Genomic DNA, 60,948 nt, shown 5'->3' on the forward strand with positions numbered 1-60,948 from the left:
GTGCCTTTGCCTTTCTTCTTTTTCCCCCCGCCCCCTTTTTTTGCCCGTTGTAGCATTTATTTTATTTGTGCAAACGTTTTTAATGAAATTTCATTTCGCCCTCCCCCGGCGCCCTTCACAGTCGTCATTCTCTCCCGGTTTTCAATTAGAAATCTTCATAATCGCATCTTGTTGTCTGAGTGCTCGCTTTGGTTAAATAACCGACTCAGACTTTTCGGCGAGTGTAGCTCATTCTGTTTCTTAGTTTGTTTACCTCGCCTTAATGTTGCTGCCGTGCTGCTGATGTTGTTGCTGTTGTTGTTGTTGCTGCTGCTGCTGCTGCTGTCGTTGATGTGTATGTTGCTGCTGTTGATTACTTTCACCGGACAGCAACAAAAAGATACACAGTTATGACAACAACTACAACAATAGCAACTACCGCAGATACAAGCAGCAACAATGGCAAGAAGCCCACCAAATAAAAACGTAGCTAACTTTTATTATTGTTTTGTGCCGCTGGCATATGAAATATGTTTGAACATATTGAGAGCAACTGAACTGATGTTGCTTTGATACTCTTTTAGTGGGTATAATATATTTTGTTGAATATTCATTTTATAATTAAATATAATATATTTTCAAATAATTGGCTGAGTAAAGTTTTACATTTATTTAAATCCATATGGTGGCAGTAAATGTAATATATTAAAAAACTTTACTACTGAACTGTTTCATTCAAAATATTTTATTTTCAGAGTATTAAAAATCTTGATTGCCCTATTACCATTTAGTTACATTCATTGGTGTTGCAGCTGACGAACTGGCCGCAATGCAGGCAGGTTGCTGGTGGCATTGTCCAAACGTTGCAGCAGCACCATCTGCACAGCGGCAACAACTACTGCCTCTCTCGAGGCCCGTATCTGAATCAAAACGAAAATTTGAAATAATTAGCAAAGCATTTACCACTTGTTGTTGTTCTTTTGGTGCCTCTGACTGCAGCAAAATCGCTCAACCGAGACTAAAGCATTTAATGCGATGATGCCAAAACCCCAGGCGATTTACGAGCAATAATCCCGACCGATAAATCTGAATGGAGATATTGCAACACCCAGGATAGGTTTCAATTGAAACTGTGGCAATATTGTGATGCCCCCTCCTAGTCTTTCTCCTGAGTTCGAGACTTTTCGGTTACTTTCTATTTCCTTGGCACGCATTGTCGGTTTGGTTTTGGCCTAACTTCACCGTTAGGTAAATGGGATTTCGGTGGCAGCAGCAGTGCTACCAAAAAACAAAAAAAAAAAAACAAAAACTGTTGACATGCATCTCATATAACGCGTTCCCTTTTCGACCCCCCTAACCCCAAGTTTTGGGATTTCTTTCAGATATTTTTTTGGTTCACGAAACGAAAATTTCATTGTACCCACGCCGTTGTTGGCGAAGCGACAAGCGGAAATGGTAAACATTACCTACACTTACTGAATAAGAAGAAGTCCATGGAAAGCGAGTATGAGGGGGGCATTGGGGGGTTACGCGGAATGGGAAATGAGTAACAGAAAAAGACAACAAAAACGGTTAGTTATGAAACCGAAGCATCACTCAAAGAGCAAACCGCCAAAAGCCGCCCGCGCAGCCGCAGTAAAAAAAGGTAAAAACCAAAAAAAAAAAAACTAGGAAAAAGTAGGAGAAAGGGGGAAAAGGGGTTATGAAATGGCCAGGAGAAAGGGGTTAAGGGGCAGGGAAAAATATTTGAGGCAAAACCAAGTGACAGCGGCTGGGGAAGCAACTTTCCAATGCTCACAAACAGTGCAGCAACAAACACAGACATTTTCATATTATTTCATTATTATTATTGTTTCGCTTTTTTTTTTTTTGGTCTGTGAACCAACAAAAACAAATAAAAAAGTTGCATGATGTTTATGTGGAGGTGCGCCTAGGTTGACCACCAAAACCACCGACAAACGCAGCTGAGCCATAAAACCTTTCAAAGCTTTTAACTATTTTCACAAACAAAATGAAAAAAAAGAAAAACAAATGATGGTTGGGGGTTGTTATTATGAAAAGTGAGAGTTAGGTGCTGGATCAATCAGTTAAGTGAATCATAAATCACCCTTGAGTATTACAAGTTTGAAAATCATCTTATTGTTACATTTTCCAAGACGCAAATTTAATCAAAATGAAAAAAAACATATTAGTCACGAAAAAATTCATATTAATTTGTTTTTTAGTTGTGTGAACCAAATACAAATTAACCTTAGTTTATGGTGTGACAAATTATTAAAACTCTTTAAATTCATCACTTTATTTAAAGTGATTTTAGCAAAGAGCTTCCTAATAAACACCAAAAGAACATTACTCGGATTTCAAATTAATTAAAATTCAATTTCAATCCATTCAGGGAATCATAACCTTTTAATGTTCTGTAAAATAATTCGGCCTTTAAAAGCTCGTTTTTCCGACGCTTTTGTTTAACAAAATTGCAGGCGAAGGATGTGGCGATGGCAAAAAGTAAAAGCAAATAGAATGGAAATGGAGGGGAAAAATGCACAACTTCAATCAGGACCTTCCCGCTCCCGGGTAAGGACTCCATTTCACACACATGAACTCCAGCATATGGAGGATACGTATAAACTTCTCTATCCCAGCCAGTCTAGAAAGTTGGTGGATTGAGAGGGTTCATTGCATTTTATGCGACGCGACGTTGCAGGTGGAAATGCAAACAGCAACAGCAATAACAATATGCCAGGATATGCCGAGTTGTGGGTGGACTTATCCGGAGGACGAGAAGGAACCCGTCTGGTTCCGTGTGTTGTGTGCATTTCTGCTGCCTGCTTTGTTTGCAATCATTGCATGTGCGAGCCAAGGCCCAAAGTCATATTCGTCTGGTGGGGAAGGGGGTTCGAAGAGCCGATGAGGGTTACCGAACCCTTCGCAACCAAAAAGGCCACAACACAATCTTCTCGCCGGGCCAGAATATCCAGAAAGGACGAGGGTCCTATGGGGACCAACACCCGCTAAACAAAAGGAAAATGGCAGCTCATTGAGTTTGACTTTCGAGGGCGAAACATTGCGGGCTTGCAGTAGCAGCAAAGTGGGTGGAATTTAGCAGGAGCTGACAAATAGCCCACCCCCCCATCGAAGTCCTCAACCTCTGGAGAGGCAGAAAAGCGACCCTAATCGAGGCCCGGCCACAAAATTCAAATCCGAAAACCATCGATCGAGGGGTCATGTTGACAAGTGCAAGCAGAAAAAGTAGAAAGATTAGAAAGAACTAAGATGCCACAAAGCTTTTACGGCCTTGAGGTAGATCCTGATAAATAAATAAGTTTTATCCATAAAAAAAAAATAAAAGTTTACAGCCTTTTATTTACGAATAAAAAATCTAAAATAAAAACATAAATATTACATCTTAGTATTCCTTTTTGTAATGAAAGCATTAAAATTTTCTCAATTAAAAAACCATCCAAATGTTAATAAGGCTTTTCAAATAATTCAACTTAATTAAAAGTGCTTACTATTTAGTGACTTTTGTATTAATTTTTTTTGTAAAAAAGTAGTCCTATTTTTCCCGACTATAAGTCACAGCATCACTGGTTGCAACAAACTGAAAAATCTGCATGTGGCAGACCAGAAGCCGAGTGCGGAAAGCCCCAGAAAAAAAAAAAAAACAAAAAACAGGGAATCCAAGTCAACCGGAGGGAAGGCATTTTTCGGGATGGTCAGGTGGGGAGTACAGTTTACATCAGCATCAACATCGACATCGCACCGGCCAGAAGCAAAGGCAGAAATCATAAAACGAAAACGAGTTACAAAACTGCTGGAAATTCCACCAGAGAATCGACCTGAGAATCAGAGAATCGGGAGGCCCGAGAAGCCGGAGGAGAAGGAGAAAGGGGTTCTCAATGAGGAGACAGGTAGAGCGAATGGGTGAAGCAACATTTGCGGAATGCAAAACTAAAAATAGGAAGCCCCAACGTTGTGGATGTGGCTCCTGGGTTGTTGCTGTTATTGGGGGGCTCTATTTATGCCTCCTGCGATGTGTGCAATCCGAAAGTCAAACCGAATAGAACAGTAGGAGCAACTGGAAGAAGGATTGGCGGTAGATAGAGGAACACTAGGAAAAATCTTTTAAAATAGCAAAATTCTTTTTGTTGAAACTTAACCATTATTAAAGAAATATTATTGCAGAAAATAATATCAAATCTAAAATGACAGCAATAATTACAAACCTGCTTAGTGTTTAAAAAAAAGCATTCTTCACGTTATAATTTTTTGTATGCAAAGACAATTTAATTAAGAAATCATTTATAAATTTTTGGTTGAGTATCTTTTGTTTTCTTTTTAATTAAGGCTTTAAAGATTATAAAAATCTATAGATATGTTTAAATTTCTTTTTAAAAGTATATCTTGCAGTGTAGTTGGACCTCTCTTCTAATGTCTGGTTGCCGTCGTCGTTGCCATTATATCGTTAGACATGGCAGTCACCCCACATTATAGCCTCTTCCATATCCCCTCCTATTCCCCATATCGCGTTGACTTTGATTGCAAAGTTTACATGGCACCAAAGTGCATTTTCAATAAAAGGAAATATCAAACTTCCCAAGCTCACCAATGCAAACATCGCACACACACAACTTGAAAATATATCTTTCTATTCAGTCTATAGTATATTTATCGTGCCTTTAGTTTTTGCACTTGTCCTGCTTCTAAGCGGAAAGAAGGAGGAAAACCTTGTGGAAATTTTGTGACCTCGCGCCATGAAAGTTGTCGCCAACTTAACTCGTCTTCGTCCTAGTCTCCTTCCCATTTTCCTTGCCACCGCGCATGCCAAATGAACTTTAAGTTTTCAACAAAACAGGTAAGTACCCTTTTAAAATTGATAAGGTGGAAATGCCTTTGTCGGCATCATAGTGGGAGATGAAAACAAAACTTAACTTCTTTACTGTTTTTTTGAAAAATACACTTATTACTTTTAAATATATATAGTAAGCAATATTTATTATTTTAATATTCATGCATTTTAGCAAACTATAAGATAATTAGTGTTTATATAACACTATAAGATTTTTTTGTAACTGTAACAATTCCATTTCCACACTATTCCCTGTGAAATAAAATTGGGTAAAAGTGTGTGTTTCTTCTTTCCTTCCAACTAACAACTAAAATACCATCAACGAAAACTTTTTCTTCAGCTCAGTTTTCTTCGGAATAAAACTTTTTGACACTTTGCTAATTTGCGTGTGTTCCGTTTGAGCTTTCTTGCGAAATTTACATCGGCGACATCGTTGACTTGTTGTGATCTCATTTCGGTTTTTAGGGCCCCACCTGCCAGGCATTTTAGTTAATTGAAATGCTAACAAATGCTTAAATTTAAATCTTTTTTTTTCGTAGTAAAGGTATTTTTTTATCAACCGTCTTTTGTAGACAGAACTGTTCCCAATTGAAATTCATTTTTGCCACTCGCCGGAAGTCCGGAGTACTTGAGCGTGGTCTCGGTTCACCCTGTTCCTGGGTTCTCGTGAGGTTGGCGTTTTTCAGTTATTCTGGTCGTCTGTTACTGGGGAAACGCCTCGTCGGCGTATTCATCAAAAAATTCACTTTAACTTCATTATCATCGTTATTGTTTTATTTATTCCACCTTCTGTTTCGCCTCAAGACACTTGATCGCTCAATTGATTTTCTTGCCTTGCCTTCATCATCCTCAGTGGAGTTTTTATTTTATTTGTATCGGTGTGTGTGTTGACTTGGTGGCCAGTTGGCTAAAACCCCTCTGGTCGCCCCTTTTGCCACGCCCCTGCTGTTTATGCCCGCTGCTTTTTGACGGTTTTCGTTGTCTTCCTTTTTTTTATTCTCTCTCTCGATTTTTTCTTTTATTTTCCCCTGTTGTTTTTGTTGGTACTCGTTGTTGGGCGCATTGTCGACACTTTATTGACTACTTTTCTGGATGAATTTGTTGGTTTCTTAATTTCGCTGCCTTTGGCCCTCGACTCGACTCGGTTCATTGTTCAACGCTCTCTGATATCACTCATACGCCCCGCTGGTCCCCCTTCATCAACTTCTTTGGCTGCTCTTTCGGTTTCGTTTTCCCCGCCGTTTGTTTTTTTTTTATTTTTGCGGCTTGCTTTATTTCAGTTTATTCGGTTGTTTTCGTTTTTAACTTAGCCGGCTGCATCGATTTTGCCGTTGCTGCTTCTTTTTTATAATTTTATTGTATTTTGTGTTGTTTTTTTTCGTTTACTTATGTGTTTAAATTTTTTGCAGTGACTTATGTGGATTTAGAGTATATTGGTGAAGGCATGAAGTGATCTTTAAAGTTTAAAAAGGATAATGATCGAAATCGTATAAAAATTATAAACAGAGTAAAAGTAAGAACTCTATTTAAACTTTTATTTTTCTTAACTAATAATAATATATCAAAAACATACAATTTTTATAATATAATAAATATAAAAAAAAAGGTCTAAATAACGTATTTCACAATCACCATTTTTAATTAATTTTGTTTGTATAAACAGAAGTTCTTTGTGTTTTTTGGCTATGAAGTAAGCTCAAGATTTTTGCAGGATATCCCTTTTTCGATTCTCTGTCAGAATACCCTGCTCATTTGGTTTTTTCGTCGCTTTTGCGGGCCAGACACAAAGACAAACCGAGCAGACAGCGACGGCGTCATCCACGACGCATTGGGTGACTTGGGGAACGGGGACCCGGAGTCTTGGGGATCTTGGGGATCCGAGGGCCCCGGCTTCCACATAAGCGCAGAAGATACACACCGCTGTACGTACGTTCTGATTTAGCTGCCTTTAAATATGAGTTGAGGTGTTGTCCTCGCTTAAATTAGCCTGCGACTCAGACCGAGACAGAAATTCAGACCCAGACTGCGACTCCATATCCCACTTGAAGCCGGGTCTGCAACTGTTCGCTTATGTGGCTGGGTACATATCAAATAATTTGCTTGCCCGATCGCAGATATATAAGCACATGAGGCCACAAGCAGCCATTATATATAATAAGTGTATATATCTTTTGTCTTTGGCATCATTCCCTCTCTCGTTTAATTTACGTTTCTTGAATTTTTTTGTTTCTTTGTTGGACACTTTTAAAATCTGTTTCTGTTACTGGAAAGGCCAACAAACCGATCCCTGTCCATAAATCAGTAACATTTCGGGCTCACATAACGGAACACATCTTTTTATAGCCCAACGATCATGATCGCCGATCGGAAGATCCAGTAAGACAGCCAATAACCATAACGAAATCAAAGTGTGAAAAGTAACATAAACATTTAATTGCCGACGACCACAAATTGTCATTTAACCAGGGGTAACCCAAGCACTCGGCCCCAAATCGAAGGGGAGATTGATGTCGAGTCGTCGAGGCCCAGAGACCGAGACTAAATTGCTTGTTATATAGTTTTATAGACTCGACCCGCCAAACCAACTTGGGGTGGCACTGCCAGTATATAACGTGTCGAGCGATCGCTCTTATGGCCTGTTAACTGATCATAACTCAGCAAATTGCTTTACTGATCTCGCCTGACGAGCTATCTTTCCTGTTCAGATCACGAGAACTTCAGGTGTGGACAGGTGAAGACAGCGGAGTGATCTTCTGTGGAGAGCATCGGTCAGGGATCATGGATCTATAGATCGGTCGAAATAGTTGATCCAGATAAGCACACGATCTGAAGAAAACCGACTCAAAACGATCACTCAAGAAGAATAATCGATCAAAGTCTATGGAAGCATATGAAATTAAATGGGGGATGGAGATCGGTAGCAGATTGGCCAATGAAGCGGTCATGTGGAGTGTAGGGATCAGTAACTGATCGAAGTGCTTCAGAAAAGATCACCTGCTTTAATCAGATTACCAGAAAAGCATTAATTGAAAGGAGATTAAAACTTCACTCAAGCCAGTGGAATAAATTAAGCTATAAGTCCCTAAAAATAAATAAAATTAATTCAAGAAGTGTACAAGAATTTTATGCGGGAGACAGAACCTTTTAATATTATGTATATATTAAATAACAGCTTAAGTAATTAATAAGTGATATTTAAAAAAAGTTATCCAGATTTAATCATATTAATATATAATCTAGTTTATTTATTGTTCTTTTTAGGTATTCACTTCTAAGCCATTTTTTGTTTTGTTTATATTTAGGCAACAAAAATACCTTTTCGAGAACAATCTTAATCACATTGAAGACGCAAACTAAAAAGGATCTCTCTGACAATCTTAAGCCGCTCAGATAAACAGAAAATTCTCGCTAATTTAGTGGCGTTCCCCCTCGATCCTTTTCACCTGCCAGGAGACACGAAGCACATATTGACAACACCCTTCGTCAATAAAGCATATCACACGATCATCACGATCATCATTATGACCGTCTTCGGTTGCTGCTCGCCGATGACATGGATTTGACATTGGAATTCAATACGGGTCGAGGAATAACACCGATCCCCTCTTAAGGCTTCTCTGCAGAAATGCCAGCCCTTTCTCCCTTCCCCGCTTTCTGGGATCATCGTGATCAATTTCGAGTCATAAATCGCAACACGAAGGCTTTTGTGTATGCATGGCAATATTTACAAATTATGTGCTGGCGATGGAATGTTGTGCGATAGAACCCAGCGCCAATGTCATGGTTATCCTATAGAAAAAGACGGGGAACTGAGGCGGAGACAAAGACGGTATGAGATGTGGAGCCTTGGCAATGACAACGCACCCAGCAACCAGCAACCAGCAACAACCAACAACGACACCAAAAGCAACAACCGGCAACAGACAAAACAACAACAATGACACTGCACTGGTTTACCTTCAGGACGGTCAGTTGGCAAGTTGGAGTCGGAGTCGGAGTCGCAGTCCCAGCTCCAAAGGCACTACACCGGGTGCAACGATGTTGGGGCACCCGACAACACGTTCCGTGCATCCCACTCCACACTCAAAACTCCCGCCCGCTTTCATCCTGTCTTAAGGGGAGTTGCTGCCACAGGGACCACACTATATGGCTACACTCAGCACTAATTTTCATTCATAATGGATTTATGTAACAATTCTTTACAAGGCAGAATACAGAAAACAAATATTTAATAGTAAGTATTGTATTAAAAAAAATTAGGTATGATATGATATGAGACGTTTTAAATGCTTTTATCTTTACTATACGAATTTTTCAATACATTTTCTTTTGATCAAATTCCAAGTGATCCAAAGTCCGATAATTGCGAGTGTGCCAAAGAGCCCGAGTCAAAGCCAAAGCTAAGCTAAAGCCATCCATCCAGGACAGAGGCGTTGGGAATCGGGGGAGGGGGTTGGGGGGAGTTGGCCAAGGGGAGGCAACTGTCTGTAAATTAACGCGGGCGTTAAAATTGCAATTTTTCACTTAATGCACACACTGAGACAACAACAACTGCAGCTAAATCATGTGAGTGAAGCGACGCTCGAGTAGGATTGAGATCGAGATTGCTCTGACATTCATACCTTTAACTCATTTACGCATAGCAAAGTCAATGGCAGAAGAGGCAGAAGCTGAGATACAAGAGGACTAGATCGAACTAGAGATGGGTTCAAGAGCACTTTTGAAAGGAAATTTATCTCTGTTTATTTGAAGAATTTCAATTTTCTTATTTAAAGAAATTGATTTTGAAAAGAACTAATTTATTTATTTATTTATTGTACTCTGTACTCGGAAGTTGCAAACTTAAGGTACTAATTATAATCACAAGTCCATTAATAATTGCGATTTAAGAATCTCAATTTCTTTAAAATCTGTAATAAATTTAATATAAAAAGACTCTCGAAAAATATTAAAAAAATAAATACTAAGAAACAAAAATAATTATAAACAAATAATTATTATATCGGTCAAGGTAAATGAATTTCTTGTACTTAAAAAACTGATTAAAATGTATTAAAAAATAGTATTTTCTAGAAAACAAACAATATAAAAATACAAATGGTTTTTCTTAGTTATATCAATGGTATATCGCCCATCTCTAAGTGGAAAACAGTGCCCAACTGAAACTTGTTTTTTATATAAAGTGTCCTTGAAATAATTGTAAATTATGTCTGCACTTCTTGTTCTTCCTCCATGGCAGAGATCTCGGATCTGGAATCTGGCAAAGAAGAAGCCGAGGAATCTTCATCCAGTTATCGGTGGACTTCCCCGCGCGCTCTTAAGTTTGTGTGGGTGGCGCGCGGTTTTGAGCTATTAATAAATTTCAATAAAGTGCATTGGCGGCTGCCATGTGGCATGTGGCATATTTGTGGGGCATGTGTCACCCCTCCAACTGCCCCTCGGCAGATCCCGATCCCGATGCCCCTTTCTTCGGCTTCTGCTTAATTGAAAATCGCAAAAACACAAATTATGAGATCTCATGCCGTTGCCGTCTGGTTGGCATTCTCCTGGTATCGGCTGGTGCATCTTCTGCATTTGGCAATTGAACAAATAAACAGAGATATACACCCCATCCCCACCCCCGGTATAAACCTGCTCACCAACTTGTGTTCAATCGGCGCATTCTATTCCCAACCTGTTCAATTTCATCGCTTTTGCTCATTTCAATAATTTATTTAGCCAACAAGCAGACGACAGCCACATAAGAGAAAGAGAAATAGAAAATTAGATACTGAGAGGCGGGTGCAGATAAAAAAATTAATAAATATTGAACACCATCTTAAATTTATAAAAACTTTACATTTTTACAATTATCAATATTATTTATGGTTTAGCTTTGGGTAATTCGCTATTCAATAAATAATGAATCTTAGTTACAAAACTATAGTTCATATATTTTTATCGAGTCACTTAATGCTATAACGATACAATTCAATTATTTTTACATTAATGTAAAGCCCAATAAATTGTGAAAAGATTTTCTTCTACTGTAGGGAAATGCACCCTCTTTTCGATAGCCTATGTTGTTGCACTCGGCTAGCCAAATTATTTGGCGAATAATCTGCGGCTGCTTTCGCTCGACGGATTGCAATTAAAAACTTATTTTTAAGAAAAATATACACAAGTCGGGGGGCTGGTGGCGCGGGGGATGGAAAATCAAGGGGCGGGAAGAAGGGAGGGTGGCTGTAAATTAAATGCACATAAAACGAAGGCGGCCCACATGCTGATGGTTGGGGCAGACAGCCCAAGCACATGAAACAACGGCAAAAACACCGCACACAATTGAGTCGCAAATTTATTTGGTCGAAACGCAAAGTGATGAAGGGGCGGCAAAAGGCGAGGGATCAAAAGGGGGCGGGGCTGAGGACGATGCGTCGACGCTTGGAATATTTCTAATTTGCATTCGGTATAAGGTGCAAAGAAAATGGGAAATTGGCAGAGAAATAAAAATTAGAAATGCCAAATTAATATTGAGATAAATATGGAAAATTAGCGGAAAACGCAGAAAAGAAGAATGTTTGTGCGAATTGCATGGTGTATATCTTTTAAGTTGAAAGGCTGAAAAGGTTTATTTTTCAAATAAATTTAATCATTTGTGGAGCACATCGAAACTGTATACTTTTGTTTATTATTAAATTGATGTGTTTATATACCAAAGATTTTATTATTTCACAAATATCTTGATAAACTTTACAAAAAGGGATTCACTTAATCTCAATATATTTACGTCATCAAAGCAACACGATTATCGCATTGTAAATGTATTGTCAGTGGATTCAATAAACAAATAATAACACGACATGACTAAACACATATCCTTGATTGACTCGATAATTTGATGTTATCAAACATTCTTCATTCAATTTCCCATAATATTCCGCATACGCCCTGGGTGCCAAAAAGCTACTCATCCAATACACATTCCTACCCCTTCTTCTTTCCCGTTTCCAATTTAGAACATCATATGGCTTTCCCTCTACCCTTTTCAATTGTTTGCTGGCTGTACCTGCTTTCGGTCAATTTTCAATTGCCTTCAATATTTGCCAAAAACAATCATTGGAAAATCGAAAATATGAATATGAAAATTGCGAATCTATTTGCGACTATATACTGTGTATAATCTAAATGTGTGTATAGACAGGCTGGGTAATGTTTGCAAAATAGCTGTGCATAAAATTTAATACAAACAGTGGGTTTTTTTTTTCTGGCTGCCGCTTTTCAATAAAATATCAAAGCACACGGCGCAAAACAGCAACAAATATACACTCGAAATGCAATAATCATATTAAAAGCCACAGAGCAAACAACAACAACCACGGGCAATCTCTAAAGGCAACAAAATAGTTCGTTTTTAAAGTTATTATTAGCCGCAAAATGTGGCCCGATACAAGAGTGCACAGATATGCCAGATATATGAGCATATAGATGTACATTGTACACCCAAAACATATACATACATATATAAATATAGTGAGTGTAGTTTGGGCCATTGTGTGTATATGTGCAATCAATATATTGTACATCGGTTATATCTGTATCTTGCGCCAATTGAACGACCATCTATATGCACACCCAGAATAACATATATATATATTTATATACACTCGTATATCCCATTCCGATGGTTTTTCGGTTCGGGTTCTGTGTTTGTGTATAAATCATTTAAGCGGCCACCAAATAAAAATCAAGTTGAAAACATTCAATGAACTACTTTTTCCCTCTGCCAGTGCTAAAGTGTTGCATGCAACACACATATAAATAAAAATAGTAGGTACATATGCCTTATTCACATAAAATTCAATACACAGCTAAGTACATATAGAATTCTATACAGTTTATTTTTTGCTGACAAGCGAAAAATCAACAAGAACAATGCAAATATGGAAACATAAACTATTTGCCAAATACCAAATGGGAGAGAGCGCTTTTTCATTAGATTTTAAATGTTATTTTTTTTCCTGTTGCCGTCATAATTTGTTGGCAAAATTATAAATATTGCAAACGCAAAACGCATTTCATACGTGGACAAATAAATAAGGGAATTTCAAAAATAAAGTGGTCAAGAGGAAACGTCGAAGGGTTGGAGGTCAAATGAATTCTCTGAGGTGTTTTGAGCTATTTTAACTATTTAATTGGCAATTTGGAATTAAAAGGATTGACCGTAGAGACAATTCTTGATTGATTGTTTTGGTTATTTGATATAAATTACCTTTTAAATAAATTGAATGATCAAAACTAATGATGACGTTTAAAAAGGATTAGCATAATAAAGCCATGAAATGGTTTGAACATCTTTTTCTACTCCTCCTTTAAACATGAAAAAATCCTCTTATATCGATCTACCCTCACGCTGAGGAATTTCGGGTATTCCCCACTGTGAACATATTCAAGAAAACAAAGAATTTTGATGGCTTCTTCTGGTTAAGGGGTTATATACCTTTTTTTTTTCAAAAAAACGAAAAATTTTTTTTAGCTGAATCCTAAAGTGTATCCCCTAGAGAACATTTTCCCAAATTTTTGAAGAGATCCGAATAATAGTTCGATAAGAAAACAGCCTTTTGAGGCGCGGTTCGTCACTCTTTGTAACGCAACGTAAAACTTTGAATGCGATTATCTCAAAGTCGTTTTTTTCCAAAAGTGCCTTTGCTGTGACCGCGATTGCACAAGAACTATTTGATCGATCTTCTTCAATTTTTTTTTAAATATTCGTAATGATTGTGCCGAGTTCGCCATTGAATCAGTTTTTCTGCGGCAATTTCGATTTTGCAGTTAAGAAATTTTTAATAAAATTTTTAGAGCTCGAAAAATCAATTTTTTGAAAAAATTGTTACTGTATGCAGAAAAAACCAAATATTCTTGAAGTAATTCAATGACGAACTAGAAATAATACTAAACTAATAAAAATTTTTTGGTTTATTGATTTAAGTTGACCCGCTGGACTTCCATCGTGGTCACCGCAAGCCGCTATAACAAAAAAAGGGTTATGAGAGAATTGCCATAACTTCGAAAGTTATTTATATTTTTTTAAGAACAAACGTTTGTTGTGTCTATAAAAACATGTACTATCAATAAATAATAACCTCAGTATCACAAAATAATTGCTACACACCTGAAAAAAAATCCAAAGTTCCCTCATTTTTTTCGCTCAAAAAGGTATATAACCCCTTAAATGCGGCTGACTTGCCTTGGCTAATTTAAGCCATCAGACGGTGCAAATCGATTTGATGTGGCAACAAAAATCACAAAAAAAAGCGTGGTACCTGTCAGCAACTTGTTGTGATCATTGTTTGGTCACGCCCCCTCCTCAGCAATTAAAAGCCACCTTTCCGCCAACACTTTTATTCATTTTTTAATTAATATGCAGCAAACGGCACAAAAAGGTGGGCAGCTGCCGCCGTTTGGGGGGCGTGGTCGTGTGGCAAGTGTCGAAAATTTATGCGCCAAATTAGTTATAGATCCATTGATTCAGATAGTGTATCTCGAAACAACGACAACGCCCCGGCCATTTAAATATTCAGCTAAAGGAAAAAATTATTTATTAATTTGTTAATTCGTTGTTTGTCATTTTGCGGCTTAAACGTTTCGTTCTGCTACAAAACACATCAAATTTATGGGACCCCACATTATGGCGGGGGTCCGAAGAAAGAGACGGGGCTAGCGCGCTAGAGCGAGAGGGCGATACGATCTTCGGATGACCACGCTTCGGCTCAGTTCGGTTCAGTTCGACAGCGGCCTCGGCTCGTCGCTCGCAATTAACACGCCAAATTAGCGACGCAACGCCGCTGTCGACGTCACTGCCACTGCCTCTGTCGGCGTCGACTGCGCTGCTGTGCAGAGAAAAAAATATTAGTAAGTTTATTCCGCAGCTATTTAAGCACGTGCTAATGCAATCGTTCTATAATTTACTTTGTTATAAACTTCCTTGTATTTAAAAAAAACTTTTTAGAACACATAAATGTATCTTTTGTTAATGAATATAAAAAGTAAAGTGAAGACTAATTTACTTTATTGTTAGATACATGCATTAAATCTTAATTTAAGTTGAATTACATAAATTACATTGTTTTTGAAATTCACTTTTGTAAAATTTTTGTAATATTTTTCATATTTTTCCTGAGTGTATGCAAATGTAAATTTAAGTTTTCATCTTGCGGCAGCTACAGCGTCAGTCAAAAACTTGTTGAGCATTTTTATTGATACGTTTTGATATTTTTCAAGAATTTATTTAATTTATTTACAGATTTATGAGCTCGCTCTCGACCGCCGCCGCCTGAGACAAATATTTGTAGATTTTATTTATGGCCAAGAGCGGGCCAGCAACAAAAAGGCAACATACACACAAAATTTATTAGCCAATTTGAACTTTTTCGGTTGAACACAACTCACAGCGCCTCGTGCTGATCTTTGGGGGCCTGATGATCGTTTAAACGGGCGGGGGCCTTCGGCCAAGGTGACTGATCATCTTGGTCTAATGTGTCAAGTGGTTGCCAGAGCTTTGAATAATAAATAATTGTGTATAATGTATCCGCTGCTCGATCTTTCTGGGGTTTTGGGGCAACGGAAAAAATTAGGTTAAAATCGAGTGGTGCGGGATGGGGAAAGTGTGTGTGTGCGTATCTCATCAGGTGATCGATTGGAGCTAATGAGAGTTCATCGGGCAAATATGCAGATTTCCGTTGAGTGATATAAGCCGATGAGAGATTGTCGGTTGCCCAACGAAGCGGATTTAATGAGAAATTGGAATTGGGAATTGGGTGATTGAGATTTCCAAAATTAGTAATATTTGTATTTAGATACTGAAATTGTTAATTATAAAAGCTGGTAGTTCAAATTTAAGAACATTTCAGAACCGAAAACTCTTATCTGTCTATATTCTTTGTATAAATTAAAGTTAATTAATAAGACTTTCCCGAAGCTCTGTCGCTTAAAGGAAAATTCTCCCCATCAACCCGGCGCTGTCTTCATGTTGAGCTGACATTTTCATTCGTTCGCCGTGCTAACATCTCCTTGAACATATGTTCCTGGCTCGTGCTGTCTGCGAGTATCTGAGTATCTGTTTCTGTTACAGTTTCTGCATCTGTATCTATATCTGGTCGTGCCGTTGTATCTGTCGCTCTGTGTGCCGCTCTGTCTGCTCCAGCGGCGTATACGTAATGTGACAATTGCTGCAACTTTGTTTATCTGTCTATCTTCCCCCGAACATCCACTCCTCTGAGGTGCGCCCTTTTCCCATTCTTTCTGCCCATCGGAACATCTTGTACAATTTTATTACGCTTTGCATTGCATTTTGTTGACAGTTTTGTCAACAAGCGTTGAAAATTGGCTAAATATAAATATATGTACCCATCGGATACCCCAATCCCCTCCCATCGACTCGTTTCGTTTGTCGCACTGTGTGCAGGAATATTTATTACAACGGCAACAACTCGTTCGCATCGCATTTTATTTATAAATGCGAATATAAATAGGTGCAAGATGCACAGATTTCATTTGCCCGAAAGGAAGGGTGGGGGTTGCAAAACGAGGGATCTTGGGGCACAGTCAAGCGAATTCGCAGCAAGCATGACTTGTAAATAGCTGCGAGTTAAGTATCTGGCAAAGTGCAAAGTAGTTGCCAAGGCATCACCACCAGACAGCGGCAGCATCTTCCTCACCATCATCTTCGTCCTCGACACTTTTGCCCTCATCTTAGACATAAATGCACTGGGAGAAATGCATACTTTAGTTATGTAAATATTTTAGGTCATCTTCAAACAAAAAATGTGGTCTTCGAAATCGCAATTTAATTATATTATAGTACTCTTCCAGGACTGTAATTGTGTTAGTTTTTAAATAATAAATTTTTAATATCGGAATGATATTATGTGATTCTCATGAGATTTATGTTATCAGTGCACCGTCATCATCGTAATGAACGGGGCACGCACTTGTCTCGCTCAGCCGTAGAATGATGAATGTGGCAAACGGCGGCAGATGGGGCGATGTCTATATGGCTATAACTATAGCCCTACCTATGGTATGAGTATGCCTTTGCCACAGAAACGACTGTATGCCACTCCTCGGGAACTAAGAAATTGCAACATTCTGCCGCTTTATCGCTTTTCCAGGAATCGGAAAATGCTTCCGCATCAATTGAAAGCGCAAGTGCTACCATTTTAAGCAGCATGCTTCCAGAGAGAAAAGTCTGGAGATCTTTGCTTGTTTATTTAATATTAATTTATAGTTTTCGATGTCTACGAAAAATTTTCTGATTGTGTTTGTGATTGTTATCTTTATCTTCACAAATATCTAAAATTATTGTTTAAAAGTATTTAAACATAAATATTCGGAAAATGGCACTAGAAAGCCCATAACTTTGCTTAATAATGTCCGATTTTGGATTGGTATACCTCAAAATGCTCGTGACATAGTCCATAATAAAACTGCGTCTATATTTTTATAATGTGACCCCTATTAGATAATGGCTTTTTCGGAAAATGACTTAAACTAGTAATGAAAAGCTCATAACTTTTTTTTATTGGGTTGGCAAGAAAGTCATGTCGTTTTTTTTCAATATTTTCAAAAATGATTTTTTTATATCAGGACTTATAATTAATCAATTATATATTGGCCGTTTTATTCAACCACTAATGACCATCTTTCGGGCAGCAGCATAAATCCGCGCTCGAAGAACTTTTGGTCTTTTCCAGCAAAGAATCGAGACAAGTGGTTTTCGACAGCCTCATCTGAATCAAAGTTTTTACCATTCAAAGAGTTTTGAAGAGAGCAAAACAAATGGTAATCTGAAGGTGCTAAGTCCGGACTATAAGGTGGATGTGGTAGCACTTCCCAATTCAGCTCCGTTAATTTTTGCCGAGTGACCAAAGATGTGTGGGGCCTAGCGTTGTCATGGTGAAAGACTATACCCTTGCGATTAGCTAGTGCCGGCTCCTTTTCTTTAATTTTTTCCCCCAAATTGGATAGCTGTCGGCAGTACACATCTGTATTGATGGTTTTATTCCGTCCCAGCAGCTCAAAGTGACAGACAGCATAACTTTCCTCTGATGGATATCGGCCTTTGATGTGGCTTGGGCTGGCTCATCTTTTTTGCTCCATGATCTTTTTCGTTGGACATTATTGTAAACAACCCACTTTTCGTCGCCAGTAATGATCCGCTTCAAAAAAGGATCGTTTTTAATCCGTTGCAGCAGAGAATGGTCGACCAGAACGTGGGGCGTCTTTAACTCCAAAATCTCCAAGCCTGAATTTGGCAAACCAGCGCTGACATTGGCGATCACTCATGGCATCTTTACCATACACTTCGCACAATTTTTCGCGAGCTTCGACCGCTTTTTTTCCTTTTTGGAAGTAAAAAAGCAAAATATGCCGAAAATGCTCACTTTGGTCCTCCATGTTTAATTTGCTATAGCTTCCACAAATGTTATTGAATAATTACCAAATTTTCGTCGATAGTACCTAAGACAATAAGCTTTAAAACGATACTAAAAAGTGTGACCCTGGTGCTCGATTAGTCGTAAATAAATTAGATTAAAAACGATTACTAAAAAAACGACATCACTTTCTTGCCAACCCAATAGCTTTCTTTCTTGTTTTTTCCTATATCTGTTTGCTAAAATTGTACTGAATCAATTTATTCCTCACCTTAAGAACTTAATCTGCTTGGTAAATATTTTTCAGCAAAAACAGATTACTTACTTAGCTTACTGACACTTATTCGTCATCTCGAAGTCTGAGTCTTTCCACTACTTCTTCCCTTTTTGACAACTACAATCCACAGTTTATCTTTCACACTTTAGCGAGGCTTAAAAATAGAAGACTACGACACTTCCTCCCCCTAGAAAAAAGTGGGAACTGCCGCCCTTTGGCGCTGTCAAAATCAGTTAAAAACACCGATTCGCTGTCTCATCGCCGGATCAACGACCACAGCGACTTGTATGCCATGTGAGTGGATTTCTGTTGCTTTTTTCCCTGTACTTTCTGTCTTCTATGTGATGAGGTACGAGCAACAAAATAAAAAATAATATAAAAACAGCAACGAGAACCAACCTCAAAGACAACTTTCAGGTGAAACACAAACAACAACGTCGCGCCAAAAAAAATGTAAGAAAAAATATTTAAATATTTTAAGAGCGATGACCCAGAAGCCGAAGTCCCAACAACAACGGCTACCTCAAACACCTTCCATCGGGCAAAAGCAAAAACAAAAACGAACTGGAAAAAAATTAAAATGAAGAATTTTTTTGGTTCAACAAGAAGAGTTTAATTTGTCAGAACAACAAACTTGATAAAAATCTATACACAAGCGAGGGAGAGAGAGCAGTAACACAAAGTATGGTAAAAAACTGAAACGAAGCAAAAAGTTTCCCAAAGGCTTGAACCTCAACAAACTTATTTTGTGCTGACATTAACGAAATAAGTTTACAACATTTTGTAATTACAACAAATGGCAACAATAAAAGAAATATAAATTTTCTTGAAAATAAACAAATTAATAATGAATACAAAGGAGTATAAAAAAAACATTCGATCTATCCAAAGAAAAAAATGTGAAAAATATACTTATAAGATTTAATTATCTTTAGATTTTTTGTGGCTCTAAAAAAATTATATTTCTAGCCTTAAATTGTTACGCAATTTTTCTAAACTCAAGCTTCTATAATAACACGTTGCTATAGGGAAGAACTAGTTAGCCACATAAAAATAACTTTTTCGAGCTGTCAAACTCCCCCAATCCGTGGCTTCCCCTCCACATATCTGAGTTTCTCTATCTCATCCAGCTTCTGAGATCATAAATCTTTGTTCAGCTGCCGCTTTTTTTTTTTTGTTTAGCTCGAAGCTCGTTGCTAGTTTCTTCGAACGTCAAACACTAATTGGTATTAGCAGTTGCTATCACACGCACCCCCTCGACAGCCCCTCAATTATGGCCTTTCAAGATTAAAGAACCAACGGGTTCAATGGATCAAGCTAAAGTTGGTTTTACCTTTTACGGCCTTTGACTTTGAATTTCGCCGCTGGATTTTGTTTGCCGCAGCGGCTGACAAACAACGAGAAACAGGTGGGCGTGGCTTTTGGGGAAGGAGAACCTGTTGCTGTAGGCTGTTGTTAACTCAAGAAGTGGGTGGTCACTAAAAAGCTTAAATTAAATTAGTATCAGTTTTAACGGGATACAAAAAAGGTCTTTAAGCGCTTGGTATTAATCCGCTTATTCATTTAAATATTATTTTGAAAAAGTAATCCATTTGATAGTTGTTATAAAACAATTACTTTTATTTATATACAATTATGATCAGTTTAACTTAAAAGGTTCAAAGTGGATTTAAAGTTTCAGTAGTGTTTATATTTGAAAGCCATTTATTTGGCGAGATATTTTATTAGTTTTTTAACATTCCATATGCAAACATTTAAAAAAAATTTCCTACAATCCAATATTATTGAAGGTATTATCGATAGTCGATTATTTATATTTCGGAGCCAATGTTCAGCCAACGAACCCCAAAAACAAAGCGACAACGCGACGTGCAAAGTGCGAAAACGAACAACGAACAAATTGTAACTCAAACGGAGGTCGACGAGGGTGCGATTGTGCGCAGTGGGAGGCGACGGGGAGCGGTACGGGCGAAGGGGTGGGGGTAAACAAATGCAAATGCCGAGATACAGATACAAACGGACACAGATACAATCAAATACATACGTCAATTGCTTCGCTGCTTCGTCAGTGCGGCTAAAAATGAAAAATTGCTTTTCAAAATTAAATCAACATTTAATTTTCTCGTAATTTGCTGCCTGCCTGCTCAGCCGCAAAAGGAAAAGGGGAGAGGCGTTGGGCGGTGGGCGGTGGTCCGCATTTTTCTACAAATTAATTTTAGCACAAAGATTGCCAGATACAGAGAAATGTACCTCAGCCACCAGATACAAGACATCAGTGCACGGCTATAGATACGATATACAGATACAGATACATCTATAAGGCCTGTCTGTCTTCCACAGATACATCGTATTGGTTAGCCATTAAATGACGCCAGCAACAACAAAACTACAAATCGTTTGGCAGCCAAGTGCCAAATAAAAACTTATTACTTATACGCCTCGTATGCCAGTTCCGAGCAAAAGCACCCGGCGCATGAATCTATTATGAATTAGACTTTGAATGCCAAAGCACACTCGCAAACACACACTCGCACACTTGCACACACATACACACACAGCGAATGGGCATAAATAAATATTTTGTAGCTCGTTTAAATATTCACCCTGGAGGGCAATTTTTCGTAAAGATTTTTCGGTTCGATTCGAATCGTATTTGCCGCAGATTTAGTTGAGTTCTCTCGCCGGGAGAATGAGTGGAAAATGTGTTTAGATGAGTGCAATAATGTAGAACAAGGTCCACAAATAAACAATTGAAGATTATTGAATACCAGTTGCGATGTGAGGGGGACTTAGCTTAAGGAAACTCGTGTAGCAATCAATGAATAAATTAGTAAGGGTGGCGAAGTGGTTGGATTACCAAGGGGACTTAAGTAAAGTAGGTCTTGAGCTCGTTTTCAAATTTAAGAATACCAATTAAAAGTTTTCCATTAAATAATTGTATTTTTTGTGAAAAAAATTTGCCTCATCAATAATAAAAAAAAATGAAATACATTTTTTATTTCTCGTGTATCTTATATGACAATATAAAATTTAATCCCTCTTTCAGCAAAACAATTATTTTTTTTAATAGTTAACAATAAATTGCTTTCGCCAAATATATTTTTTTAATTTTCAGCTTCAGTAGGTCCATATTTTTAACTGAATTAATGCCCATCAATCACAGCCAAGTGCTAAGCCATAACAATTTTATATATTGACCAAAATTATCCATCAAATAAACGGATCTTCCTTCATTTTATAAGTCAGCCCCCGCATGGGAATAGCAAATGATCCATGGCATAACTCTAAATAGAACGCATTTGTCACAGAAATCAAACGAAATTTATAATATTTTTAGACCACAAAGGTGGTGGTGTCCCCCTTATTCTATCTATATCTCTTTGTCTATATCTTTATATGATTTGTTTAGGAACTGTGAAATTGTTGAGCTGCCACTTTATTAATATTGTCAAACTCACACACAGACGCAAGGGAAAATGGAAAAACCGAAAATCATTTTTAGTTCTTTATTGTCAAACAAACAAACGACAAAAAGTTCTCTTTTCGAATTGAAATATTTTGACGTGTTCCAAATAATTTTCACCGACTTGTTGTTGCCATTTATTATTAACTCGATTCTCTATCGGTGTGTTTGTGTGTTGACAAGATAGAAAAATGTGTCAGAACAACAGAGATTGTGCGTTTGCCCCGAAGGCAAAGGAAAGTTTCCATCAGATGCAGAATAATCCAATCCACAGCTTCTTGGCTTGAATGGATGAGTTTCCGATGCTAATGAGCGCGTATCTGACAGATACAATTTATAAATTTGACAAGTGCAAAAGCACGAAAAAGAATGCCAACAAAGCTCGCAGTCAGCCAAATGGAAAACGAACAATAATGCAATTTGAAGGGACGGGAGAGCGAAGAATTCCAAAGCGAAACCAGAAAAAATAACTCTGAACAACCCACAACAAGCAACAATACAAATCTCAAACAAAGCCAAATTATTTTGCATAAACGAAATTGTTGACAAATTATGATTTAGTACTGACCGCATTAACATATATACAAACACAAATACCCGGCATATCCGAATATATATACGTATTTATCTGGTCAGCAAGTTATGAGCGCCGGCCATCTGTTCATAAATTTCACGCTGCTTAATTAAAATTTTGAATATTTTATGCAGTTGGGCATGGCAGTAGCCCAAGTAGCCGAAACTAATGCCCGATAAACTGTCTGACCTTTTGACCACAACTCATTTCAATGGAAAGGCAGCTTTCGGTTTGAGTTTCGATACCCATTAATTGGTTGGAAATAAATGGCACTAGATTTTATTCGCCTAGTAAATTAATTATCACATTACGTGACTATTATTTATTATTATGTGCTTCAAAAATAGAAAATCAAATAACCATTAAGGACCAGAACAAAATAAAATATTAGAAAAAAAATTCTTGCAACTGTCATAAAAATAAATATTAGCAAAACTTTTATTTTATTTTTTTATTATTTAAAAACTAGGTATCTTCCAAGTCGATTTCCTTAACCTAGTATCTACTTAATGCCATGGGAAGCAAATATTAAAAATGCATTTGGAATAAATAAAACACATAAATCTATATGCGCAACCGTAGATATGGGATGTATATATTACTGATATGCATTTGAATGATACTCTCCAAAACAAATACGTTTAAGCTTATGCAAATCGCCTGACCGCGAGGTGTTTACATTTCACTAATCGACATCTTGAAGCTGTTATGTCGCCACCTTTTCAGCAGTTTGCTGTCCCTGCTATCCCTTAAATAATTCTATATCCGCGCTCAATTTACATTTTTTCGAAAGCCACGCTTTGCTGATAATCACCAAGCTTGCGATTAAGTATTCCAAATTAACTTTGTTGCGGTTGCTTCCGTCGTCGTGGGTTCTCATTTTGTGATAAATATTTGTTTTGGCTTTCGGCCGACGTGTGTCTTCTGTACGCCGTTTTTGCTGCCATTTGCTGTAATTGATTATACTGCCAACTTTTCGCTATTGTTTGTCTCGCACATTTGGCGGAAAATTATTACCGCCACGCGTTTAATGAATTTTATGGAGTAAAGGTAAGGTTAAGGGTGAAGTCCCACTACAGGCTTTGCATTTTAGATAACTAACAACATGCCGAATTACTAATAATTTAAATAAGAACATAAAGTAATTAAAATAATAATAATGGTAATTTAAATAATGCTTTTAAAATCAAGTATGACATTTGATATTTCACATATTTCCCGTTTTGGCAGCAATAAAATTATTTAAAAATCATTAAAGATTAATGTGATAACTTGACAATTAATAAAGTCTTTTTAATAACAACCAAACACAACTCTCCACAAAGAACGATCGGCTAGCAATCGTAGTTATCGACTCGGCACTCTGATTGATCGATTTGCCAAAGGTCTAGACCGAAATCATGGCCCGGGATGATCAATCTTCAGAGCAGCTTTCATCAATCAGCGATAGCTATTGAAATCTGGATCCGAATCGGAATACAGAATGTCAGCACTCTGTCAACGGCTTGACAGCGGGAAAAGAAGAGGTTGAGGGGAGTGGAGAATTCTGAGACTGAGACAGAAATAATGAAAGAACCGACAGTGGTTCCTTAATCTGTTTAATTTGCAGATGCAGTTGGCCAGATAAAAGGCAGGCAAATGGGCAAAAATAATAATAAAAGAGCGCATAAAACGACTGTCTCTGAAGTGAGCGCGTCTCTTGTCTTGTTGAATATAATTTATGAGTCAATTTCAGACAATTATTGTTAAATATTATTAAGCATTCGTTGGGCTGTCAAAACACGCGCTGCCATCGTTTCGAATGATTTACAGGGAATTGAAGACAATTGTCACTCCGTTGCGAGTGATGACAAATTTTAAGTGGATAATCTTCCATATTATATTGAAACTGAGACTGAGCAGTGACGTGTAGGGAACTCGAAAACAAAAAAGGGAGCCCGCGCATTGCCAGCACAAATTAATGTCAACATTGATTAAGGCTGGCAACTATGGCCCCTCGAAAACCCCCTGGTTTTCGCCCCCTTTTTTCAGCGAAACCCCTCAAAGGCATTCCGCAAATTTACACGGCCAAGCGAAAATGCGAAGACGCGTGGCTGCCAATTATGGCAAAATGAGAGGAAACACAAGGCGGATGAAGGGGGAATCCCGGGGGAGAGGGGAAGGGGGAAGGCAGCCAAAACGAGACGAAGACAGATCGCCAAGATCATTGACAATTTGTCGATTTGTCAGAAACCAGTCTTTAACGATATAAGAGAAACAAATCAAAATTTTATTATCCACATTTTGATGGGAATTTAGCTTGTAAAAGATATGAAATCTATACAAGCCAAAGCTAGCTTTTAAACAATCCTTTCTTTTTAAGTAACAAATATTCAAAATATTTTGATCTAGGTTAATAATAATTTTTTAACTACAAATTTTGAATTACGGACTGAAAATTTAAAAATTATTATTAAATGCGAATACCATTGAAATTGCTTAAGACTTACTTAAGACTTTTAAATCATAAAGTCTGACAATCATGGCTTCTTCAGAAGTATAGCATTTTTTCTTAAAATTCCCCTGAGCTCCCGCCAATAACCGCTGTTAAATAAAACAAACAAATTAAGACAATGCAACTCTCTGAGCCTCGGCTGAGATAAATATCAAAGTAAACACAGAAAACAAAATCAAAAAAGCAGCTCAGTTTGGTTCGGTTAAAATCAGCTTACTTCGGATCTGCTCAAATGTGTGAACAATATCAGCGTGCGGATCTTGCCCAGCAACCAAAACAGAGAGCCATATAAGCTGAGGGGCCTTAAAGACCAAGGAGGGGAGTACGGTGGACCCGAGAGACCTGTTTAAAAACCTGTTAATCAGCCAGAGAGCAAATCGGAGAGATATATAGCGATGGAGAGCAGAATGCAGCGGCGATTGCTGCGCTTTTGGTGCAACTCAAGAGCTGTACTTTTGCATAGTCGGTGAGAGATTGCTACAACACCCCCTACCTAAATTTCCTCTCGTACATCAGTGCTTTTCTTTATTTTTTCCCATCCAAAACTGACACGAAAAACATTTCGGGACTGACAAAACAAAAACAGCAACCGAAATGATTCCATTTCATTCGCTTGGAAAGAGAATTTCAATTCAACTACAGACCTCTACACAGCTCCTCCCTTATAATGCCCCACTTCCACGCACCACCCATGATAACCACCGAACCACCTAACCACCCAAAACACCCAACCACCCACTAGGGGGAGAATCCAATCAGCCACGCGTTGGTGATAAAATGCGTTAACAATACGTGAAAAGCTCTTTCCTAACCGTTTTCCCTTCGCCTTCCGTTTTCCGCTGCTCCCCGGTTGCTTTTCCTTTTTTCGGTTGCTTTTGCGGTATCTGACAGATTTTTGTGGGTTAGCGTAATGGGGGAAAATCAGGCAGAAGGTTTGTGGAAGCAGGCTACTAAAATCGGCAAAAGCCTCTTCTGAGGGATTGAAATTTAAGGTCAGGTTTGGGGACGATGGGGTATCAGATTTTCGGGGTGTATTACATACCACGTCACACCTGATTTTTGTGGGTAAGAAAATGGCTTTTGGGATTGTTGAGTGGATGAAATTGTCAGGAATATTTTATTACTAATACGGAATTAGCATTTGTAATGGAGTTTACAAAGAGAATTTTTAAAAGCGCGGCAAATAATTACAATATTTGAATAACGTGAATTTCAAAAGATTCTATAAACTAAACAAAATGCAAATAAATTGTTAAAATATAAAAATTTTATAATAAAAAAGTTTTTAAAGTAATATACATTATCTTAAAAAATTTGTATTTTTATTTTAAATAATTTTTTATTGTCATAAAATATATATTGAATAAATTATTTAATATTTTTACCAAATATGTCTCCAGACAAATCAATTAGGGTTTACTTTTTTTAAATGGCTTACTCCTTAAATCACATCCTCTCAGTAGAATCAATTCAATAAGCACTGCAAGTACTTTACGCAAATTGATGGGTGCACCCCTTCCCTTCGTCCTTGAATTTTATGAGCCGTATCGGATAATCTTAATTTAAATTGCTTTTCATTCACCCTTACCGCATTTTTCGGGCTTTCCACTTTCGTTGCGACCACAATTAAGCATTCAAAAAATGGTTGATCATGTTATTTAAGCCAAACACTTGTCACAATAAATCACATTTCAATCCAAATATTTGCGCAATTCCCCCAAGTCAAGGCCCCATTGAAAGTGCCCCCTTTTTCGGTGGCACCCCGCTCAACCCTCGCGGCGCATCACTCATACGCCCTGTGTACAAAAGCCGAATTGTCCACAGGCCAACCACCGGCTTGCAGCAACAATAAATACAATAAATACGGCGGAGAGCGAAGCGGAGAAACGCAAAGCAAAAGCAAAGTGAAGTAAAGCAAAGCTCAAAGCAAACAGTGCAAAGCAAAACAAACGCAGCAGCCGCAGAGCTGCCATTTGCCCATTTTGCACTCCAACCATCCCCACATCTCGGGATCCATTTTCCTCAACCACCTCGTCCACCATATCTGCCGCTCCCCCGCATTCCACGGCGGGCAGAAAATAAAAAGGAAAACACTTTCAAGCTAAATCAAATTCACAAGCAGCAAAAACTTGAAAGTGAATGAAAATCGAAGATTTTAGTACTCTTTTAAACATATTTTTTTTGGTGATAATTTTACATATTTTAAAGGTATTCAGGGGAAAACTAAATATTGTTCTCAATTATATTGAAAAAAAAAATTTCCTGGACTAAGTTGTTAAATATTGCACTTTTGTTTTGCTTAGTAACTTTACGATTAAAAAACTTTTATCTCTATAATATTCTTAGGATAACTATTAATATCCCTTTTAAAACTTTTTTAAAATACAATTGTAATTTTAATTTACATTTACATTTGGATTAAATATTTTTAAGATTTGCCAATACCCTTTTGTTCAAAAGCGTATTTGTATAACAATCAAGCGCAAACGCAGCGCAGTCGGCGAGCATGACGAAAGTCCTTTCGCACATTACCACATTTTTTTGTAGCTCTTGCCGTGCTTGTTGTTGTTGTCTCGCATATTTATATTGTTGTTGCTGCCACCCAGTGAGCCAAACAACAACGACAACAACAAACACAAAGCGAAGGCAACACGAAAGACAAAAGCTAAAAGCGACAAATGAAATAATAAGAGAGCTTAAATAACTCCACACGAGAGCGCAAACACACACACGCACGAAAGGGCGACTCCAACACACAGACACACACACCCATATACAGTCATAAAAGTTTATTGGTGGGGCTTAAGGGAGAGGCGGTGGGCGAAAGAGGAGGGGCAGGTTGTGTTTGCATGTTTGTTGTTACATTGACTTCCGATGACGGGCAGCAATCTCCCACTTTACCTCTCTCTCTTGCTCGTTGCCACTCTACCCCTCGCCACCCACCACCCACTCGGCGGCAGCGCTGCTCGCTCAGAAGCTGCGAACTTGTTTGCTCAATATGTTTCACACACAAGCACACGCACACTCACACGCCGACAAAAAGCGGAGACAACGAGCGACGATGGCCACACGAAGCTTTTACATTCCACCCCCACCTCACCCGGTCCCCACTATTTGTTACACTGCACTTACAACAGATTACCTGTAAGCTTGGGAGTTTAAGATGAAAAGGTCATATCAAGTCTGGTTAAAACTAAATATTATATTATTAGCCATTAGTCATTAATTTTTTGTTTAAATCTGGATAAGTTTTTCTCTTCTATTTAGTTTTATGGTTTCAAGGATAAGGAAATAAAAACACATAAATTTTGTCTATAACCTTACAAAAACCATTGCCTACTTTCTAGCAACAAACAGTCTCCTTGCTATTTATAATCCCGTTTACGAATATATTATTTAGCTAAAGATTGTAAAACATATCCATAAAAAATTATTACCTAAAAAAACAACTATTTACATTTCAAATTGTTTTAAGTGGACTTTCCTGCCACATTGCACGCTAAATAATGACTGACAGTATGTTGGTGCTCAACCCCCTCCCTCCTCTCTCCCACTCTCTTATTCTGTGGCTCCCACCGCTTCCCCTGCCGCTCCCACCCACCCACAGTGTGACCCCCAATTGCTCTCGCTCCCACTAAACTGGCAATCCAACAAACGCAAACAAACCGAAATCGACAAAGTGAGAGAGTAAGAGACCGAGAGAAGAGTGAGAGAGATAGAAAGAGGCCAAAAGAAAGAGACAGAGAAACACGAGTTGCCGGAGAGCAGGTTGCATCGAACTTGTTGCGTTGCGCCACCTTGCGCCCGCTGCCTCTGCCGGCGTCGCAGCCGACATCGCTGTCAGAGCTCTCGTTTTGCTCTTTGTGCTCCCAATTACTTTTTGCATGCTACCTTGTGCCCCCACTTCACCCCACACAACAACAACAACAACAACAACTAAGTGCTCGCATTGCTTTTTGTTATTACTTTTGTTGTTTTTTGCTTGGCTTTTGGTCAGCTGCTGGCTGCGACGTCGACGGCGACAGAAGCAGCGCTGTGTTGACGTATTTTTTGCAGCTCTTGCTTTTGCCGTTGGGTGTTGTTGTTTTGCTTCATGCTCTATCCGATGCGATGCTATATGCTATATATGCTTAATCCCTCGAAAACTGACGACCCGCAATCCACAATTCGAAATGTGTGAACCACTGTATAAGCGAGTGTGTCGAGTGTTTAGCTGCCAGTTTGCACTGAAAACAATAAGGAATTAAATTGATTATGCATCAATAACCATATTTAAGTCTTTCATATAATGACACTGAAAATATTAATGTAACACCTCTATACAAGTATGAAGGGAAAACATTTCTCCAAAAATATTTAAATATATAAATATTAAATATTTATTAAGCTTAGTTAAAATGGCAGAAAATAATTTCTATAAAAGTACTAATGATTTCAAAAATAGGAAAGTTTTTACAATACAGTTAATTGCCTCCAAAAGTAGGCTACCTTTTTTAAAGGTAATTTTTATTGGGATAATACATACATATATCAGCTATAAATTATATATAATTTAATAATTTCACTTTGGATCTGTCTCTAGCTATTTTTTATTTTTTAAACATATTTTTCGAATTTTTAAAATAGTTTTTTTAAACTAAATCCTGTTTTGTTCAGTGCCTGCATGAGGTTTGTGTTTCAGGCCCGATATGCTGACCCCCTCACTCGGTGGCCCCCCCTCCGCCCCCGCAATCGAGCACCGTTCGACCGCAAAGCGCTGGGGCCATGTTTTCACACAGAGCTTACACAGATAAACTCAAAAAGGGGAAAGAGAGAGAAATAGAGGGGAAGAGAGTGGCGCACACTCTCGCACAATCGCACACACATTAACATATCAAATCCAAAGGCGAAACATTCGCAGCGTTCTCATTTCGCAAATTGACTTTAATATTGTGTTGTGTTTGTTTGCCTTTGCTATTGTCTGTGCTTTTGTTTATTTCTTGCTTTTCTGCGTTTTAATTTTATACGTTAATTGTTTGCCGACAAAGAGAGTGAGAGCGAGCGACTGAAAGAGAGGGGGTGCAAATTAATTGATACGATATTATTATTTATTTTTAAATGCTAATGGGACATTTGAGGTATTTTAACATACAATTCTTGCCCCGAATTGATGGCCCATAAAAGTTATAAGAAATGCGATTTTTACGGTTGATTAATTGGCGATCATTTTTTAAAATCGATACCAAATTTCGTTCACCGATTTAAGATCGTTGATAATGTTGCAGTAACGGTATTAAAAATTACAAAAAATGTTTGATAATTGATAGGTTTGTTTTGATTCAAATTTAAAGAAGTTAGCAGTTAATTGATACTTAGTTTTAGAAATTTTTGGCATTTATTTACTGTAAAAACTATTCAAAATAAATAAATATTGGCAAACCTATTGTTGTTTTTATAAATAAAACAAAAAAACCATCACAGTTCAAATTTAACGTAAGTTTTAATCCCAACCAACAAGTTCATTTTAATAACTAAACTTAAATATTAAATTTTTTAATTTTCCACGATCGGTAGTGTGCAACATTTTTCCCTGTTCGCTGCTTCAACTAACTGGGCGAGCTGTCAAAACTATTTAATCTAAATAACAAAAAACCGCAGAGTGGCCACCAGCAACAACAACGACAACTTTTCCCCAAAGGGGCCAATACAACAACAACAACACTAAGGCACAAATAACACAAAAGCGCACACCAACGCGCACAAAACAACAAAAACAACAAGAGCGAGAAAATAAAAAAAGAGAACAACAACAACAAGAGCGCAAACACCGCAAAATAATAAACCAGCTCGACAAGTCTAAATCACACTCATTAGCAAAAGCCCCCCGAAAAAACAAAAACAACAACATCACACTGACCCCACCATCTCTCTCTTTCTTTTCTTCCCTCTCTTTCTCTCTCTGTTGGCAGCTCCCCACACAAATCAAAATACACACAAACACGCACACACATACACAAAGGCACACCATCATATCTCAAATTGTTAAACGATGAGAACGAGATGAGAACCTAATAAGAAACCGAATACAAAAGATAAACACAAGCGTAAACATTTAAGTAACAAAATTGGCTTTTTGTTATGCTGAGCGAGCGAGAGAGCGAATCGGCAGGGGACTCTCTTTCCATCCCGCGAGAGGGCGAGCGCCATTGCAGCACGGCAACACTCGAACACTTGCGTCTGCAGCACGGCCATACTGATTTTGAGAGTAAAAATAGAGAGCGGTCTCTCCGAAGTAACGGCTCGTGTTTTGTTATGTGTGTGTGTGTGTGTGTGTTGTCTGTGCAATTGTTTTTTCAGTGGACAGATTGCCAATTGATTGTTGTTGCTGGCGCTCGGCCGCTGCCGCAGTCGCTGCTTCTGCCGACGTCGTCGCTTTACGCTTTTTGTGCTTTTCGCTTCTTTTTTCCCCTCCCCACAGTTTTTTGTTTTTGCTGCCGACAGCGCTGCCTTCGGGGGCATAAATGCTCGCTGCCTGCCCCACAAGTGCAAACACACACACACACACATGCCGGAACACACATCGATTTACAGTGGAACGTCTTTATTATTAAATGTTTGGGATGTAATTACAGGAATAAATAATTAACAAAAATATTTTCTTTATACCTTTTAAACAAAAATAAAATTTAAATAAAAAAAGAAGCTCTTATCGTATATGATTTAAAGTTTAACTTATGCAGATTCCACCGTCTATGTAATATGTTCGAGTTTGAGGCTGCGTCGTCGCTTGTTGTATTTTCCATTTCCATATGTTGGCTGTGCTTTTCTGCTGTTGTTATTGTTGCTTCGCTTCCTTTTCTTTTTCTTCAGCTATTTTCTTTTTCTGTGTTTTTGTTTTGTTGTTGCGCAAAAGTTGTTAATATATTTGTAAAATGAAATTCATTTCGGAATTGCTGTTTGTTCTTCAGACACGTGTGTGAGTGGTGGTGGTGGGTGGATTTCGGTGACAGGGGGTGGTGGGTTGTTGGTGCATTGCTTTGCATAAGTGGGGGAAAGAGGGTTGCGGGTGGTTTCACAGGACTTTAGCGGGCAACCAATTTTCACTGAATGACAATTTTGATTTATAATTTGTGATAAACATGCGGCAAACGAAACACAAAGGGGTCAGTAAATGGAGCTTAAAGGTCTGAAAAGGTTAACGGAAGGGTTAAGTTAAATATTAGGATCAAATTACCTCTTACTTAAGAACCCTTAAAAAATTAAAATCATTATTTCAGAACCACTTAATTCGAGCTTTGATATTTGCTTTTACAAAATTCATGAAATTTCAGATATAAAACAGGGAACCGCGATTGAATTTCCGCGACTCAAATTTCATTCAAATCTAAACTTTTATTAGATTTTGGCAGCTATCTAAGCGTAACTTTGGACTTGCTGCCATAATCTGTTATGGATATCATAAGTAACGATAACATTAGCCCAAATAGACCCATTTCCCAGACACAAACTCATATAGAACCTAAAAGGGAAGTAGAAAGAGAGGGAAGCACTTGTGTGTGCTCGACTTTTCAAAGCACAAAACCGCGCCAGGCTCCATTAAACACCCAAAAGAGGGGGCTGAGTGGGTGAGAAAATGTGGGTGGTGTGGGAAAAGTGTGGAAAATGGCTTGTGGGTTGTTGATGGGGATGGGATATTGGGTGGGTTTCGGGTCGCTAGCTTGCCAAGAGCCAAGTATAAAAGTGTCAAAACTTTCTGTTGATTTTTTTTTGCTTTTGCTGTATCCTTTTGTTATTTGTACACACACTTTTGCATATAGAAATACACTGGGACAAATAATAAGTAATAGTACTGTCTTAATTTATACTATTTTTGTTTTTAAGTTTGACTTAAGTTTTTACCTTACTTCCTCCAACAAGTTTTTTAATGAATTGTTGTTTCTTTAGACTTCATATTGCAATTATTTGAACTTACTTAATATTTACATATTCTTTGTTTTATTTTCTGTGTAAAGAACAAAAGCAGAAATAAGGATGAGGGGACGCCAGCACCAAAAGGAACAACCAAGGCAAAAAGCATAAGCTTTTCCACTTCTGCTCGAGTTAGGAAAAGCGGGATAGAAACACAGAATGTGTGAAAAAGAGGGACTGATGAGGAGTGAAATAGAGGGTGTCCCAAGAGTGAAAGAGTGGGAAATAATGGGGGGCTAAGTCAAACAAGTGTCGCCCCACTTTCCCATCCCTCATTATATCGCGTACATTTTTATTTATAGCCCAGCGTTACTGTTTTTTTGTACGCCGTGTATGTGGGATACATATGTACATATGTATGCAGGATATACACGGGAAATGCCTTAACACAATTACAATAACTTTGACATGAAAAGTGGAACAATAAACCAAACCAAACTCGGCTCAACTCGCTGGAATTGAATTGAATTGAATCGAAAGCGGGAGTTGACACCGAAGGGAGGCAATGGCGGTTAGTCCTCTTCCTTTCCTCTTCCTCCCTCTCCTTCACACGCGCTGCTCACTTCCGCTTCCGCCCATGTGTGTATGTGTGTAGTGTATTTGTGTGAAATGAAGCGACAGCCGGCGGCAAATGTTTCCATAAACAACAAACACAACTACAACAAGGAGGACGCGAAACATTTATTAAATGGAAAAAGAACAACCGAACTGGCGGAAAATATAATAACGCTCATGAATACTCTTTTCAAGTGAGAATGCTTTAAAAATAACCATAACTTAAGTACTACGGAAAAGTCGACACTTTCTAAGAACATTTTTTGGAAAACATGAAAACACAAATGGTTTACTTAAAAAGCAGCTTAAAAAATTAAAATAAGCTGTTTAATTCAAAAATATATAAAAAGGATATTAACTTATAAAATACGAATTAACAGCGTTAAAAGAAAAAATTCTAAGCTCAATTGACATTTCTTTTATCCAATCAAAATCGAATCTTACAAATATAAATATGTAATATTATTTATTTTTTATTTTATTTTAATAAGTACGTTCTTAATGAAAAAATTCAGAAACCCAGGAAAGATGTGTAGAGCAATCGCAGCTTGAGCAACTTGTAGTTATGCCTCCGGCTGAGTTCTGAGCACGCAATACCACCGCCTTAACCATTCCATTACCTCCCCACCACCCACAGCCTTTATTAATTTAGGTTAGTGACTTAAGTTTAGCATTTGCCGCAATTAACTTAATTAGAAATGCATTTTGTGGTTGGGCCGAAGGAGCAGCCAGAGTCAACGAATGAATCGATGAGTGTGTGTGCGATTGAGTGTGAATGTGACGGTGAGTGGCTGTTTGAGTGTGCGTTGTTGGAGGTGTAGAGGTGGAGGCTTTGTATTCTCATAAAATATTTTGTGCTGTATATGTCATTTGCTCACTTTATTGAAATACACAGAAAAAAACAAGAAATGTTACAAGGGCAAGTTGTTGGGTAACTTATACCATGAATGCTCAGATTCTTAGTATACTTTTAAATGGTCAGTTGTAAATGATTATATTTAATTCTTCAAAAGTTAGAAATCTATCTGAATCTTCTCTGTGTATAAAAAATAGATGAATGAACAAGAGTGAATACAAATGTGAGTGCTGTGATGGCGAGTGAGTATTCTTTATGACCCATTATGGCAATCGCCTATATATATACACACTCGTGCTTATGAAAAGGCCTCCGATTCAATTCGATTAACTAAATGCGTAATTTTGGTCTATTTTCTGTGGCAACATGGCGTATACGTCATGCTGAAAGGCAAACTTGTACGGAAGTAAAAAAATAGCAAAAGGGGGCGGGGGGCTTGGAGGTGGGGCACACTCAGTGACACATGGCCCTGTGGCGGGTGTAAATGCGTTGAGCATCCAAGCGAAAACTAATCCAAATCAAGCGAAACAAAACATCCAAGAAAAAAATAGCAAACAAAAAAATCCCAAAAAATAAAGTTTCAATCCGGTTTCGATGGCAAGCTTTTATATTATTTTTTTCTAGCAGAAATAACTGAATTTTTTCGGAGTTATCCCACGCATGATCCAACGCCCTCCACCGCCCCCTCCCGCCAATCCATCACGGGCAACACGTTTCGCTTCAACTTGTCAAAGATTTTTCGATTTTTTCCTCTTGTTTTTGGTTTTTTGTTTTAATTTTTTGTCTGGCTGTCTTTTTTATAATCATTTATTTTTATTTGATTTTATTTCTTCCTCCGCATATTTTTGCGGTCGCTCGCTTTGCGGTATTGCCAAAAACCAAATAAAACAGCGATAAAAAATTAGCGGTATCCGCATAAATCTTTCAAACCGCATATTGCCGAGCGATTCGAGTGCGAGCAGCAATCGTTATGCAATCGGAACATGGCTTTGATCGAAATATGTCAAAAATGGGCCAGAGATTTCGAAAATATATATGTTATGGCATAGTTAAAGATTTCAAGGAGATTGTGTTAGAATAAAATAGCAAACAATTTTCTATAAAATAATATTTCAATGTACTTAGTATTCAACAATTTTTGAATATAAATTGATTCTTAAAAATAATAAAAAATTCAATATTCGGTTCCTATTTTAATAAAAAGTCACCCAAAATTTTAAACGTCTTGCAGTCGTAAACTTAATACCCTGATCCCACTTACAGCTTTCACTCAAGGTATTCATTACCATACCGCACATTACCAAATATCTCATAATTCGGCCACGGATTCCAGCAAGCCGCCTTCGAATTTTAAGCAGTCAGACACTCGACTTTGGGCTCTCGAGCTTCTTCATCTGTTAATTGTATCTGTTTTTGACTGAAACTGAAGACTGGGTCACACTCACGGCGGCCACTGAAGTGACTCGAATAGAAGTCAAGTGGAGCCAAACAATAGCGAAGATGGAACTGGAGACTCCCCCGCAGAGATTTAGTTAAATGCTGGGGGTCAGCGGGTTGGGCGGGTTGCGCGGGTGTTCGTAGGTGGCTCAACAAATTAGCATAACTTGTCATAAGTTGAAAAATCTCATTAGGCTAAAGATTTGCCTTTTGTTTTGTTATTGCTCGTGTACAGAGAAAGAAACACAAAGTATCGTTTCTTTAAGATGAACTTATACATTATATAAAAAATGGTTTTGTAGATTTTTATGTGTGTGTATATGAATCACAAATTATAAAGTTAAGTTAATATTTAGGCTCCAATTTCAGGTAAACAACGATCAGGTTTTGCACATTAAACAAAATATTAATTACCTTTATTTTCTCCGGAAAAAATACTTAACTGATTCCTGACTTTTAGGGTTTACTGAAAATATTTTTTCCCGGTCTATGCTTTTGAATTTTTTTGTTTTGACAGCGTTGAAGGCTGATCAGAGCAGTCGATCATTAAGAAATTAAAGTTTACGAGGGGTGAGGGTTCCGCTTATTGGATTCCCTTCACTTCTCGAATGCCAGACGAGGCAATTAATTCACATAACTAAACAATTCGGAGATCTATGTCTACCTATAACAAATTTAATGTTTCACTTCCATTTACACAATTTCTTTGGCACTTTCAAGAAAGCCGCAAAATGGTTGGATGAATGGTATAAAAGGTGGGGGCGAGGTTTCATAAACCCTAATGATATCGATTAATTTGCATTTCCCTTCACAGCTTCCGAGGCAGCGTAACTTTTCCGTTGTAATTAAAACGCCAAAAGGTGCCACACCCAAGTTTTCCCCCCAGTTTCGATATTTTATATACTTGAGCAGGACTCGGATGTTTTAATGTCTGGAAAAAGTTGGCGCAACAGCAAAAAATAAAGAAGGAGGCTGGGAAAATAAAGAGAGCAGAAAAGTGGGAAAAGAAAGGAAAGTCAATGGCTGAAGAGGAGGACAAAGTTTTATGGAGCCCAAAAGTAATAGGCAAAGACGTACAGGATGAGGAGTTGGGCTGAATTTTCCTGCGCCAGTCGTAAGTAGCATTTAACAGCCAACTTATGGCCGAGGAAAAGCGTAAAGAGGCTGAACACAAGTCAGCCATGAAACCCCATGAAAAGTTATAAAAGCAAGCGCACCCCAAAACATTTTTCCCCCAAGAAGTAGATTGGGAAATATCATTCGAGGTAAATCAAAGCCGATTTGCACTTGATCAGTACGAGCAGACCACAAATAAACATGGTATTATACCTTTTGGGTTAAATCCACAGCAGATCCGTTTTTCTGCAACTGAAAATTTCATTTTGTTTCTTTTTTAATGGAGGAGTGGAAAGATGGCGCTCCAAAAACTTTTTTGCAGCCTTTAAATTTGTCTGGCTTTCCTTTCTTCCCCCCACCTTTTCCATTTCCAGCATTGCAATCTCGCTCGGGCTGGAAAAACTTTGTCTGCATTTTTGGCTCCTTCTTGCAAGAAGGAAAAACTTTTGCCTTTGCTTTTTGTCATATTAACAGCAGAAAATCAGGAGTGCGGGGTGCCTGAGAGATGGTTATCAGACACAGAATGGCGACTGCTAAAAATAATTTCTTGCTCTGAGTTTCTGAAGTTTCCACCCAACAGTTTTCCCTGACCACAGTGACCTGACTTCATCATCATGATCATCATCATTGGACAACGCAATCTTTGGTCACTTTAACTCGATATATATAATATGTTAAACTTCGCATAGTTGTAAATATGTACGCAGGGAAGCCACAACCACAGGAATCGGAAAGAAATCGCTCAGCAATCAAAAGGGATGAAAGAATGAATTATTCCGAGCGATTCAATATGCAGAGGGGTTGTCCGCTACCCCACAAGATACACTTCCTCGAATTCCGTTTAGCTCAGCCAGATGGAAAATTTATTTAGCATAAATTAAGTAAATTTCTTAATACAATCTGCAGCAGAAGTCTAATTTACTTTTAAGTCTTGATTTCCAGACCAGATTGTCACAGAGCCAGAGTTATTAAAGACGGGTATCTATTTGCTTTAAACTTTTTTCCACTTTCTGAATTAATATAAACATAAAAGAGTGCAATTTTATTAAAGATTTATATTTGCTGAATCAATATTAAAGACATTTTTAAAAACAAGATTCTTTGCTAAAAAAACTAAATAATAATAAAGAGACATGTGTCTTTAAGTAAATATTTCTAATAATAATAAACATACATCACGACAATTCTGATTTTAAAACTGACCTTTCTTCAAATTAAATTAAAATTTTCTCTTTTAAAACACTTTTGTTCTTGTGTAGTTAATGAAATTTTGAACAAAGGTCCTACGATTTTTAGCATAACATTTTGATTCCAAAAACTTATAGAGCATCCCCTAATCTAAGCCTTTTTCTTCCAACTTTTTTTTCCCTACATCTTGCTACATCCTTGCCTGAGTGCATTGGCGTCTGTTGTCCTTGCCAGCACACACACAAATACAAACACAAGCACAGCTAAAGAAGATTCTCGCACACACACACATATTTTCGCAAGGAGTGCATTGGCAGCTTCCTTTTGGCTTCTCTCACCCATTTTCTTGCACTCTGAAGATTTCTCCGCCATATATACGTTTTTTTCTTCATCATTTTTTCCGTTTTGTTGCCGCTTTCTGGCATGTGAATGTACTTGAAGCATTTCCGGTGCACATTACAGTAGAGAACAGCTCGAAACGACGACGACAACATCGCCCATTGTTGGCATATACCACCCAATCCCACTTCCACACCCACTTTTGCCCCAGCCCCTCCTCTCATCCTTCCCTGGTCTATTTTCTCCTCCTGGAAGAGTCAACTTTTTCTGCGCTTTCTTCGCTTTATTTTACAGTGCACAAGAAAAAATATTTTAAGGGTTGGTAATTAGTAGGACTTTAATTGTGAAAGGTGTAGTTGGAAGTAAATTACAAGTTGCACTCAAAACATTTTAAAAACACAATTGATTAAGAGTAAAAATAAATTTTTTAATTAAAAATAAATCATTGTTAATATGTATATACATTTTACACATTGCACTCTATCAAAATGTTATAAGTTTTATAACTTTTATCCAAACTGATTTGCTTTAAATGAAGAATTGTCATATCTTGAAACTTAAAAAAATCTTAATGCAAAAGAATCTAATGTAAAGGTGGAAATAACTGAATTAGTGTTTTTTAAGTGCACCAAGTACAGTAGAAGCAGTTGAGAGTGCAGAAAAAAGGGAAAAAATTATCAATTTAATTTTGTAACTCAACTTCCGTGAGCTGGTTTGGTTGGACACCATCCCATTCGCCACGCCCCCTTCCCACCGCCTACCAAATACCCCACAACACCCCTTGCCTGCTCACTTAGTTGAACTGTTTTCCTTTCTTTACTCTTCTCACACACTCATTTTTTGTATAAAACTCGCTTTTTTTCCTGCTCGCTTTTTCCGCCTTGCACACTGTTGACACTGCCGCCCCTTTTACCACTCACGCCCCCCCTCGGCAACGCCCCCTTTTGCACACTTGTGGGTTACATAAGCCAGGAGTGTTTGCCCGCTGCATTTCTTGCTGCGCTGCCAACTTGCCGGCTAAATAGCAAAATGCAGGGAATACGCAATATGCGCAAATTACGTATACGTCGTGTGGGCAAATATGTGCTTTTTTTTACAGCACACATACAGCTATGTGAGTGTGTATATATTTGGTTGTGCTATAGCTATATAATGCAGGGCTTAAAAATTCATGGAAGCGCAGGAGAATAATGTAAAGTGCAACCTTTTCTGAATAACTTGTCGTTAGTTCACTGTCTTTATTTTTTCCTGGAAGTTGATTATTACGAAAAACATATACTCGTTAGAAAGTAGTGGATTTTTTTAATGACATACTACAAATAAAACCGACTTTTATTTAGAAATCCTTAAGTGGAGTTAAAATCTAAAATACGTAAGATAAATTAAACAAGGTTCATTAATCGAGTTTCATTGCTTTGAATTAACTTCTGAATTCTTTAAACTTTTATTTTTTCTAATTAAAATGGTCTGGTTTTACTATTATATATTAGAACGTAAACTATTCTAACACTGAGATTTAAAATTAAAGGTTTATCCCTTTATTTATGTTTTTAACTTTTTTATGGGTATTAACGTTTCATAGAGTTTATAAAAATATTTAGCAATTGTTTACGGCTTTCTTCCAAGTCATAAACCCACTTTATGCTGCCAGCAAGTGGATAGTTTATCCTTTTAAGTAACTGGATCCGTGCGCTTTAATATCATCAGATTTCATGAGCTTTTGGGTTAGTTTTTTTGGAGATTTCATACACCAGAGACAAGTTTCATTTCTCATTTATAGCGTTCTTTTTTTTGGCACAGGTTTTTGGGGGGCTGAAAAATTTAACTGCTGGCAATTTTCGAACATTTCGCCATTTTCTAGTTTGCTTTTACCAATTTTCCTTTATTTTGCACGCTGCCATTGTTGTTTTTGCTGTTGTTTCTGCTGCCTTTTGGCTTGGTTTTATGCGTTCGCCAGGTGAGTTGGGGATTGGGGTGGGGAAAGAGGGGCAGAAAGTGGGTGGCGAAACCACAATAGCAACAACACGCAACGCAGGATTTTCGAAAACCCACAGCATAAAACATCACCCCCGCTTTTCACCCACTCACTTGGGGATTGCCTGAACAAACCAGGTTCTCCTTTGCCCCGCCCACCGCCCCTTCCGGTCCTCGCTCTCTACTTTACGAGCTCTGAATACAAAATGGGTTTTCTGTGGGTCTCCTACATTTCACCAGCACCTCCCAACACCCAACTCCCCATCACCTCCCCCTTGAGCTCCGTTTTCCATCCCGTTTAGAGTGTGGAAGCTTGCCGCGTGAAATTGCCACTTGCTGCACACGCTTCTCGCCTGTTCAACTTGGCCTCCGTCATGGCATCGATGTCGAGGATTGCCCCTCCCTATCTTGTGTACGCCCAGAGACCCCACATCTTGTGTACGGAAAACAATTCTTCATTAGAACAATAGCAACACTTTCATAAAAAGTAGCAAACACCCTTTGAAATAAATCGTATATTTAAACTCTATAAAAGGGGTAATTCATTCTGTTTTTAACAGAAATAATATAAGAATTACTATAATGGTTACTTAAAGATAATTTTTTAATTTTCACTTCCAACAAAATATATTCACACATTTCTGTAGAAACACGTTTTAAAATCAAAATTTTTAGAAAAACGAACAGTGAAGAAGCATTTGACGTTAAAAAGTTATTTTTTTTATAGTTATTATAGGTATATATTTTAATACAATATTAAAAAAAAATTCCATAAAATTCTCTACATTTTCTTATAAAATCTCCATTTGGGTTATTTTTCTTTATTCTTCATTTGCTTTTTTTAGTGCACTTCTCATCCTCATCCGCCCATAAAGTTTATTTCATTTTCGCGCACATTGCGTTCCCGTTGTCACAGCCACTCTCGCACGCTCCCCTCTACCCTTCTCCCCCTTTCCCATTCTCTGTCCCCTTTCTCCCCCCTTTCATCCTCCTTTCTTGTGGAAAACAAAAGTGAGCGAAATGGCAGCGTCATCGTCATCGAAGTAGAAGAGTGGAACACGAGGTGGGGTAGAAGAATAGGGAATATATGGTGGGGGAAAGGCAGTAGAGTAAAGAGAGAAAGACCGAAAATCATTTTCACCAGCCCAACTGCAGCCACCTATTGTGTGTCTGTGTGTTTAAGTGTGTGTGTGCTTGTGCACAACACGCCCCAAAAAGAGGGGAACTCATTTTTGTAGCATACTTTTATGGGCAAGCAGAAAGAGAAGAAACCAGCAACAGAAATTCACTTTATCTTCGCCAGATCAGGCTTCTTCACGCCGTCTCTCCACAATATTTAACCCACAAAGAATGAAGCAACAAAATTAAACCAAAAAAAAATTAAATCCAAGTAGAACATACGCAAATAAAAACAACAACGAAAAATAAAGGCAGCACACAATCAACGAGTGTAGGGAACAAGGCAAACAAAGGGCGGAGAAACAAAGCCAAAAAAAAGGAACTTCAGCAACAAACTCACCCACACACACCAACAGGCGGACAGAGACTACAGATAGCAAAAACTGGAAAAAAAAGGAGGGGAGAAGGGGAGAAGGGAGAAAAGACAACCAAGAGACAGCGACAGAGAACGCAATCAACGCAGCTATAAGCAGGAAAACAAAAAAGTTAACAAACACATAGTATGCAAAAGAAGTGCGAGGAAAATCATGAAATAAGTACTCTGAAATACTTTTTAAAACGACCCCAAGAAAACTGTCTGGGGATATAATATTTATGGATGAAAAATTTATCTTGCATATAAAATTATAGTGCGAAAATATTTTACTTTACAAGCCAGTTTATTTATTTATATATGCAACGTATATTTTCCACATAATAACTTAGAATTATTCGTCCGATTTTAATTTTAATTTTGTTTACCAATTTTTATGTTTTTCAATTTTATTTGAAGGTGTTTCGAATTTTTGTTGCTATATAAAGCAGTTAACAATAATAAGATATTTGGAATATAAGAATAATTTCGTATACTCCTAACGTAGATATTTTCATATATACAAGTATCTCATTCGCAATTCTTTAATACAAGTCATTTCTCATTTCTCGTCTGATTTTTTTTTGTCTAAAAAATAGTTCCCATTTCTACCTATTCCCCTGCTTCCAACCTTAACTATCCTTCTCCATCCTTTAACCATTTGCAGCCTTTCAAAAAGGAAGGCCAAAGAAGCTGAAGAAATAAAGGATCTCGTTTGCTTGCTAAAAATAAAAAAGAAGCAACAGCAGAAGTCGCAGAAAAAAAGAAAAGTGAGTAGAGCAAGGAAAAGCGGAGAAAAACGGGGAAAAGCGGAGAAGCCAAAGCCAGGAGCAGAGGGCGGTTGCAGGAGGTGGGTGGCAAGAACTGGCAAGAAATGTTGATTTTTTTTTGTTGTATTCATTTTTGTATATATTGTGCCACACTGGGGCATTATAACGTTATCCTTCTGGTTATGTTTCCGCTTGCCAGTCAAGCCCAAGCGATGACACGAACCAAGGGAAATGGGGAGGTGAAATGTGGGTGGGTAACGGGTGGGGGAGTGGGTGGTAGGTGGTGGGTGGTGAGGTGGCAGCAGCAACAATGGCTGGCTGACTGACTGCCAAGAGACACACACACAAACAGAGCAAAACAGAGGAGAACCCAAAACGCACACACACACACACACAGACAGAAGCGAGGAAAGTTCTCTTATTTTTATAGCAAAAGCGGGCGGTGGGTGGTGGAAAATCGTGGCACGAGTGCAACTTATTTTTATGAGCCACACACACAGACACAGACACCGAAACAGCATCGCTGCCAGTGGCAAGCTCATAAAATTTATAACACAACGTCCTTGCCGCCTCCTGACTCCTTGCGGCTTTAGCTACGACACCCAACCACCCACAGCCACCCACTCCCCTATTTTTGCCCCCTATCTCTTCTCTCTCTGTGTGTGTGTGGATGTATGTGTCTGTGTTTGTGCGACTTATGTTTGAGTTTGGCTATGTGTGCGTGCGTTTGTTGGCGGCTTCGTTTGCTTTTTCATAGCATTTTATGCTTTTTGTGTTGTCGGTGGCTCTTGTTAAAGAAGATTTGCCCAAAATGTCAGAGGGGGTGGCGCCGTGAGATGAAAATGCCGCCCACTTAAACGCTAAGTGGTGCAACTTTTCCCCGAGAAAGGAAATGGCATTGGGATGAGTTGGGTTTGAGTTTCAGGCGGCGAAAGAGATGGTGGGGCGGTGAAAGTCGCTGTGGCACCTGTCATGTATAAAGGTGTGGGCGAGCGATACTTAATAATGCAGATATATACACATACGGTGAGGAATCTATATATTTCTATCTGGCGAAAAGCCAATTTCACTGAGTAGAGTGGTTGAATTTAAATAACTTATGGTAGAGACCCTCTCATTTTACTATCAATTAGTTCAATTTAAACTAATACATTAAAATCTAAACCAAAATGCAAGTTTAACTTAAAAGGATTACGAAGCCTATAAAATTGATAAGGAAAATGTTATATTCAGTTTAGGTAATTTAAAAACCAATTTACTCTTTTCTGTAGCTTCTGTGATCATTAGACTATTCAATACTTAAGTATAAAGCTCCCCATTATTAACTTATTCATTTCATCAGCTTTTTCATACTAAAGCCACACCAATAGTTTCACTCATGAACCCTGCCACTCATCAGATCTTTGCCCACATTATACCCATTTCATAATCACCAAATAAACGTAAACATCTCGTTGGGACTTTGCCTCAGAGAATGAAATAATATCCATGTTTGTCCCACAATCCCCTGGCATTCGGCAGAACAACACAAACAAATGTGCTACACACGCATACGCATATTCACACACACACACACATGTAAACAAGAATTTTTTCGAGAAAAGAAAAAGTTAAAAATTTTTGCTTACAAATTGCCAGGCGAACAGAAAAGAGAAACAGCAAACGGGTCGAGCAAATCCCAAATGATGACTGGGGAAGTGAGGACACATGCAGGACTCTCAAACAGGTCAGACTGATGTACATATGTATCATCCACGAGCCAACACTCCTCTGTCCCCATTTCATGCTTTCCCCACTTTCATTCACTTTAACCCCAGAGAATTTTGTGTACGAGCATTTCAGTGGATGGGGAGCAAAAAGGAAAAATACGAAGAGGAATTTCCTGCCAGGAGCTTCCAAAAGCAGTTGTATACAAATTTTGGTCAAATTTTCTCAACGTTCTGACACAGAAAATCAAAATTCACTCAGTCAAACATATTTACATTTTTAATTACCATTAAAAAATAGTTTGAACTACGAATAACATCTGGTAAGTCACATTAAAAATGAGTTGTTATTTGTATAAATGTGAGAAACTTTCAAAACATTTTATATTATTAGTTGTTAAAATATATTATAAGTTTTTTTTATTTTATAGTATTCAAAGAGCACTTTAAATGTTCTGATCCACTTGCAATCTTAACCCCCTTAAAAATCCGATTGAAATTAATAAAGACAACAGCAATTGGTATGAAGGCAAACATTAAGCAGCAAACATTCTCTCGATTGTCTGCATTTGCCATGCAAATGTTTACAGGGGCGTGCCTGTGAGAGGGGTCCTGCAAATGCATTGTCAATGTCTGTTTTACATAGTATGTACAAATGGGGACGCAAGGGGGGCTCCGAGATCAACATTTATATAGACAACACTCGACACTTGCCCGAAAAGGGAGCAAAGGATATTGCGAAAGCGAATATGCACACAGGGATACGAGCAAATTGTAACTGTTCTGTCTGCTGCATAAGTGAGTGTATGTGTGTGTGAGAGAGTGTGTGTGGTTGTGGGGCACTGCCGTCCCTATCTACCCCTGGCATCCCTATCTACTCGACCCATTCGCTCATTCTTTTCTGGGGAAAAGCCATCAACCTGCAAAAAGTTTTGAGGCAGACAATGTGTGCTGCCTTACGTGCCCATATCTCTCGCTGCCTTTCCCCCTCGCTTTCTCCTGCTTTCTTTCTAGCCCTCCCCTGCTCCCTCGCTCTACCTTTCTCTCTCTCCCCCTCGTACCCTCTTCTTGCAGCTGTATGGGTTTGCATAAATAGACAATGAGCAAACAGCTTGCGCACTGAATGATAACGCTGGAGCAACTGAAACGAGGACCCAGTCACAGTCAAACCAGCAAAAGCCAACTACGAAGCTCCGTCTTCTTCTTCTTCTACTTCATTGTGCCATGTGGCAGGCAAAATGGCAGCAACAACAACAACAATACAATCACACTCTCACACACTCACAACGATGTCACCAAAAAGTTGCCCGGCCGCATACACACACACAGACGAACATGCAAAATATTCGCATCCAATCCAGAGTCCTTCTCCTTCAGTCAAGCCACTAAAACTTTCGCAGCCTTCAAATTTGAGAAAGTTCTATCGAATTCTAACGAAGGTTAGATATAGTATATTGAAATTAGGAGGTACCATTTATCAAAATTTATTAATTATTTAATTATTTGCTGTAAAATATTATAACTTTTTACACATAAATGTTCGAAGTTATTTTTAAAATATTTATTCAACCTATTTTTTTTTAAAATGGACGACCACTTTATTCTAAAGACTTTATATTCGTATACTTAAATTTGTTTTCTGTTCTTCAAATCAAAATGTACGATACACTAACCCAGCGGAACATCCGCATCACACTCCAAGCACGACCCGTAACCCCAATTCCCCATTCCCCAAAACAGCTTTGCTTTAATTTTCATTTTCATAGATTTTTCTTGTTGGTGTTTTCTGCTCGGCTTTACGTTTTTCCTCTTTGTCTTCGTTTTGGCTGTGCGAAACTTTTTGGCATTTTTGCTGCTCTGCTTAAACTTTTATGCGCTCCGTGTGTATGCATATATGTTTGCGTGGCTGAATGAGTGTGTATTTCCGTGCGAAATTTTGTATAAATGTTTTTTGGCAGCCTCTCTAAACGGCAGCACAGGAAGCATCACCACCAACACCATACACCACCCAAAAAAAAAAAAAAAAAAAACAAAGGAAATAAAAACAAACAGAGGAAAAAAGGAGCAAGGAAAGCGGGAGAACTCCGAAAACGCCTGGCACAATTTGCGCCTTCCCAAGTATGTGTTTGTATGAGTATGAGTGTGTGTGGGGAAGGAAATGGGAGCGGTTGGCTGCTTGTGTGCTCAACGGCCTTCGCACAATGTGGCGTATGCGTAATAATTAATACGCTTGAATTCATTAGTTGAGCAGATTTTGCATGCCACGACAAAAACGATGAGTACATATGTATTTGTGTGGGTGAGGCGATAAATGTGTGGGTGTGGGTGAGCGGCGGATGGGAATAAATTACTATACAATTATTAAAGAGGATTTAAAGTGCTTCGGAAATAATTAAAATTACAAAATATAAAAATATCGAAAATAATATATTCTAAAAGTTCAATAATATATATTTCAGTGCATGGATTTCTGTAACTGTTAATAAATATAATTTCCATTTTTAAATTGTTTTCTTATTTATTTTGCTTAATTAAAATAGCTTCTTTACTTTCAGCACACCACTTCTCAGTCTTTAAGTATAAATTCTTTGCAAAGACGAATTTAAATATTACATCTTGCCATTGCTCAAAGAGCAAACATTTCACTCATTAGCCCTTTTTCTGTTCTTTTGTTTTGCCAGCCCCACTGCCACTACATTAACCCCTTGACGGTCCCCATGGCCATCAGCGAAGGCGTTTTGCAATGAAATTATTATTTAAATGAAAACAGCAATGGAAAAGTGAGGCGTTGGAAAAGGACGATGACAACAATTGCAATAACAACTAAATGGAGGGAAACAGCAGTGGAGGAGGAGGAGATCAGGGGGGCGTGGGGGCGTGGCAAGGACGATAATGTCGACGGAGTGACAATGCCAACAGCGAACATAACAGCGAAAATGTTAATAATTACATAAATAACAACAACAACAGCAACTGGAGTGAAACAAAGATGGAAAATGGGGAGAGATTTCAAGAGGTTTGGGTCTTTTTTCCAGGCAAAATGGAATCTCCCGTTTGTATATTCATATAAATATGTATGTGTGTGTGTGTGATTGTGTGTGTACGGAGCTATAAATTAAACCAGAACAAAGAGATGGGGAAGAGTGCTGGGTTTTTTGTCATTGTTCGAGGCAGCAGGAGCGCCAAAAGTGACAGCGCACAATATGTAATTATGTTCCCGACACAAACGCACACACTCACAGAAGCTCTGCGATATACATACACACAAACAGACACTCACACACAGACTGTGTGAGGTAGGATGGTGTGGGTGCACACAAGAAATATGGAAAAAGGATGCAAAAACGTTGGCAATTTGCGTCGCGCCAAGAAGAAAAAGCAGCAGTTGCGAAAATGGGCGAGGGTAGGATTTGTTAATGCACAGAGAACAATTAAAATTAACTGGATTTACCAAATATTTTTACGTAACGTAAAAACGTGAGGTATACAAGATCTAAAACTAAGTAAACTAATACAATTATATAAACTTAAAAATACATAACATTTTATTCATAAGATAAATTGCATTAAAAGGAATTGCATTATGGCAAATTATACAAGTATGTAATTATAGGCTTGGAAAAATATTTTTCCCTGTGTAGAAGAATCGGAACGGGTACGGGTACGGGTACGTAGGGATCCTTCGAGGGTGTCCTTGTGCATTGTAAACTGGTTTTGTTGGGGGCCGCCCTTTAAGGGGTTATATCCAGTTGCGATTTTGAAAAAATCGAAATTTTTTTTTTTGCCTATTTTGAATGTATATATATCTAAGAAGATTGTCTGAAAATTTCAAAGTATTCCGGTAAATAGTATTGGAGTAATAAGTGTATTTGTAAAGACGCCTCCCATGTAGTTCAACTAGTAGCCAAAACTTTAAGTGCGTTTTTCTCGAAACTATGTCTTCAAAGTCGGTGAGCAAAATTTCTCAGAGACGGCTTGTCCGATTGACTTGAAACTTTCACATTCTCTTCTTAGATATTTTTTTCAGGTAATGAAACTTGGAATTTCGGCTCCGACAAAAACTTCGATTTTTTTAGCCACTTCAAAGTTGAAATTTTTGTGCCAAAAACAAAGTTTTATGTTTGGGAAGCCGCCATTTTGTCAAAAATCAAAATTTTGAAAATCCCAAGTCTCATTACCAGCATTTGTCTATTCTTTACGTAATCCTTTTGGTTTTTTGCATTTCAAATAATTTGGACCGGAGATATTTTGCTCACCGCAAAACCTTTTTTTGAAGTGGACCCTCGGGAGATCCTCTACAGGACCGACGGAGTCCAAATTTTTTTTTTTTTTAAATATATTCTAAAACTAGAAATAATGACCTATCTTTTCATATATATTACGTATTCATACAATAAATAGCCTCTCCAAAAATAATTTTCAAAAAAGCTCATTTTTTTGGCCTCGCAACTGGATATAACCCCTTAATGTAAAAGGCAATAGAGACCCAAGGGCTAAAAAAGGTGAACTGCGTGAGACTTTTATTGCTCCAAACGGAAGAAAGGGATCCCGAAGGGGTTGCAGATTTTTATGGGATGGTGGAGGAGAGGATTGCCGGTGGTTTCGGGGTAGCGTAAAATTGGCGACAGGTGGCGCATGTGTTGACATCGCCAGCGGGCGCTAAGAATTCCATATGCGGGGGTTGATCTCCGATACCCCAGAAAGTATGCTATAAAAGGCTAACTTTGTTAAAGGCAGCCACCAACCCCTTGGCAAACAATACTGCTGAAGCTCGCCTCGCTTCGTCGGTTTGCTAATTAGCAAACGCACAGCGATAGAAATTTTAAATTAAAAGCCGCCACCTGCTGCCTCTTTCCACTAGCGAAAATGTCAATTGAGCAACCTTTAGCCTTTTCAACTCGGTGTGCAAATCGCACTCACTTTTAAATGCAAATATGCTAATTTTTTAGAGGATTAGTGCTTGGTATTTGGACTAACAAACTAATTTGATTCCTTGGTATTTAAAAAATTTAAGAGCTTTAACGTTTTTTCTTTGGAACAAGTTTTTAATAAATCAGTTCTTAGGTAAATTATTCTCAGGAAGTTTGTCTTTACTTCAAATTAAATTTTCTTAGATAGAGGAATTAAATTTGTTAGTAAATTTTTACAGTGTTTTTCGATTTCTAAAAACTTAAAAAAAAACATATATTTTGATTGCACTTCAGACATTTAAGCAAACCTATTTTTATTTTTAAGTTAAACAAAGCGTTCTTCACTGATTGGCAAAACATACAAATTGAAATAAATGCGTCCCCTTTTACTCAAGCATGTTCAAAGGCCCCTTCGCATTGTTGAGATGTATAAATATCTTCAAATGTTTTCATTTTCAGGCTGCCATGGATAAATTTGGATGGAATTTGTGTGGGTGACTGAAATGCCACCGGCAACCAATTTCACTTCTAGGATAACAACAGGCAGCCGTGGCGTAGGCAGTCGTTACGTCATTAGACCAAAAACCAGTGACGTCATTGAAGGAATCATTTTCAATCTATAAATGGAAGCTCAAAGACTCGAAACAGAAAGGAAAAAGGAAAATACATTTCGTTGTGTTGCTGTGTTTTTGTCGTGCATATTTATTAACCTTCAACTGCCGCAAGGATAGCGCGCCAGCTTATTGTTAACCTTCGTCAGTTAGCCACCCTCGAAGGCTCCTACAATCCACCCACCACATCACCACAGCACCACCCCCTCCTCCTCCTCCTCCCCCGCGGATCGTTTACTCTCCGGTTGGAAACGGTGGATTCATAAAGAAAATATGTGTGTGCGGGCTAAAACAGAGGACAGATATACATAGCCGTATGTCGTACACCCGACGGGCAATAACAAACCACCCACCACCCACCACCCACCACCCACCACCCACCACCCACCTGCCAACCATCGGATCACCCAGCCGACCCACTGAGAACCGTTAGAGTGAAACGACCTCGCCCACCTAGCCGGGCCACCCATTAAACGCCTCCGCCCGCCGGTGGCAACCTTCGCTCTCTTTTAACGGTCTCCGAGTAGCCTCGACCCATAAATACGATAAACTTGCCACCGTCTGTGTGCCGCAGTGGGTGTGTGGGGATTCACTATTCATACACACAGTTTCACTTGCCACTAAACTAAGAAATAGCTTTCTACTTTAACAGTTATTGCACGAACAATTCTTATGACAAACATTTCCGGGTGTCAAAATACATATGTTAACCAAATGTTGACAAGTTGCACCAACACGTTTTAAATTTCGGTAAATACTATTGTTTTGATTATTGCTTTCGCCATTCAAAAATAATTATTTTAATAGCAATGGTATTACGAACGTAAAAAATATTATAAATGTGCTCGATGTTATGATGTTATGATACTACATTAACATTTAAACAGCTCGTATGTACATTGAATTGCTTCCCAATTTTAGATAGCACATTTCAAAGCATAAAGCAAAATTCACAAAAAAACTGATAAATTTGTTATGTTTTTATAAATTTAAAAAAGGAGCTATTCTAAGTAATGTCTAAATACAACCCATGAAAAATCAAATATTCAAACGCATGCCAAATCTCTAACGCGGAAAATCGACTGACAGTTAAAGCTTAATTCGTTTTACATTTCCCAGTTCCAGTCGGCTCATAATTGATAATAAATTCTGAGGCAAACTAGAAAAATACCCGACGACACCGGGGCATATCTAAATGTCCAACTGAACACGCTTATTAAAACTCGCACAATTCGCTTATCGAATCAGAAGCGCACTAATTCCAATATAAATAGCTGCGGTACGAGGAGTGGAGCTTGGAGGGATGTGGTTCTCCACTCGGCCGCTGCACATAACAAATGCTGAGCAATATAAAACCAGTCCGATAACTGTTCATAGCCGATTAACCAAAGCGGCACGCAAGACACCGACCGAACCTGACCGTCGAGAGATCTCCTCGTCGCTCCCCGAAAACCCCGGGAACTTCGAGAACCCAAACCCAGGAAACTATGGGAATCGAAAAGTCAGAAGACAGGTGATGGATACTGCAGAGATGGTTCTACACAAACACTTTACACAGGTGTGCATTTCTATCGTTAAGATGGCTTTTTAATTTTTTTTTATTATATCCGAAATTTGTTCTATAGTTTTTTACAAATAATTAATAATAAAATGGTTAACTGCCTATAACGTTGGTTTATTATTTTGCCATAAAATCATGTGTTAGTAGAAACAACTTATCAATATAAATGTAATAATCGTAATAAAGAAAAGCAAACGCAATAATAATAATAATAAAATTTTTATCTGAAGAAGCAATATAGCAACACATTACAGTTTAGATTTTGGTATATAAAGTTCTTATTCAGTATTAGACATTTAGTTTTTCAATTAAATTTTTTTTTTAGTTTTTTTATGGAAAATACATATTTATCTTTCTCGCTCCCCAGATAGATGGATGCAACAGTTGTCGCTATCCGCGTGCTGAATGCTTTTGATGAGCGTGAAATACAACAGAGTCGAGAGCAGCAGCAATTGGTTAAGAGGGCGTGGCAGCGGGGCGTCGAGGGGGCGGGTCGGGCGGCGACAGTTGTGCTAAAGGTGGCCAAAGCCACCGAGTTTCAGGCACCGAACATCGGACATCGTACATCGGACATTGGACACTGGACACCGGTCGTCGTTGGCCGGTGGTCAGTATTCAGTGTTCTGTGTTCTGTGTTCTGTGGTCAGTGGTGCGCTCTACGGTCTGAGTGGCCTTCCAGTTCTTGGCCGCTGACAAAACGATCGTAAATAATTTTTATTTCAACTTTAAGATACCAAACTAGTCTCCACCGACAGCGCTGCCGGCGTCGACTGCGGACAGCAGAAGTCGCTGCAGAAATAAATTTTTAAGAAAGTTTTGCACAAACAAAAGGCGATGATGCATAAGGAAATAACTGACTAGACTGATTCGGAAATTTAATACATTGACTAGAAAATACATTATAAATTAGAATATGTATTAATAACATGTTATATAATGAATACACGTGCATTAGATAAATCTTTTTAACAATGTCAGAACCACAAAAAACAACCCTAACCATTCGAATCAAAAATAAATTAATTAATTTGTTGGTTAAACAAATTCGTTTATTATAATACAAAAAAAAATACCTCAAAGTTAATTTTCATAAAAATGTTATATATAATTTTTTTTTATGGAATTTCGTTACAAATTTAGTAATAATTTGCAACGTTCTCCAATCAAAAGTTTATCCTTTGCAGGGTATACCTCCTCCTCATGACCAGCAAAAGAAATAAAGAGCCGAAACAGTTTTGGCCCGAGGCTTTTGGACTAATGATAGCCTTGATGGGGTTTCTCAGGGGTCTCGATCCCCAGATCTTATTTTGAAGGCCCTCGAACCTGCGGCTATCCGAAGGGGATCAGAAACTTTAAAAGAGAAAGAGAGAGCACAGGTGAGTGGTGCCAAAAACTCCTTGCGTACATAGATCATCCCGCCAAGTGACGTTTTGTGTACCTGCATTGGGGATACCACCGTACCATCTCACCACCTGTCCCTCCCCCCTTCGATTGATGAACCGGCCTTGCCCCCAGACGTGTGACCTGCGAAGAACGCGCTCCGAGCTCTGAGCTCTGAGCTCAGAGTCTTTGGGTCCCGATTCTTCGGTCTTCACTTGAGTGTGTCTTCTTGTGTGTCAATGGCCGCCGAAGACTCGGAATCAGAAATGGACATGGACACATGGTCTAAGGGGCACTGGAGTGGAATGGCGAGGCGGCTCAATCCTGGGAGCCGTCGCGCAATTGAAATGAAAATATTCGCAAATTGGCTGCGCCCCCTCCTCTGATGAGGGCCTCCCTTCCTCTTCCCTTCCCCTTCAGCCCTTCAACGCCGCAAATCCGTCCTCTTCATTCTGCCTTCCATCGGGTTCTCTCCTTTTCAGCCTTTCAGTGTGTGTTTGAGCCACGCAAATCGTCAGGCAGCAGGCAAAATTTCCTCGGATCGTTGGCTACAGGGTACTATGAAGTATAAAGTGCCCCAACATTTAGTGAAATGTAATCCAAGATCAACACAAAAGTTTTTAAGGGAAAAATATTTAAATTATTATGTTAAATAACTTAATAAACAGTAACTATATTTTATTAAATGTAAACCATTAAGAACATTAGTTTTGATAATAAGTAATATTGTTATATTTACTGTAATAATAATTATATATAATAATAATTGATATTATAAAATATATTTAAATCTACATTAAATGCTTTTGTTTGATTTATTTTTTCTAATTTACCCATGCCGGGTATTCCCCGTGTCGAGACTGCAAGACTCACATCCTTCTGAGCTGATCATTCCTGCTTATCGTTGTTGTGACTCCACATAATGCCCCTCCTCCTTCGCCGAGTCCATCCTCCTGCTCCCGTTGTTGTTGCTTTTGCTGCTGTTGTGGTTGCTGTTGTTATTGTCTCGTGTGTTCTGTGAATGTTTTCATTTCCAGGCGACCATGTCGATTTATTTGAATTTAATCTCTGCCTTTAACATGTTTCGGGGCCCCAACTGGAGCTGCAAACTGAAGCTGGACATGAAGCCTTGGCTGGGAGTCTTCATCGCCGGCTTGGTAGCCGTTTGCATTTGGACTCGACTCTCCCCTTTCGGCTGCCGCATTCCTCAAGTTTATTATATGGCCTAGGACATCGACATCCACCACATCCACATCCACATCCAGCGCAGCCACATCCACATCGATCGACACTTGGTGCCATTGGCCAGGGGGCGGGATAAACAGGGGGCGGAACAGGGGTCCCAGGAGGTGGTTCTGCTGAGTGAGGTCAAGCAGAAAAGCCAGGGGCCTTTTCGAGACCGATCTAGTCGGAGTCCCCGTTTTAACAGCTCTGCCTGGCACTGTTCTTGGCCAACAGGGATTTGCTTTTGTCCTTCTCCGATTTTTTGTATACAGTGCTCATGGAGTAGATGTATGAATTGAAATAGTAATGTCTTAATTTTAATTGGTGTACACTCAAATTTAACGTACAAATTTCTAAACAAAATTTAAATATAACAAAAATGTTATCTTTATGTCTATAAACCTTAAAAAGTATAGCCGGAGATAAAATATTTTAGTTCAGCAAACAACATTTTTTATTAATATATTTGGCATTGCTATGATCATTGAATGTAAGCTTAAAACTGAATATTTTAAATAATCATTATGTCAATATCATAGTAAAAAATTTTAAAATGAATAAAAAGAATATAAATATTGGTTATTATAATAAAATTGTTTTCACCGTGTTATTAGTAATGACCTTAGATGATTTGCTAAAATCATAAAATCATAGTCGTTAAAACGTCTTGCTTTTTAAATTCATATTTATATTATGACAGCATTTAAATTTTTAATAACATTTTTTATTATACTAAATAACGAGTAACAGGTATCCACTTTTGGCCATCTCTATTCATCCTGAGGCAAAAAAAGCTCATACGTCTAGTCGACGACCGCTCAGGAATTTGATTTATTTTATTTGGCGTTAAAACAGCAGAGTTGAACAATCATGTTTGGTGATCATCGTCGAGCGATAGAACTCTAGTACAACTGCAGCGATTCGCCGCTAGAGAGTTCGAGTATGTATGTATCTGGAGTTGGAGTTGGAGTTGCAGTTTCAGTTGGCAATTGGACACGGATAGCTCAATAGCCATATAGCCATATAGCCATATAGCCGTGGCTGCAGCTTCAGCTCCAGCTTCAACTTCAGATTCAGCAGAAGCTCGCCTTGGTCTTTGGCTTTGGCTTTGGCTTATTAGATGAAGGCATATAATAAAAGTGTTGCGGCTGCTGTGTCAGCTTTGGATAAAGGGGGTGGTGGCGGTGGGTGAGCCTGGGTTAGGAGAGTGGTCGCAAACCAGTTGGTAAAAGTTGAAAAAAGCAAAGAAAAAGAAAAAAAGCGGGCTTAGATGCATTTTTACAGTCAACTCTCGGCTTGCCCCGTCTCCCTCTTTCTCCGTCGGGCAGGTTTAACTGCCATCTCTTTCCCCCTCTTGGCCCTTGCTTCCTCGTTCGTTGGCTTTAATTTTTCCATTTGTTTTGGCATTTAAAAATGCGCTTCCTTGTGAGAGATGCACGGAAAGAAACTACGATCGCTTTCAGCATAATTGCTGCATATTGCATTAAACAAAAATTCCCCCGGCTTTTATCATCCGTAATAGAAAATTTAAGAATTTACTGGAAATTTACAATAATTATTTTCATTTGATTATTTTTAGTGCGTAACTAAATATTTAATAATACGAAAATTAAAATTTTCAGATGTTTAATTAGTTTGAGGATTATAGTGAAAACAAAATTCTAATAAATATATTTACCTTAACTTAGTTTTAGTTTCCTTACCATATATAGTTTAAATATTTTGATTTAAATTGAACATCTTCATAGAATAATTTATCAATATTATAATCATTTTATTATTATTAATTGTTTCTGTGTACCATTGGGTGGTTTTGAAGGGGGGTGGTACTTCTTTCAGCTTCTGCTTCGGACCAACTTGCCTTGGCCTTAGCTCTTTTGGGCCTGGGCCACAGCAAATGCAAAGAAGGCATTGAATTCCTTGAGATACTATTGACCCCAGAGTCGTAAGATTTTTCTGCACTCTAATAATGAAGTTGTTTTTCGTTGGGCTTATCTTTGTCTCATTTTGAATTTATTAAATTATATGCAACTCGAGTTCGAGGCGCAGAAGCCAAGTTAATTCTTTTTTTTTTTTTTTTGTTTTGTTTTGCACCGCAGCAATGTGATATTTCCAAGAATTTTTTAGCAGCTGCTTCCTGTTGTCTCTTGTCTCTTTTATGTTGTTGGCACTTTTCGGCCACTCGACACACGCACATTCTTCTCCTTCCTCGTCCCCATTCATCCCCCCTTTCCTGCAGTATGTAAAACTTGCCACAAAAGATACAAGCGGGCACTCAAGAGATACAAAACAAAAGCAAAGATATGAATTGCAATGTGTACCAAAAAAAGTAAATAAATAAACATGACGCGGCATTAAAAATGATTATGCTAAAAATTAATAAAGAGTTTGTGAATGAAAAGAATTCGCGGATGATTATTTTTGATGTAGATGATTGTGTAAATAATTAAGTGATGATCTGAGTGATTTAATCAGATTCAATTATAATGCATTAAGCTGAACAATCATGGCATTAATATTCAACATGTGAATGAGAAGGTAAAAAAGTAATTAGGTAAATATGTGAACATGAATGTTATTATTTGTATGACGATTTGAATACACATCAAAGAAGTTGACTAATTGGATTTTAAATAAGTCCTTTTAAAATTAAATCTTTGCGTTTTCTCTATTTTTCCCTTATTATTTTAAAACTCCTAAAAACTTTATTAAACGCATTCTTCAGAACATCCTTTTTTGCCTTATCATTCCATCAAAGTCATTTATCTTATTATAGCCCGACATCGGTCAGTCCAATGCACCTGAACAATTTGTATTATACATAAACAATATTAAATAAATACAAAATATGCAAGACAAGCTGGCATTGCGGCTGTTGTTATGCCCTTTTAACTTGTTGAGTTCTTTTGTTGGATGCATTTTGAGGGCATTTAATGACCGATGCCAGGTGAAATACACCAACAGTTGCCAATTCGAAACGAAACCGAAACGGAGTCCAAGTTCCAGACGGACGACGGCGACAGGTCCGTCCAAAAAAAAACCAAAAAAAAAAAACTGAAACGCAGAAATAAAGGAAAATATTAACCATGTGCGAGTGTGTTTGGGTCTTGGCCGTTTCGAGGATGCGGTCAGAAGAAAAAAAAAACATAAGGAAAAGATGGAGGAGGCCCAAATGGAGGTGGGGGCGAGCGATCGGCAGGAATGTTGCAGATGCAGGAGCCGCGGGAGGATGAAGGAGACTTTGTTTTAAATATTTAAACTTGCAGCAGGATCTGCTGAAAGGTGGGGGGAAACAACCGGAGGATATGGTCGCTTCTGGCAGACGGATCTTTGATGTTTTCCTGTGTGCAGCAGCGCAGCCGATTAAAAAAATTTATAATGAGCGACGACGACGGCGACGACGACTGGCAATGGATCGAAGATGAGAAGAAGATCGAGGGATCTATAGGGTATCCAGGAGTTTATAGAGGGGGGAAAGAGTTTGGGGGAGGATAGAGGTTGAAGGCGGCACTCGTATTTTATATATATATGCGTATACATATGCCATACCTCTCGATCTCTCGTTTCGATTTCGCATTCGGTCCCAAAAGTCCCTGTATCCCACACAGAAAACAAATAATTATGTAAAAAAAGAACTGAAAGATGATCTCAAAGATTTGCAGTGAAGTTCTTTTTGAAGTTCTAGAGCAACTAATGCAAATCATTTTGAGATAATATGACATAAACGTACATTCCTAAGAATTATGGACAAAGAACATTGCATTAGTTTTTAATAAGTTAATTTTTTTCAATTTTTTAAGACAGGGACCTAAATTAATATGTTTTTTACCAACCTTTTTGTTTCAACGAAATTTCCATATAAATGGAAAAAAAATTTTATTTGGTTTTTTTTTAAAAAAAGATTTTCCAATGCGATATTTTACAAATTGTGGCGCTAGAATTGTGAACTAGAAATGCAGACATTACAATAGTTTTTAGAAAGCCATATTTGTATTATTTCTTGTTTCTTCCAGTGTATCCCTCTTATCCCTCTTTTCACCATTTTGGCACTTAGTCAGTCATTTAGTCATTGGCCCGTCGTCATCATCGTCTCGGTCTCCTTTTGGATTGCGTCTGTTATTATTTTATTTTATGTGCTTTTCCTTTGTCTTCTGCACCAATTTCTGCAAAATTTACTTACACGCATACGGCTGAAGAGAAAAGAGCAGCCTTTTGCCAGTTGCATTCCCATACACATGTATATAGCTACATATATATAAGATATATCCTCCGCTTGTCTGCTCCTCTCATAATCCCCTTTAATTTGTCTTTTTGCTGCCTTTGGCCGCCTTTTTTTTTGCTGGTTTCTTGGCCGCTTCTCGGTCGGTCGGTCGCTTGGTTTGTTTGTTTGCTGCCAACTTCTGTTGTTGTCGCTTCTTGGCCAAGAATTTTAATTGAAACGAGTTTGAGCCGAGGCTCCACAGCCACAGCCACAGCCAAACATCCAACCCAGAGTAGTCCAATCCGCTTCACTCCACTTCACTCGAGTTTCCTCTATTTTACTGCAGTTCGGTTGTCTAGACCTGGGTCAAGCACTTTTTTGGCCAATAGAAAAGAATCTCCGACAGCCACAGAGTCCAAGAACCACAAAAAAAGGGGAAGAAAATCCAAACAGCTTAAAAGCCTGACATTGTCCAATAAATTTTGGGTTAAAAGACTTCCTTATCGTGCAACGATTTTAAAAGAGTGATTTTTTAACTGCTTTTCAATTGCATGTTTTTGGCACATTTATATAGAAAATGTTTTTGATAGGTAAAGGTATAAATATATATATAATTCAAATAACCTTTAAATGTTTTAAAAAATAACACAAATAAGTACAATGAAAATTATATTTTCAAATAAAAGACTTGATGTATGTAATATTTACTAGAGAAGTTTATCGTATCTTAAATTATTTCTAGAACATCAAGAAGATAGCATATTGTAAAATGCATTTAACCACGTAGAGATGTATACGATTAGGTTTGGTTTCACTGCAGATAATAGCCCATCATCGTTCACAGGAAATCAAAGCATAAACCCTGATACTGACTAGATACGGGATCCTCCCCCTAACAGCTCTTCAACGCTAAAACAAATCCCGGCATTCTCCGCCTGCCGATCACGACATGGCCGGTCGAACAACTTCTGTCTGCAGTGAGGCGGAAAAATCGAAACGCAAATATATCTGACAAAATACACGACACCTGATGGCATCCACACACACACATACACACTACCACAGAAAAATACACACATGTGGAGAGCAAACAGGAACAGGTAAGAGGAGTTGGCCACTGGGAAGTCGCAACCGAATCCGAAGCCTGGTCAATTTGTCTAGAGGGCAGCCCACAGAAAACTGGTCGAGTGCACGTGCTCGGGATCGAACCTGAAGTTGGGCTCCAAGTTGGGCATCAAGTTGGGCACCAAGTTGTGCTCCAAGTTGGGCCCTCTGCACACACCGAGATTCTCGACAATTGACCTCAAACTGGGTGAGAAGCGGGCTGGAGGACGACAGCATCTCGTTCAGCTTCCTTTCACATGCCTCGCTTTTTTTTTTTTTTTTTTTTTTTGCCGCATTTTACTAATTGAATTCCAATGCCAACAATATTTTGGCTTATTATGTTATTACCAAAGAACTGCCCTTCACTTTGGCTCACTGCCACTTAGACACGGCAATTGGGGCGAACTTTCTTTCGGCATCTGTCTGATCCTCTCGCCCAGAAAGTCTACCCGTTTCATATCATTAAATTCACACCCAAGGGAGTCGCGGGGATCGGGCGGGGCAATTGGAAATTATGTTGTAATGCGTTGTGGTAATTACAATTTGCGGCCAGGTTAATGCGCATGTGCAACAAACACGTCAACAGCGCTGCTCACGCATAACCCGAAACAGGAGCAAGGAAACGATCAAGAAACAGTTGCCACAGTTGCAAAAAGAGAAGAGGGAGAGAGGATGGGAATGCGGTGCCAAACAGGACTGAAATTTGAAACTGGCCAGGCCATGTAAAGCGGCCCAAACATGCGCCACAGTGGCCACCAAAAAGCCGAAAAGACAGTCGGTCGAGGCAATCGGGCGACAATTTTTTAAAGAAATTTTTCGGTTAACTAAGACAGGAGAGGAGTTGATTTAATTAAATGGCGCCCAATATGGGGCTTTTTTGGTTTGGAAAATTACAAAATGACCAAGCAACATTAAACCAATATTAAAATGCAATAAATCGTTGTATGAATAATCTTTTAATATAGAGCCCAAGGTACAAAGGCTGCTTGTGTTAAATTATAAATATTATTGTAATTTTAATTGAAAGCGTAAGTCATAAAATGTATATATGTATGGAGCAATCAATTCCATTCAAAACTCAAACACTCAATTAAATATTTTTTAAAGGTAATTTAAAATAACCTGTGATCTCTGAAAAAAAGCAAACCCTTTTGATACAAAATCCCCTTTTCGAACGAAATTAAAGGTATATGAAAATGGTAGGATTCCTAACGGCGCCCAAGGCTGTTGGATCTTTGGAACCGCCCGTTGCTTTTTAGCTGGCTGTCTGGACAGGCTTAAGAGCTGCACACGAGCAGCTGCAGCGGCAGTGGCTCCAACTTGGACTCACGCAGGTGCTGAAAACTTAATTATTGTATAACACACAACGACGCGCCACCACCCCTGCTCCCCTCTTTCCCCGTTCCCCTTTCCACTTCCCTGACCCACCAGCTTCGGTGGCAACGGAAGCCAGTTACTGAAAGCGGTTCGAGTTAATTAATATTTCTTGCTCG

At 38.3% G+C, this 60,948-nt stretch overlaps 1 protein-coding gene and 1 long non-coding RNA gene across 2 annotated transcripts; both read left to right on the forward strand.

The window, feature by feature from the left end:
• The first annotated feature begins 25,227 nt into the window (after positions 1–25,227).
• LOC108089701 lies at positions 25,228–47,533 on the forward strand. The gene is made up of 4 exons (XR_001771290.1): positions 25,228–25,511; positions 44,397–44,484; positions 44,576–44,787; positions 47,146–47,533. It is a non-coding gene; the product is annotated as an uncharacterized LOC108089701 (long non-coding RNA).
• Positions 47,534–51,115: 3,582 nt separating this feature from the next.
• LOC108089711 lies at positions 51,116–52,463 on the forward strand. The gene is made up of 2 exons (XM_017188058.1): positions 51,116–51,543; positions 51,914–52,463. The coding sequence occupies exons 1-2, from the start codon at positions 51,289–51,291 to the stop codon at positions 51,959–51,961; spliced, it is 303 nt and encodes a 100-aa protein (XP_017043547.1). The 5' UTR covers positions 51,116–51,288; the 3' UTR covers positions 51,962–52,463.
• Positions 52,464–60,948: the final 8,485 nt, after the last annotated feature.

Source organism: Drosophila ficusphila, unplaced genomic scaffold (assembly GCF_018152265.1).
Source record: "Drosophila ficusphila isolate 14025-0441.05 unplaced genomic scaffold, ASM1815226v1 contig_106, whole genome shotgun sequence".
Classification (NCBI taxonomy): Eukaryota; Metazoa; Arthropoda; class Insecta; order Diptera; family Drosophilidae; genus Drosophila; species Drosophila ficusphila.

Bases quoted from the DNA above. Each gene is read 5' to 3' on its own strand.
- LOC108089711 (XM_017188058.1), top strand. From the start codon at position 51,289: ATGTGGTTCTCCACTCGGCCGCTGCACATAACAAATGCTGAGCAATAT. The intron at 51,544-51,913 runs GTGTGCATTTCT...CTCGCTCCCCAG, and splicing joins TACACAAACACTTTACACAG to ATAGATGGATGCAACAGTTG.